We start from the raw sequence: 72,089 nt of genomic DNA, 5'->3' as shown, positions 1-72,089 counted from the left end.
GCGCCGTGCGCCCTGGAGGTGCTGGCCTACCCTGCCGCTAGCATATTATCAGAGAGGGTGTTTAGTGCTGTTGGAGGGATTATCACGGATAAGCGTACCCGCCTGTCGACTGAGAGCGCCAACAGGCTTACACTCATTAAGATGAACAAAGGCTGGATTTCCCCTGACTTCTCTTATCCACCGATGGGGAGCAGCCGAGCATAAAGATTATTTAAGCTGGAACTAAAGAACCATGCATCCTATATCACCCCCAAAAATGGAGGGAAGTAGCTTGGTCTTTCCTTCTCTGATCTACCTCCTCTTCCACCTTCTCCTAAACCAGCATGACATCACACTGAGCAGCCAATTTTTCTGCAGGCCAAACGGCTCTGTAAAAACTATTGTTTTTTTTGTTTTGTTTTTTTTTTCCGAAGGGCTAAACACATTTTTCAGGGGTACACCTGTACTCTTGGTACACTATTTTTTCTGGCCTACACCTTTACTCTTAGCAAACTATTTTCTTTTTTCGGCTTCACCTATACTCTTGCTAAACAAATATTTCCAGGTGGTTGCCTGTACTCTTGGTCCACCAATTTTCCAGTGGTTCGTCTAAACTCTTGTTACACAACGGTTTCCCAGCACGGTGTTCAGCAATCTGACACATACACAGAGCTTCAGAGGGAGGGGGGGGGGGCAAGAACAAGCAGCAGAGCAGGTTGGAAGAGTCAGTGTGGTGGCCAGGGGGAGAACCAGCTCCATAGCAAATAATCCACCAACTGTTCCCTACAGCACCCCCTCGCGGCAAGCCTCCATGCAGAGGGATAGGTGTTCGAAGGTCTGGAGGTGTTTTATTGAGAGCGCAGACGACCGACGAACAGTGGTGCGAACCTGTGTTGCACCAAGATCAGCCGGGGAGCCACCGCTACCATCCTGACCACCACCAGCATGCACAGGCATATGATGGCTAAGCACCCCCACAAGGTGGAACGCAAGCCATTCACCCCCTGCGGGTCACACCACTGCCTCTTCCCCAGTGTTACATCATGGCACTGAGATGCAACCCCCCTCCCAGGACGCAGGCACAAAGTGTTTCCCGGCCTGCACCCACACCCTCACCTCCACGGTCCTCCACCAATGTGTCCCAGCGCACCAGCGCAGCGTTCAGCTGTCGCTAACCCAATCGTTGGAATGAAAGCGGAAATACGTGGCCACCCACCCACATGCACAATCTTTAAATGTGCATATCGCACAGCTACTTAGGTTGGAGATGCTGCCATGCAGGCTAGTAGAAATTGAGGCTTTCCGCAACATGATGGCGGTGGCGGTCCCTCGGTACTCGGTCCCCAGTCGCCACTATTTTTCCCTGTGTGCATGCCAGCCCTACACCAGCACGTCTCACTCAACATAAACCGTGCCCTCACAAATGTGGTTACTGGAAAGGTCAACTTAACCACCGACACATGGACAAGTGCTGGCGGGCAGGGACACTACATCCCCCTCACTGCACATTGGGTGAACTTCGTGGAGGCAGAGACCGAGTCTGACCTTGGGTCTGCTCACATGCTACTCACACCGAGAATTCCGGGTCCTACGTCTGTGAAGGTTTCTCTGGCTTGGGATAGAAGAGGCACACTGCCCAAGAGATGTTGCAGGGTTTGACAGAGCAGACAGATCTGTGGCTTTTGCGCTAAACCTCCAACCAGGCATGGTCGTGTGTGATAATGGGCGTAACCTGGTGGCGGCTCTGTAGCTTGGCAGACTAACACACGAGCCATGCCTGGCCCACGTGCTAAATCTGGTGGTTCAGCGCTTTCTGAAAAACTACCCCCATTTGTCTGACCTGCTCAGCAAGGTGTGTCGCGTGTGCGCCCATTTAAGGAAGTCCACCACAGATGCTGCCACCGTCAATACACTGCAACATCAGTTCCAGCTGCCAGAGCACCGACTGCTGTGCGACATGCCCACACGCTGGAATTCTATGTTGCACATGTTGGCCAGGCTGTACGAGCAGCATAGAACCATTGTAGAATACCAGCTGCAACATGGCCGGCGGAGTGGTAGTCAGCCTTCGCAGTTCTTCACAGAGGAGTGGGCTTGGATGGCAGACATCTGTCAGGTTCTAGAAAACTTTGAGGAGACTACACAAATGGTGAACGGTGATGTGGCCATTATCAGTATAACTATCCCGCTGCATTGCCTGCTGAGAAGTTTGCTGCTAAGCATAAAGGCAGACGCTTGGTGGTTATGACAGGAGAGGGGGGATTGCAGTATGTTGCTTGATTGCCAGACCACCCTCATGCCTGTTTCTCAATGCATATTGGAGGAGGAGGGGAGGGATGACACTGCCGCCCACACTTCATAGGGTACCCATGCTACTTTCCTCACATCTGCTCAGCGTGTATGGGCTGAAGCGAAGGAGGATGACGAGGATCATGAAAGTCATACTCTTAGTGAGGACAGCGATGTGTTGCGTACTGGGACTCTGGCATACATGGCTGACTCCATGTTAAGCTGCCTTTCCCGTGACCCTCACATAAGATGCATTATTGCCAACCAGGATCACTGGCCGTTCACCCTTCTCGACCCACGGTATAATGAGAAGCTGTCCACTCTCATTCCCGAGGAGGAAAGGAGTACCAGAGTGATGCAATACCACAAGGACCTGGTGGAAAAGCTGATGCTAAACTTCCCATCTGACAACGCTTGTGGTAGAGGACGTACTTCAGTGGGCCAAGTAGCAGCTCTACACAACTATTTGGTGTCAAAGCTGGACAAGTGGCACAAACTTGCACTGAACTAGAGAACCATGCACCCTCTATCACCCCCAAAAAGGGGAAAAGTAGCTTGGTCTATGCCTCTCTGATCTTCCTCCCCCTCCTCCTTCCTCCTCATCACGCTGAACAGCCAAGTTTTCAGAGGGCCAGAAGGCTCTGTTAAAACTAAATTTTGTGGAGGGCTGCATCCAGGCTCTGTTACAAATTAAGCAACTACGAGCTCTATCTTAAAGAAAAAAAACAACAAAAAAAAACAAACAGTTTCTGGATTTCACCTGCACTCTGGGTAAACCATTTTTTTTCCAGGGGTACACCTGTACTCTTGGTATACCGATTTTTCAGGTGTTCGCTTGTACTCTTGGTACAGAAATGCTTCAGGGGTTTGTCTATACTCTTGGTACACAACGGTTTCCCAGTGCGGTGTTCAGCTATCTGACACATACACAGAATGAATTGTCCTGCTTTGCCCATTAAAATTTCTTCATGTTTCATGCTGTCTTTGGAGCGATGAAAGGATCTGTAACTGATTTCATGAGACTTTCACAGAAGTACTAGCATCCGAGTTTGCTTTAAATACCCTGAGTGGTTTGGTTTTGGTCTGATAGACACCCGCACATCCAATCTCTTGCCCAAATATTCAACCTACACCTCAGACATATTGCCAAATTATGTCCGTTCCTCACCACGGACACCCTAAAAACACTGGTGGTTGCACTCAACCACTCCTGACTCGACTGCTGCAACTTGCTTCTCATCAGCTTCCCCCGCACCAGACTCGCTCCAATCCATACTAGCCATGGCAGCTAGGCTCATTTTTCTATCCAGCCATTTTTCAGGCACCTCTGCACTATGTCAGTCGCTGCATTGGCTGCCCATCCGCTGCAGAACTAAATTTAAACTCGTCAACCGCACCCACGAAGCTCTGCATTGTGCCGCACCACCATGCATCACCTCCCTCCTTTCCGTACACCACACAGCCCTCTCACTCCCATCTGTTAACACACTCAGACTAAACACCCCTCTAATACGAACCTCACATGCTCGCCTTCAGGACTTCACCAGAGTAGCACCCATCCTCTGTGTTTTCAGACCACACTGGCACCGAGCTGATGACCTCGTTGCCAGGTGCCAAATTGGTAGATATGCAAGCCCGTGATGAGAAGATTTGCTAGTAGAGATGAGCGAGCACCAAAATGCTCGGGTGCTCGTTACTCGAGACGAATTTTCCGCGATGCTCGAGGGTTCGTTTCGAGTAACGAACCCCATTGAAGTCAATGGGCGACCCGAGCATTTTTGTATATCGCCGATGCTCGCTAAGGTTTTCATTTGTGAAAATCGGGGCAATTCAAGAAAGTGATGGGAACGACACAGAAACGGATAGGGCAGGCGAGGGGCTACATGCTGGGCTGCACCTCAAGTTCCCAGGTCCCACTATTAAGCCACAATAGCAGCAAGAGTGCCCCCCCCCCCAACAACATTTACATCTGAAAAGCCCTCATTAGCAATGCATACCTTAGCTGAGCACCACACTACCTCCAACAAAGCACAATCACTGCCTGCATGACACTCTGCTGCCACTTCTCCTGGGTTACATGCTCCCCAACCCCCCCCCCCCCACGACCCAGTGTCCACAGCGCACACCAAACTGTCCCTGCCCAGCCTTCAGCTGCCCTCATGCCACGCCACCCTCATGTCTATTTATAAGTGTGTCTGCCACAGGAAAAGCAGGCACACACTGCAGAGGGTTGGCACGGCTAGGCAGCGACCCTCTTTAAAAGTGGCAGGGCGATAGCCCACGATGCTGTACAGAAGCAATGAGAAATCCAATCCTGTGCCACCTCCATCTGGAGCTGCACACGTGGACATAGCAATGGGGAACCTATGTACCACACACTATTCATTCTGTCAATGTTTTTTATATATAGTCACAGGCAGGTACAACTCCGCAATGGGAATTCCGTGTGCACCCACAGCATGGGTGGCTCCCTGGAACCCACCGGCGGTACATACAAATATCCCATTGCATTGCCCATCACAACTGAGGTAGTATTGTCATGTTTAATGCAGGTGGGCTTCGGCCCACACTGCATGCCCCAGTCAGACTGGGGTTCTTTAGAAGTGGACACATGCAGTTACAACTCCGTGTGGACCGACAGCATGGGTGGCTCCCTGGAACCCACTGGCGGTACATAAATATACCCCATTGCAGTGCCCAGCACAGCTGAGGTAGTAATGTCATGTTTAATGCAGGTGGGCTTCGGCCCACACTGCATGCCCCAGTCAGACTGGGGTTCTTTAGAAGTGGAAACAGATGCATTTACAACTCCCTGTGGACCCACAACATGGGTGGGTGCCAGGAAGCCACCGGCGGTACATAAAAATATCCCATTGCAGTGCCCAGCACAGCTGAGGTAATGTCAGCTTTAATGCAGGTGGGCTAAAAATTAATTGGATTACACTGTAGGCGAGGGCCCACAAAAATTGGTGTATCAACAGTACTAATGTACCTCTGAAAAATTGCCCATGCCCAAGCAAGAGGGCAGGTGAAACCCATTAATCGCTTTGGTTAATGTGGCTTAATTTGTAACTAGGCCTGGAGGCAGCCCAGTTAAAATAAAAATTGGTTCAGGTGAAAGTTTCAACGCTTTAATGAGCATTGAAACGTATAAAAATTGTTTAGACAAATTATATGAGTGAGCCTTGTGGCCCTAAGAAAAATTGCCCGTTCGGCGTGATTACGTGAGGTTTCAGGAGGAGGAGCAGGAGGAGGAGGAGGAATATTATACACAGATTGATGAAGCAAAAAGGTCCCCGTTTTTGATGGTGATACAGAACGATGCTTCCATCCGTGGGTGCAGCCTACGTATTGTTTATCTATCGCTGCTGTCCGCTGGTGGAGAAGAGAAGTCTGGGGAAATCCAGGCTTTGTTCATCTTTATGAGTGTAAGCTTGTCGGCACTGTCGGTTGACAGGTGGGTACACTTATCCGTGATGATTCCCCTAGCCACACTAAACACACTCTCTGACAAGACGCTAGCTACAGGACAAGCAAGCACCTCCAGGGCATACAGCGCGAGTTCAGGCCATGTGTCCAGCTTCAACACCCAGTAGTTGTAGGGGGCAGAGGCGTCACGGAGGACGGTCGTGCGATCGGCTACGTACTCCCTCACCATCCTTTTACAGTGCTCCCGCCAACTCAGCCTTGACTGGGGACCGGTGACACAGTCTTGCTGGGGAGCCATAAAGCTGTCAAAGGCCTTAGAGAGTGTTCCCCTGCATTCGCTGTACATGCTGCCTGATCTCTGCGCCTCCCCTGCTACCTGGGCCGCGGCAATGCGCCTTCGGCCACTAGCGCTGTTGGATGGGAATTTTACCATCAGTATGTCCACCAGCGATCTGTGGTGTAGCATCATTCTCGAACCCCTTTCCTCTTCGGGAATGAGAGTGCAAAGGCTCTCCTTATACCGTGGATCGAGCAGTGTGTACACCCAGTAATCCGTAGTGGCCAGAATGCGTGTAACGCGAGGGTCACGAGAAAGGCATCCTAACATGAAGTCAGCCATGTGTGCCAGGGTACCTGTACGCAACACATGGCTGTCCTCACTCGGAAGATCACTTTCAGGATCCTCCTCCTCCTCCTCTGGCCATACACGCTGAAAGGATGACAGGCAAGCTGCATCTGTACCCTCAGCAGTGGGCCAAGCTGTCTCTTCCCCCTCCTCCTCATGCTCCTCCCCCTCATCCTCAACGCGCTGAGATATAGACATGAGGTTGCTCTGACTATCCAGCGACATACTGTCTTCCCCCGCCTCCGTTTCTGATTCCAAAGCATCTGCCTTTATGCTTTGCAGGGAACTTCTCAAGAGGCATAGCAGAGGAATGGTGACGCTAATGATTGCAGCATCCCCGCTCACCATCTGGGTAGACTCCTCAAAGTTTCCAAGGACCTGGCAGATGGCTGCCAACCAGGCCCACTCTTCTCTAAATAATTGAGGAGGCTGACCCCCACTGCGCCGCGCAAGTTGGAGTTGGTATTCCACTATAGCTCTACGCTGCTCATAGAGTCTGGCCAACATGTGGAGCGTAGAGTTCCACTGTGTGGGCACGTCACACTGCAGTCGGTGCACTGGCAGATTAAACCGATGTTGCAGGGTCCGCAGGGTGGCAGCGTCCGTGTGGGATTTGCGGAAATGTGCGCAGAGCTGGCGCACCTTTCCGACCAGGTATGACAAGTGGGGGTAGCTTTTCAGAAAGCGCTGAACCACCAAATTAAAGACATGGGCCAGGCATGGCACGTGTGTGAGGCTGCCGAGCTGCAGAGCCGCCACCAGGTTACGGCCGTTGTCACACACGACCATGCCCGGTTGGAGGCTCAGCGGCGCAAGCCAGCGGTCGGTCTGCTCTGTCAGACCCTGCAGCAGTTCGTGGGCCGTGTGCCTCTTCTCTCCTAAGCTGAGTAGTTTCAGCACGGCCTGCTGACGCTTGCCCACCACTGTGCTGCCACGCCACGTGACACCGACTGCTGGCAACGTGCTGCTGCTGACACATCTTGATTGCGAGACAGAGGTTGCGTAGGAGGAGGAGGAGGGTGGTTTAGTGGAGGAAGCATACACCCCCGCAGATACCACTGTCGTAGAACCTTCCTGTTTTTGGAACCACGGCTTACTCAATTAGGAATGATCACACCCTTCCAGATTGATTGATAAGGTATCGGACAGTGCACTGTCTCCCAGAAGAAACTCAGTCTGACCCAAGTTCAAGAAAAAGTAACTTCCTGTTTATTCTTGGAGTGTAACAAAGCTTTATAAGGCACATCAAACACAGCCCTTTTGGGGCAGGCAAGAATTACATAGACACAATGTGTTGATTGATTATTGGATAAGCGTCTTCCTTCATCCGGTCATCTGGTATTGCCTGTCACGTGGTGGCACTCTGGAGAGTAGAATGGGCTGTCTCGCCCCACGTGTGTCAAACCGATCTGATTGGAGGCTATTTCATGAATTAGTAATTGCATAGACCGCCCATGTTATTTGCATCTGTTTCCAGTAAAATCGCTGGGGTATTTTTGCGGTAATCAAAAAACGGTAGTCCGTCTCGGATGCGGTTGATTGTCTGATTCCTAGTTCCGTATTAGTGCATGCAGCTGGACAGTCAAATATATTTATACATGTTGGTTACGGCTAAATTGCTAACTTTCATCTTTGTCAGCAGAGTTATGAAAAACAGATATTTCATATAAGCATTGCCTCATACTATTGTGTAACTGTGTATTGTGTACGTACACTTCTATAGCTGAATCAAACCAGAGTTAACGCATTTGAATTAACAATTCCCCGTAAGGCCCCAAATCCCAATACACAAAGATTTATATACTGGGATTGCCATCACAGACCCCCCTTGAAACTATCTGTTTCACCAAACTCGCCCTGCTCCATCCCACCCCCACTGCTGACTCTAGACTTGTAAGGTGTTGTAGACTGGAGCCATTGCTCTCATGGGGGTGTAGGATGGGTCAACATCATCGTATTCTGGATCTGTGATGACGACATTGGCATTGACAGTGGGCCTACTGCCGGACATCATAGAGAAACAGGTGGACCAGGTAGACACCAGGGCCGGGATACATAGTTTAGCCTGCTGCTTCTGGTTCTTCACTGAGGTACCCTTTCCGTCCCACATTACCAGAACCCCACATAGGAGAAGTATTATGATAACTTGACCTAAATATTTCATGATGAGTCGTCCTTCTGAGATGGAGCTTTCTTGCAGTGGCTTGCGTGGATCCAGGTAGGCTTCCCCTCTAGTTTCACCGAGGTGGCAGTGGTCAACAACACCTGGAATGGACCGTCGAATCTTGGCTCAAGAGAGTTTTTCCTCAGAAACTTCTTTACGTACACCCAATCTCCGGGCTGTATGGAATGGGTGCCTGTGTCCTGGTCTGGGTCTGGAATCGAAGAGAAAACTCGTGCATGGACTTTAGTTATTTCTTTGGCGAGTGATATAACATACTTAGTCAGAACATCAGAGTGCAATTGTAACTGCTGGGGGAAATAACACCCTAGTCTGGGGACGGTCCCGAAAAGAATTTCATAAGGTGACAACTTATGTTTTCCCCTTGGTGTGTACCTCACGCTATACAGTGCTATGGGGAGGATTTCTGGCCAGGGCATGCCAGTTTCTCGTGACATTTTAAGTATTTTTGTTTTCAAGGTACCGTTCAGTCTCTCTACCTTACCACTACTCTGGGGGTGGTAGGGTGTGTGAAACAAAAGACTGCTGCCCAACGCCTGCCATATCTCCTTGGTGACGTTGGCGGTAAACGCTGGACCTTGATCACTTTCGATGACTTCAGGTATTCCGAAACGGCAAATTAACTCAGTCATGAGTTTCTTAGCGGTACTTTTGGCAGTCATATTTGTACTTGCGTACCCCTCTGCCCACCCAGAGAAAACATCCACCACTATTAGGGCGTATTCAAAGCGTCCTGATTTCGGCATCTGGATGTGGTCAATCTGGATCCGTTGGAATGGATACAGTGGCTTGGCCAGGTGTTTTCTTGGTGTCTCCTCCATTTTTCCTGGATTACATTGGGCGCAAATGGTGCAAGCTCTGCAGTACTTGTCCACCAACGTTGTGATGCCAGGCGCCAGGTAATATTTCTGGATCAATGCGTTCATGAGCATCTTGGACAAATGGGTTGGGCCATGTGCCCACTGTACCACTGCTGGGTAGAAGCTTCTAGGCAAGCATGGGCGGCCTGCCAGCGCAAACAATCCCTGTTCGTCCTTTTTCGCTCCCTTTTTCGTCCATTCTTCTTTTTCTTCCTTGGTTGCTCTCTTTTGTGCTTCTGTAAGGTAGTCCGGTCGTATCTTCTCATCCACACTGACCATCATGGACGGGTCTGGTCCCTCCATTGATTCCACCCCAACCGGTAGGGCTTCCACCTGAATTCCAATTCTTCCAAACTCCCCCCTTGCAGCTCTTTTTGCTGCTTGATCCGCTGTATGATTACCAACGGCCTCTTCAGTGTTCTTCTTGCTGTGAGCTTTCACTTTCAGTACGGCCACCTTCCGTGGCAGTTGGAGGGCATCCAGCAGGTGCCTGATGGCTTGATGATGCTTGACTGGGGTGCCTGCAGCTGTGAGGAATCCTCTAACTTTCCAGATCATCCCGAAGTCGTGTGCCACTCCATGAGCGTACCGTGAATCTGTGTAGATGTTGGCTGTATGATCCTGGGCTACCTCACACGCCCGTGTGAGGGCCTGTAGTTCGGCTTCCTGTGCTGATACGGTAGGAGGGAGTTGTTGAGCTTGGATTATTTTCGTGGAGGTGGTAACTGCGTAACCGGTATGGTACCGACCCATCTCATCGGCGAATCTGGAGCCGTCCACGAAGAGTGTGTAGTCTACGGGTTCCAGTGGTTTGTCATAGACTGATGGTAGATGAGAGATTTCCTGTTGCATCATCTTGACGCAGTCATGTGAAGGGCGTGGAATGTCGTAGTAGGAGACGGAACCATTCGGTTTTTCCTCTCCATCGTTTCCATTCTCCTCTTCGCCTTCCCCCTGAAGAATTGGAAGGAGGGTGGAAGGGTTGAGGACATTACAACGCTGTAGGGTGACATTCTCCGGAATCAACAGTGAGCATTGCAAGCGTAGATGCCTTGCTGCTGATAGATGCTTCGGCTGTGTCTGGTTGAGTACGGCGGCAATGTCATGCGGAGCCAGGACAGTCAGAGGGTAACCCAGCACGAGATCTGAGGTCTTGTCCAGCAAGACATGGGCTGCAAAGACTGCCCGCAGGCAGGAAGGTCCTGCTCTTGCCACTGGGTCGAGTCTGGCTGAGAAGTAGCCGATGGGCCGCGATTTTCCAGCATGTTTCTGAGTAAGGACACCTGATGCGTGTCCTTGATTCTCGGACACAAACAGAGCAAATGGTTTGTTGTAGTCTGGTAGTCCCAATGCAGGTGCTTTAGAGATCAGGTCCTTAAGCGTGCTGAAATTTCTTGTCGAGTCTTCAGAGAGTGCACACGGGGCCTTGGCCTTTCCTCCTTCTTCACCGATCCTTCTGACATCTTCGTACAGGGGTTGCATCAGCAAAGAGGCCTCTGGAATCCAGGCTCTGCAGTACGAGATCAGTCCCAGGAAAGCTTGAAGGGCCTTTTCAGATCTGGGAAGCGGCACTTGTTGAATGGCGGCGATCCGGTCTTCTGTCAAGTGTCGTACTCCTTGGGAAATGCAGTGGCCAAGGAAGATGACGGTTGTGCAGCACCATTGTAACTTGGATTCTGACACCTTACATCCCTGATATGCCAGATAGCACAGAAGATTTTCAGAGGAGGAGGAGGCCGTGTCCAGATCGTCGGCGCAAAGTAACAGGTCGTCCACATATTGGAGTAAGACCACTGTGGGGTGTCCCTCCATCCATGGGTTTAGAATCAGAGACATTGCTTTGGCAAATTGGCTGGGTGAATTCTGTGCACCCTGAGGTATTACAGTCCATGTAAGTTGGCCTCCGTTGTGCGTGAACGCAAATAAATATTGGCATGATGCGTCTAATGGGACTCCAAAAAAAGCGTTTGCCATATCTATCACTGTGAAGTACTTCGCTGTTGGCGGAATTCCAGACAGTAGCGTGTGTGGATTCGGCACCAGAGGAGTTTCCAATATGGTAGCTTGGTTCACTGCCCGTAGATCTTGAACCATACGGTATTTGGTTGGTTCGCCCTTCGGTGTCTTCTTCTTCACCGGGAACAACGGGGTGTTGCATGGCGACTCACATGGCACGAGGGCTCCGTTCTGGATCAGCAACTTAATCTGTTCGTCGATGGCTAGCGACACTGAGTGCTTCAGTGGATATTGTGGTCTTCTTGGGAATGGCATTCCGGGCTTCATCCTCACCATCACTGGTGGAACTCTTAGACGACCAATGTCCTCAGGTCCTTTCGACCACAGTGTATCAGGGATTCTTGCTTTCACTTCATCTGGTATTGTCTTTCGAACTTCCTGACAGGTCATGAGGAATGGTTCTGAGGCAAGTGTCATATGGTCATCTTCAGATAGCGGGGAGGTAACCGTTATGCCACCGTCTTCGGTGTAGGCAATTGTAGCTTGAAGTCTTGATAGAAGGTCGGCTCCCAGTAGGTTGAGTGGTGAGGTCTTGTGGACCACAAATCTAGCCAGGATGTTCTGTATGCCGACAGGAAGTGGCTTGCTTAGTGGGTTTTCAGACGGCCTTCCCCCTACTCCTACGGTCAATATGGTCTTATCATCCAGCAGGTGCTTGAAGGGGAAATCGTCAGCACGAATGATGCTCCTGGCTGCACCAGTGTCCAGTAGGAAGGTAATTGGATTCCCTGCAATAGAGAGAGTCACTTGGGCTTGGGGTCCGGTATTATCTATTGCAGGGTTCTGTAAAGAGGCCATACTGGAGACTGGCTTGCCTGCGTCCTATTGGGACGGGCCATGGTAGGATACCGGTGGTGGTGGTGGTGGTAAGTCATCAGAAGATGTTGGTCCGTGTTGTCTTCTGGCCTGATTTGTTGGTCCGTGTTGTCCTGGTGGTGCACGACAGTCTCTCTTGTAATGCCCTGTTTTGTTACATCTAAAACATCTTCTTGGCTCATCCTGACTACGATTGTGTGGAGCTCCCATCGCCACCATCACAGGGGTAGGTCCATTTCCTGCTACTCCCTTTGCGACTGGTAGTAGGACATCGATAGCCAGGATCTTGTATTCTGGCTTTGCCGCCATCAGTCCTTTCCTTACTGGGTCCCGTAAACCAGAAACAAAAGCAGCGGAAAGCATCAATTGGTGTGTTCTGATTTGTGATGAGAATCCGAGATCGTCAAAGAGTTGAATGAGGCGACCATAAAACTTGTCCACAGATTCCCCTTTTTCTTGGGTCACGTCCTGCAGTGTGATAGCTTGATCCGCCAACCTGTCTTGCGCCCAGGCCTTCACTTGCTTGCAGAATTCCCTTCCGGAAACATATGTTGTCTCTGGAGTAGCATTCTCACTTGTTGGATCAAGGGATTTCTGGATGACCGGCCAATACGTATCTCCGGCCTTCACCTCCGTCAAGGCCTGTAGATCCTTCCAGGTGGCTGAATAATTACGTTGGTACTGGACCAACTTCCTGAAGAAAGGCATGGGTTGCTTTTCTGGATCTGGTAATCCCGCCTGGAGGGTAGTGGCCTGGCTTGGAGTGAAGCTGACGTATAGGAGCGGGGCGTCTGCCGGTACGAAGGGCATCCTGTGTGGTGCCAGCTGAGGCGTGATCTGTGGTGCCAGTGATTGATGTTCATCTTGTGTGAGGGAGTCTTGCGATCCATAAGGGTCATCTCCTTGTGGAGACATGAAATGGACTTTAGGAGTAGATGTATTGGGCGGTGCAAAGTTAAGTTGTTCTTGTATACTCGTGCGAGCTGCTGGGTTTTTCCGTAAGCTGGGCTTCGTTAGCGAGAATTGTTCTTCTGCTCCCCCTGAAGTCGCCGTCGCTGAGCGATGTTTTGGCCTTGCACCATATTCCTTGTTTGCCAATATGCCGTCCCGGCGGCGCACCATCTTCACAGGGGGGGGTCGGCCTCGGAACTTCTCTCCAGACCTGGTGACTCCTATTACTTCATCCTCCTCACTCTCTGTCCATTGATCTCCATCTTCCTCCCTGGGTTGCAGGGGAAGGAGTGGGGGTGGATCAGAGCCTCCCTGAGCTCCACCTTCCCTTGTAACAGGTCCTGCGTTCAGCTGCTCCTCTGTAATTGGCTGGTCTGGGAACAGAGGGACAGCTTGTCTTTGTGCTTGCAATGCTTGAGGATCTATCACTGGATATAGTGGAGACATGGCAGGTGTTTTGCATCTCTGAAGTGTAGCAATATGGCTGCCTTCATGGGTGGACAGCTGGGTACTAGGCCTCTGGGGTGTACCAAGATGGCCCCCGTATGGAGTGGGTGGCAGTGCCCTAGGCCTCTGAGGTGTCTTAAGATGGCTGCCAGAGGAAGTGGTCATTGAGGAAGTGGCTGTGGAACGCATATTGGAATGCCTAGTGTTTCCTGCGACATCATCACAGGAAACTGCAGTGTTGAAACGCACGGCAGCTCCGGATACAGGAACCGCCTGCTCAGCGTTGAATACAGGAAGTGTGGGCTCATTTACACTTCCGTCTGGGCGCGGGGAGCCACATCCCAGACAGGTCTCTCTCTGCCTGGGGTTTTGCACTCCACAGACTAGGCACATCCAATATGGTAAGTTACCTGAATGCATGGGAGGTGCTGACGGATGTGTAAGAAGTGGGTTCACAGCATTTGCATGATACACATAACGTTTGTATTTCCCTCCCTCTCCCTGCACCGCCTCGCCCCACCCGTCTCTATTTAACGTCTTCGAGACCCGATACCATCCTTCTGCAGCTGTGAGCAAATTTTTATCCTGCAACAAGCCACGCCTATCTTTTAACAAAACTCGCCAGGCCTCCGGCTGAAGTCGCCCATTTGCATCTGCATCCCAGCATGCAATCTTCCGTATCTGCGGCCACTTATTTGAGCATTGCTTGCCTTCTCTTTCGGCTACTAAATCCCGTGCCAGCCTCCCGTTATTATTGCTTGATTCATTCCCCATTCTTAAGTCCGTATTTTTAGGCGTCTGGCTGGGACCTGTAGTACTAATAGATTCTAAACTAGCACTTCCTCTTTTCTCCCCCTCTGCAGGGCTCCCCCCCCCCCTCTCTCTCTCTCTAGCAGGAGGATATTTTCTATTTCAGCGACACTACACCCAACCTGCTTCCCATGTCCATTAACCTCTGTCGCCCCCAATACCCTACAATGAGGAGGTGGAATCCCTACCTATCTCAGGAGGGGGGCATGGGCGTCTCGTGTGTTTTTTTCCGAGAAACCCACAACCCTCACCTGTACGGGGTGGCACTTCGTAAAGCGTCCCCCCGCTCGTTCCTATGGCCGCCTACACTTTCCCTAGGCGAACGGGAGGTTAATTGACTGATATGACTACGGAGCAGGTGTATGCCAGCAGCGTGCGTAGTTAGCGCTAACTGTGCCGGCTGGGAGCGCGTCGTAGTCCAGACAAGAGACAAGCGGTGCGGTACTATAAATATCTCGCCCTTAGGTCACTGATCCGGAACAGTGATGGTCAAGACTATTTCTAGTTTCTAGCTTCTAGGGACCCTTTTTGTTGTTTTTTTTTTATTCCTTTCCCTAAGTGCGATGTGTAATTCCGGAGCTGAGTGTCAGAATGACTTCCTCTTTTTCTCTGCAGCGCTGATCCCCCGTTTCTCCGGGTGCCCCCTCCCTTTCCCTTCTTCTGATAACAGACTACAGTTTAACCCTATATCACAGATCTAACTTTAAATCTATGCAATATACAGACAGACTATTTCTATATGAGATGCAAGCAGGATTAACTCTACACGATATATAAACACTCTTAATTCTATGCAAGGCTTATCTTATGCCATGAAATGTGGATCTATGCAATGGATGAGCAGAACCATTCAGATTGTAATTGCTTATACTCTACTGTTACCTAATTTAGCAATAGTAATTGTTAGTACTGTCCATTACAGTTATTGTACACATCAGAGAGTCAGTGGTAGCAGTGATTATTTGGATTTCCACATCTCAGAGGGGGATGCAAAAACTGTCCTTGATACAACAGGTGTTGCATTCCAATCTCAAATACGGCAGTCAGGTCTAAAATTCTAGGAGTAACGCTAGATACCGGACACAGTATGTCCCGTCCTAGAACCTCACAGAGTTCTACTGCTACACAGTTCAACAATCTACCTTCAGCCAGAGGGATCCACTCATGCACGTTTAAACGATAAACAAATATTTGTGGTCCATCACCCTCGAGCAGTGGCCCGTAACCACAACGGTGGGGGGGGTACGGATCGCTCTGATTACAGATCTCCCATCCAAGTGTACTTATTGTCAATAACAATCCTTTTTTGCAATTCGGGCAAGACATGTGTGGTATTCTCATACCATAGACAAACAGACAAATAGACGGAGCACCAGTACGGCTGGTTTGGTCTAAACTACCCCTCGGGATACTGTCTGGCAGGCCCCCCTCCTAGGTCTATTACCAGACTTTACCGGAACAGCGGTGCCTGTCCAGACGTTTGACCGTTTCCTGACTCTAAGGTTTTAGACACCAAACCTGACCCGAGCAAGGACCTCCTAGTCAAACTACCCCGTCAGGCCCCCCTGTCTCTAAGGTTTTAGACACCAAACCTGACTGAGCAGGGGGCCCCTGCGGGGACTTCCTCTCCCTTAAAGCAATTCACTGACCTTGCCAACCGACCAGTACTCTCAAAACGACAGGCATGTAATCATTCCTCTATATTTTATAACAGGTTCTTTCCACGTGATCGAGACTTAAAGAAGTACCTGTTGTATGGCTCCAAAGTGTCCGGCCTAGGCACAACACAGGCAAACCTGAACCTAGCCACACAGGTATAGATAATTGATTTATCTTACCGTGTTCTTTGGTGGGCCCACTAGATCCAAGGTTGTCTGTCCGGTGCCTTGTGTCCGGGCTTCTTTGGATCCTAATCGATCACGCTGCCCGCATTCTCCACCAGATGTCGTAGAACCTTCCTGTTTTTGGAACCACGGCTTACTCAATTAGGAATGATCACACCCTTCCAGATTGATTGATAAGGTATCGGACAGTGCACTGTCTCCCAGAAGAAACTCAGTCTGACCCAAGTTCAAGAAAAAGTAACTTCCTGTTTATTCTTGGAGTGTAACAAAGCTTTATAAGGCACATCAAACACAGCCCTTTTGGGGCAGGCAAGAATTACATAGACACAATGTGTTGATTGATTATTGGATAAGCGTCTTCCTTCATCCGGTCATCTGGTATTGCCTGTCACGTGGTGGCACTCTGGAGAGTAGAATGGGCTGTCTCGCCCCACGTGTGTCAAACCGATCTGATTGGAGGCTATTTCATGAATTAGTAATTGCATAGACCGCCCATGTTATTTGCATCTGTTTCCAGTAAAATCGCTGGGGTATTTTTGCGGTAATCAAAAAACGGTAGTCCGTCTCGGATGCGGTTGATTGTCTGATTCCTAGTTCCGTATTAGTGCATGCAGCTGGACAGTCAAATATATTTATACATGTTGGTTACGGCTAAATTGCTAACTTTCATCTTTGTCAGCAGAGTTATGAAAAACAGATATTTCATATAAGCATTGCCTCATACTATTGTGTAACTGTGTATTGTGTACGTACACTTCTATAGCTGAATCAAACCAGAGTTAACGCATTTGAATTAACAATTCCCCGTAAGGCCCCAAATCCCAATACACAAAGATTTATATACTGGGATTGCCATCACACCACCACCGAGCTGGGGCACGCAATTCGGGGGGTGGGTAGGATGTGAGCGGTCCCAGGCTCTGACTCTGTCCCAGCCTCCACTAAATTCACCCAATGTGCCGTCAGGGAGATATAGTGGCCCTGCCCGCCTGTGCTTGTCCACGTGTCTGTTGTTAAGTGGACCTTGGCAGTAACCGCGTTGGTGAGGGCGCGTACAATGTTGCGGGAGACGTGGTCGTGCAGGGCTGGGACGGCACATCGGGAAAAGTAGTGGCGACTGGGAACCGAGTAGCGCGGGGCCGCCGCCGCCATCATGCTTTTGAAAGCCTCCGTTTCCACAAGCCTATACGGCAGCATCTCTAGGCTGATCAATTTTGCAATGTGCACGTTTAACGCTTGAGCGTGCGGGTGCGTGGCGTCGTACTTGCGCTTGCGCTCAAACTGCGGCGCTAGCGACGTCTGGACGCTACGCTGAGAGACATTGCTGGATGGGGTCGAGGACAGCGGAGGTGAGGGTGTGGGTGCAGGCCAGGAGACGGTACTGCCTGTGTCCTCAGAGGGGGGTTGGATCTCAGTGGCAGGTTGGGGCACAGGGGGAGAGGCAGTGGTGCAAACCGGAGGCGGTGAACGGGCATCGTCCCACCTTGTGGGGTGCTTGGCCATCATATGCCTGTGGTGGTGCCTTCCCAGCTGATTTTGGCGCGACAAAGGTTGCACACCACTGTCCGTCGGTCGTCAGGCGTCTCTGTGAAAAACTGCCACACCGTAGAGCACCTTGACCTCTGCAGGGTGGCATGGCGCGAGGGGGCGCTTTGGGAACCAGTTGGTGGATTATTCGGTCTGGCCCTGCCTCTACCCCTGGCCACCGCAGTGGCTCAGCCTGTGCCCACACCCTGACTTGGGCCTCCGCGTCCTCGCCCGCGGCCACGCCCTATAGGCCTACCCCTACCCCTCAGCATGGTGTATTACCAGTAGTGCAGAAACAGAACACTGTAATTAAATGTGCCGCTTATTGGCCTGTGGTTGGAGGCTGACTTCGTTTATGGAACCCCAGGAAATAATTTGGCGCAAGCCTGCTGTAACACTTAGCTGACTGCGTATTTATTGGGAGAACTACTACCCCCAGCAGACACAGACCCAGAACACTGAGGACAGTCACAGGCAGGCCAAATAGATTTTTTTTTCAAGATTTTTTTCCAAAGGACCACTGCATATATTCAATCAATAATATATGTCTTCTGGCCCTGCCTACACAATTCTGTCCCTGGACTGTGTGACGGAACTGCAGTGTTGCACTGTTATTAACTGCAACAGACCGGTGATTTCAGAGCCAGGAAATAATTTGGTGCAAGCCTGCTGTAACACTTAGCTGGCTGCATATTTATTTGGAGAACTACTACCCCCAGCAGACACAGACCCAGAACACTGAGCACAGTGACAGGCAGGCCAAATAGATTTTTTTTTCAAGATTTTTTTCCAAAGGACCACTGCGTATATTCAATCTATAATATATGTCTTCTGGCCCTGCCTACACAGTTCTATCCCTGGAGTATTACTGCAGGGCGCAATGCTCTGCACGGCCGATATACCAAAAAAAAAAGTGCAATACTGCTAAAAGCAGCCTCCACACTACTGCACACAGTTAGATGTGGCCCTAAGAAGGACCGTTGGGGTTCTTGAAGCCTACACTAACCCCTAACACTCTCCCTGCCTCCACACTTCTGTCCCTGGACTATTACTGCAGGGTGCAATGCTCTGCACGGCCGATATACCAAAAAAAAAAAAAAAAAGTGCAACACTGCTAAAAGCAGCCTCCACGCTACTGCACACTGTTAGATGTGGCCCTAAGAAGGACTGTTGGGGTTCTTGAAGCCTACACTAACTCCTAACACTCTCCCTATAGCAGCTCCGGCACCAGCAGCACTTTCCCTGATCTCTGTCAGAACGCATCTGAGGCGAGCCGCGGGAGGGGCCGATTTTTATACTCGGGTGACACCTGATCTCCCCAGCCACTCACTGCAGGGGGTGGTATAGGGCTTGAACGTCGCAGAGGGAAGTTGTAATGCCTTCCCTGTCTTTTAATTGGCCAGAAAAGCGCGCTAACGTCTCAGAGAGGAAAGTGAAAGTAACCTGAACATCGCGTGGTACTCGTTACGAGTAACGAGCATCTCGAACACGCTAATACTCGAACGAGCATCAAGCTCGGACGAGTACGTTCGCTCATCTCTATTTGCTAGCAATTATCTATCAATAGTGTCATGGAATATAAAGTGTTAAGTTTCAGAATGCAATAAGTTTATGTTTCTTACCTTCTATTGGACTATTGACCCTTAAATAGAAGACTGAAACCTATGCTTTGTAGTGCTGGGAACTAGGACTTTAAGATAAGAAGTCAACAGACAAATTAAATAAGGCTGAGCTATGTTAACGGAGAAGACACACAACTATTGCAGAAATGTTGTCTAATGCAACAGCAATATCCTGACTTAGGTAATTCTGTGTCTGAGACGGGCCTTAAGAGCTTTGAGAATATTTGGTAGATGTCAATAAGTCTTATGATCAATAAGTATTTTCACCTTTGTAACAGTAAGCTACGTAACACTAATCTTTGTACCAAGCAACATTTGGATACACCCTCTTCTTCCTGTATAAGAGTTGGCAATGTTCATAAGAAAGTAGAATTTCATTGGGATTCTCACTGGAGAAGTGTCTTGACATAACATGGAGTGATTTCATGCTATTGATAGATAATTGCTCATCACGGGCTTCCATATCTACCAATTTGGCACCTGGCAACGAGGTCATCAGATCGGTACTGGTGTGGTCCGATAACAATAGCATGAAATCACTTCATGTTATGTCAAGACGAGAGAGAGATGAGTGAGCACCAACATGCTCGGGTGCTCGTTGCTCGAGTCGAACTTTCCGCAATGCTCGAGAGTTTGTTTCGAGTAACCAACCCCATTGAAGTCAATGGGCGACTTGAGCATTTTTGTATATAACCCATGCTCCGCTAAGGTTTTCTAAGTGAAAATCTAGAAAACCCAAGAAAGTGATGGAAACGACACAGAAACGGATAGGGCAGGCAAGGGGAAACATGCAGGGCTGTATCTCAGGTTCCCAGGTCCCACTATTAAGCCACAATAGCGGCAAGAGTCCCCCCCCCCCCTTACAATTTTTACTTCAGACAAACCCTCATCAGCAAGGCACACCTTAGCTAAGCACCACACTACCTCCAACCAAGCACAAGCACCGCCTGCGAGACACACCGCTGCCTCTTCTCCTGGGTTGCATGCTGCCCAATGCCCCCCCCCCCCCCCGGTACGACCCTGCGTCCGCAGCGCACACAAAAGTGTCCCTGTGCAGCCTTCAGCTGCCCTCATGCCACACGCTGGCCTCATAGCCACACCACCCTCATGTCTATTTATAAGTGTGTCTGCCATGATGAGGAACCAGAGGCACACACTGCAGAGGGTTGGCGGGGCCAGGCAGCGACCCTCTTTAAAAGGGGCGGGGCGATAGCCCACAATGCTGTAGAGAATCGATGAGAAATTGACGTTCCAATCCTGTGCTACCTCCGTCAGGAGCTTCAAACGTGGGCATGAGTTACATAGCTATGGGGAATCCATGTGCCCACACAGTATTCATTTTGTCTAGGTGTCGCATAGCTCAATCGACACCGCAAGGGGAAAGCCATCTGCACTCTGCCCCCTACCCAAGTCAGTCAGTGTCTTTGTGCCAGACAGGTCAAATACTGTGATGGGAACTAAGTTTGCACCAACAGCTTGGGTGGTTCCTAGGCAACCCAAGACATAAACAATAAATAAATCACAGTGGCCAAACGTGGCAGACTTGGACCGCGCCAACGACATAGGCCTCGGCCCAAAGCCTCAGCCATCGTAGGCAGGAAGCGGACTTTCACTGCACCTAGGACATAGGCCTCTGCAATAACCCTCAGCAATCGCGGGCCTACTGCGAACTCCAATGCTAGTGTAGCTGTGTACGTCTCATTAGCGATGTATCGCTCCTCTAGTTTGTCCCAATGCAGCGCCCCAGATAGCTGAGGTAACGTGAGATAAAACACAGGTTGGCTTCGGTCCACACTGCATGCCCCAGTCAGTATGTGTAATTTACATTGTCACTGGTACGTAGAACTCCGCTATGGGAAGTCTGTGTGCAACCACAGTGTGGGTGGCTCCCTGGAACCCACCGACGGGGTGGGTTGAGTGAGTGACAGCATATTAGCCTGCCATGGACAAGTTTGTCCTCCACAGCATTGTCTGGCTGCCGGCATATTTGTAGTGCTTATGGTGGTTGCACCTGTCCTACTGCGATTTTGCCGATGGCGATTGTGCCTGCCTTGTGGCGATACTGCCTCTGGCGACCGTGTCTGCTTGGAAGACTAATGGGTGTTGGATTTTTTACTTTTTCTGTGAATTATTCATAACATAGCAGTGCCCCGAATAGCTAAGGTAACGTGAGATAAAATGCAGGTAGGCTTCGGCCCACACTGCATGCCCTAGTCAGTCTGGGTAATTTTTTGGGTGGCCATGTACGTTGAACACCACGATGGAAACACTTAGTGCACCCATAGTATGCACAGACCCCTGTAATACTCCTGAAGCAAAGGTATAAGCTGACCCCACTAACAGTTATGTTGCAGAAGTCCAGGGAGACCCTATTAACACTTATGTAGTAACAGTATAAATGTACCCCAGTAACATTTCAGTAGCTGCAGTATAGGCAGAGCCCAGTATCAGTTACATTTCAGTAGTAACAGTATAGACAGGTTGACAACACCTATGTGGAAAAGTTTGTATTTTCTGAGACAAGAGAGGGGCATTTGATTGCAATGAAAAGGATATTCAAGGTACTGAAAGTCTTCACTCCTCCTCATCTCAAGCTGAAATATGGAAAGGCGTCATTCATATGTTTTCTGTTGTCTATTTCAAAGTGTTAGCAAAAAGCAATCCAAGTTTCCGGCGACTACCACGCATCTTTCTTAGGAATTACCAAAGATGATCACAAGTAAAGGCCTCATCATCGGTCAGTCCAAAATCATTCAGGGAATATGTGGTTCTCAGCTGGCCTGCTTCCACCAACGATCGGTGCCTGCTGCTACTCTGTCCCTTGCCCTGCAGGGATGCTGTGTTCTATAGTCACCTATATTCCGATCTCAGCTGTACGCTTATCTTTGGACTTAGCAGTGCCAACAAGTTGGAAGCCACCATTGTTCTACCAGTCGGCTGAAAGCTTCAGCTAGGGATAACGGACTACTACCGCTGTTTTGTTTAGTTGGTTTTCGGAATGTGGCCAGGATGAAGTTGTGGAGTGTCGACCTAGTAGCGCGGTTGTATTTAGTTGGTTTTCAAAAAGTGGCCAGGATGAAGTGGGCCGTGGCGGGGGGTGGGCGGGGGGGGGGGGTGTTGGGGGCTTTCTAATTGTGTCGTTTTAGGTGAAATTCTTGGACTGCTGCCAGATGGACCACTGTGAAAGCATTTGCCAAGAATGTTTTCATTGTTGGAGGATGAGGAGGGGAATGTTTTTGAGGCAGTACGTGTCCTGCACACGTGTCCGTGGTTATATGCACCTTCCCAGTAACCGCGTTGGTATAAAAAATGCTGTGACTGTGGACCTACTAGCTCGGCTTCGCCACTGATCATGTCTTAGGAAAGCCTCAGTTTTCACAAGCCTGTAACATCGCCGTAGCAGCAGTATAGGCAGAGCCCAGAATTAGTAACATTTCAGTGGTAAGAGTATAGACAGACCCCAGTAACATTTCAGTAACAGCAGTATAGGCAGAGCCCATAACATTTGAGTAGTAACAGCATAGGCAGACCCCAGTAATATTTCATTTGCAGCAATATAGACAGACCCCAGTAACATTTAATTTGCAGCAGTATAAACAGACCCCAGTAACATTTCATTTGCAGCAGTATAGGCAAACCCCAGTAACATTTCATTTGCAGCAGTATAGACAGACCCCAGTAACATTTCATTGGCAGCAGTATAGACAGACCAAGTAACATTTCACTAGTAACAGTATAGACAGACCCCTGTAACATTTTAGTAGCAGCAGCGTAGGCAGAGCCCAGTAACATTTCGGTAGTAACAGCATAGACAGACCCCAGTAACATTTCATTTGCAGCAGTAACGCCAAACCCAGTAACATTTGAGTAGTATTAGTAACAGTATAGGCAGACGACTGTAACATTTCCGTAGCAGCAGTATTGGCATAGCCCAGCATTAGTAACAACGCGGCGCACCTTGCCGAGCAGGTCAGGCAAGTGAGGGTAGTTTTTAAGAAACCGCTGAACCACCAGATTGAAGACGTTGGCCAGGCATGGCACGTGTGTGAGGCTGCTGAGCTGCAGAGCCGCCACCAAGTTACGGCTGTTGTCATACACGACCATGCCCACTTGGAGGCTCAGCGGCGAAAGCCAGAAATCGGACTGCTCTGTCAGACCCTGCAACAGCTCGGGGCCGTCTGCCTCTTGTCACCTAGGCTTAGTAGTTTCAGCACGGCCTGCTGATGCTTGCCCACCGCTGTGCTGTCATGCCACACCGACTGCTGGCGACGTGCTGCTCACACTTCTTAATTCATAGGTACAGGTTGCGTATGAGGAGAGGGGGGGGGGGGGGTGGCATAGACCGCCGCAGATACCAGCACCGAGGTAGGACCCGCTATTCTGGGTGTGGGTAGGACGTGGGCAGTCCCAGGCTCTGACTCGGTCCCAGCCTCCACCAAATTCACCCAATGGGCCGTCAGGGAGATATAGTGGCCCTGCCCGCCAGTACTTGTCCACGTGTCCGTGGTTAAGTGTACCTTCCCAGTAACCACGTTGGTGAGGGCACGATTGATGTTGCGGGAGACGTGCTGATGTAGGGCTGGGACGGCACACCGGGAAAAATAGTGGCGACTGGGACCGAGTAGCGCGGGACCGCTGCTGCCATCATGTTTTTGAAAGCTCCCGTTTCCACAAGCCTGTACGGCAGCATCTCCAGGCTGATTAATTTTGCAATGTGCACATTTACAGCTTGTGCGTACGGGTGCATGGAGGCATATTTGCGCTTTTGCTCCAACGCTTGTGCTAGCGACAGCTGAACGCTGCGTTGGGAGACATTGCTGGGTGGAGTGGAGGACAGTGGAGGTGAGTGTGTGGTTGCAGGCTGGGAGGCGCACGTGCCTGTGTCGTGTGCGGGTGTGAGGGGGGGGGGGATCTGAGTGGCAGGTTGGGGCACAGGGGGAGGTGGTGTGCTGGAGGCGGTGAACGGCCTTTGTCCCACCTTGTGGGGTGCTTGGCCATCTTATGCCTGTGCATGCTGGTGGTGGGGAGGCTGGTAGTGGTGGCTCCCCGGCTGATCTTGGCGCGACACAGGTTGCACATCACTGTCCGTCGGTCGTCTGTGCTCTCACTGAAAAACGTCCACACCTTTGACGACCTAGGCCTCTGCAGGGTGGCTTGACGTGAGGGGGTGCTTTGGGAAACAGTTGGGGGGGGGGGGGTCTTCGCTCTGGCACCTGCCTCTACCCCTGGCCACTCCACTGCCTCTTCCAACCTGTCCTGCTGCTGCACTTGCCTCCCCCTCTGAAGAACTCTTCTCAGTTAACTTAGCGAACCTGGTGGGATCAGTCACCTCATCGTCCTGCTGCTCTTCCTCTGAATCCTCTGTGCGCTCCTCCCTCGGACTTACTGCTCTTACTACTACCTCACTGATAGACAACTGTGTCTCATCATCATCGACCTCCTCACCCACTGAAAGCTCTTGAGATAGTTGCCGGAAGTCCCCGGCCTCATCACCCGGACCCCGGGAACTTTTCAAAGATTGGGCATGGGTCACGACAAACTCCTGAGGTGAGAGAGGAACTATTATTTCCCAATCAAGGCAGGGGCCCCAGAACAGTTCCTGGGAGTCTGCCTGCTCCTCAGAATGTGTCATTTCCATGGAGTGAGGAGGCTGGGAGGAAGGAGGAGCAGCAGCGAGAGGAGTCAGAGTTGCAGTAATGGACTGCGTAGAAGACTGGGTGGTCGATAGATTGCTGGATGCATATTCTGCCATCCACGACAGGACCTGCTCACACTGCTCTGTTTGTAATAAAGGTCTATTAAGTAGACCCAAAAATTGTGATATGAAGCTGGGGACCCCAGAAACTTTCCTCTCTCCTAATCCCGCAGCAGCCGGCTGCAATTCACCTGGACCAGGAACTCGGCATGTGCCCACACCCTCACTTGAACCTCCGCGTCCTCGACCCTTACGCCTACTCCTCATCATGGCGGATTAAGAATAGAGCAGGGCCCAAATAAATTATCCCACTGTACCGCACTGACAACTGGGCCTTAATTCACCGCACACAGAGACTTGTAGATAGCGGAGGCTCTATGCTGTGACTTGAAAACATTTACCCGCTGTCTTGCGCTGATACCGAGGGGTAATTTACTGCTCGCAGAGACTTGTAGATTATAGAGGCTGTGTGGAGGGGGAGAAGAGTCTAACGCCAGTGGAGAGTGCTGGTAACTGCGGCTATCTCAACCCCACAAAGGAAAGGGTATTGTGAGATGCTCTGCACAGCGGCAGAGCTGAAATACCATGCAGTGGCCCCGGTAATATTACAGTACTGTTTAGCGGTGAGACCTCTGTCTAATACACTGCAGACACAAAACGGTATAACTGAAGTCGTTTGCAGTAGGCTAGGAAATATTTGAGTGCAGTTTCATGGTGAGAGCCGGTTGTACGGCACTGCAGCCTGAGAACGTCTATTGCTGAAAGGCTGGGAACAGGCCTAGATGCGTAATACAAAAATGGATGCACTACAACTCCCAGCAGGCCACAAGTATAATGTACACGGTCAGATGCAGCCCAATGGAGGAGCTTTGGGGTTTTTGTAGACAGGATCCTACTCTAACACTTTCCCTATACTCTGTATAATACACTGCAGACTTAGAACGCTATAGCTGTAATGGCGTGCACAGCCCGAGGTGGGGGGGGGGGGGGGCACTACTGCTCCCAGCCAGCCACAACAGTAATGCACACGGTCAGATGTGGCCCTAAGAAGGACAGTTGGGGTTCTTGTAGACAGGAACCTACGCTAACCCTATATCAGCAGCAGCACTGTCCCTATACTCTCCCAGCGTGTGTCTGAGGCGAGGCACGGGCGGGACCGCTTTAGGTACTCGGCGGTCACCTGATCTTGCCAGCCACTCACTGCAGGGGGGTGGGATAGGGCTGGCATGTCACAGCAGGAGGTGGTAATGCCTTCCCTGCATGTCTATTGGGTAGAAAATGGCGCTAAACATGCAGGGAAGGACATGGAATTGACTGGAGTACATGCTAATGAGCCCGCCTGTCTGGCAGTTGACTGTGCATTGTGATGTCATCAATCTGGTGTGACACGTGCCGTATAGAATGATGAATACTGGAGCTTGGTGGCCATCTGAAGTCAGTCTCCACTTCGGACAGTTTAAACAGTATTGTATTGTCGTAAATGTGCCCGGTCATATCTCCACTTGCTGCATGCTGTGTGCTATATTGTTGCAGCGTGTGCATCTTCCATGCTGGCACTTATAGGATCCTGCCGGTAGGGTAGATAAATTGCCCCTATGTTTTTGATGCGTCCTTACAGAATACTATATTGGGCCTGGGGGTTATGGTATCTATTAGGAAAATATCACTTTTAAGTATCTCCCAGTGTTTACTGAAGATCATTCTAAAGGCCCATTTAGACACAACGATTATCACCCAAAATCCACGCACACGGCAGTTCATGGGACAGTTTTGAGCGTCCGCTTTGCATAAGCGTGTAAATGAAGGCTCACGCTGTATGCAGAATACAAGCGGGACCGCTATCTCCTCCATTCAGCTGTTGTCTTCTCGGAGCGCTTAGCTGATATCCCGCTAAGCACTCCTAGCGGGGTATGCAGAACACAGCTGGAGCGATTGTCTTCTTCATATTCCAGCTGTGTTCCCCAAGCAGGATACCAGCTAAAACAATAGTATCAGCGGTATCCCGCTAAGAATGCAGCATGCAGCATGGATAAGGCTCATCGTTGTCTTTCAGCTAGCTAAATGGGCCTTTATTGAAACATTGAAACATGTCTGCTTGCGGGGGGGGGGGGGGGGGGGCAGTGCCCGTGTAAGGGTCTAGTACTCTGTTGTATGCATTGCACAGCTGCAGCATGTAAGGGGCTAATGTCTGAAAGTGGCTGGGATATGTCTGCAAAAGTACCAATACATGCACCGTCACAAGATGTCTGCCTTCTATAAATGCGGGTGATTGAGGTGTAGTTGGAGTCCATCCTCTTCAACGGTTAGGAGTGAAGGGTCCTGTTGTACCTTGACGCTGTTGGGGCATGGTGGTCTGGACGCAGGTCAAGACCTGTTGCCTTGTTATGGAGGACAGGGGTTAATGCACCATGTGCAGAGACTGCTGTTGCTGCCTGTCTTTGATGCATGCTAGATTAGTCATGCCTGGGAGTAGGGTGATGTTGTGTGGCTTCCCATTCACTCTGCCAGTTCCCATGTGCATAGTGGCTATATATTCTCACGCCTACCTTTGCTCAGTGCTGCTTATTCTGGTCCATAGTGGAGTCCCTGGAGTTTGGAGCTCTTCTGTGCTACTTGCAGATAAGTCGCTGTGGGTTCCGTTTCAGTTGCATTTCTGTTTTTCATTTCTGTGTTGCTTTGCTGTTCGGTTCATCTCTCCAGGGGTCCTTTCAGGGACAGACAGGGCCCAGGAGGAAGACCGTGGGGCCGTCTCTATCAAGGCTACTACTCTTCTTTAAGGCAGGGCCCCTTCACCCCACTTACTAGGTTAGGGCCAGGCTTCATCCTCCCTGGAGCGGTGCTACCATTCAGCATAGCATGGTGTGCGGCTCGTTCATACAGCGCATGCGTTCCCTGTCGCCGTGCTGAGTGTGGTACCCTGGTGTTGCACAGGCTTTTCATCAGGGTTATGCATTTCAGTTGTGGTGCACACTGCTCTTCGGTGCATATCTATCTACCAGAGTAGTTGTGAACATCACCCTGTGCCGGTGCTGAGCGTAGTGCTTGTGAACCATTGGGGCGTCACACCCGCAGCAGTCAGGAACACGGCGATCCATGGGCAACCATATATATCCTGGCAATGGTAATGATCTCACCTATGCAGCAGGTTATGTTAGCTCCCGTCTTATACGTCTTGCTGTGTCCTCTTTTCTGCATGAAGAAAGCAGTCTCTCATCCATACCGCTCGATCCTAGGCGGTACGTCCTGAGACGTTTGCATTGTTCTTGTTATAATGGGCACATACTGAATACATAGAGGAAAGCTTTTATCTCTATGCCTCCAGGCTCCTATCATTTACATGCACATATATATCCTGGGCCTGCTAACCTGAAGTTGAATGCAAATTATATATTCTAATCATAGAGCCTCTGAGGCGAAGCAGGGTAATTTGGAAGCGGGCCCACTCAGCAGATAATAGGCTCTCTGCCTGAAAGAAGAAGATAGTTATAGATTCATAGAATGGTAGAGTTAGAAGGACCCCCAGGGTCATCGGGTCCAACCCCCCGCTCAGTGCAGGATCACTAAAACATCACAGATAGATGGTTGTCCGGCCTCTGAAGACTCCCATTGAAGGAGAACTCCCCACCTCCCGTGGCAACCTGTTCCACTCATTGATCCCCTCACTGTCTAATATCTAATCTGTGTCTCCTTCCTTTCAGTTTCATCCCGTTGCTTCTTGTCTTTCCTTGTACAGATGACAATAGGGCTGATCCCTCTGCACTGTGACAGCCCTTCAGATATTTGTAGACTGCTATTACGTCTCCTCTCAGCCTTCTCTTCTGCTAAACATTCCCAGATCCTTTAACCGTTCCTCATAGGACATGATTTGCAGACCGCTCACCATCTTGGTAACTCTTCTCTGAACTTGCTCCAGTTTGTCGATGTCTTTTTTAAAGTGTGGTGCCCAGAACTGGACCCAGTATTCCAGATGAGGTCTGACTAAGGAAGAGTAGAGGGGATAATGACCTCACGTGATCTAGACTCTGTGCTTCTCTTAATACATCCCACAATTGCATTTGACTTTTTGGCTGCTCCATCACATGGTTGACGCATGTTCAGTCTATGATCTATTAGTATAGCTGATTCTTTTTCTTGGATAAGTATACATTTCAGTCACTCTGGTTGATGCCTGTTAGACAGCCATTCCTCAGCCTCAGACGGAGAGGAGAAGAAACGTGTGCGGTCACCATCCATATGCTATGGAGTATGGCAGCTGGAGATCTCAGAGTTGCCTTTTGATCCGAAAGAAGGGCGCTCTCTGCTTTTGTAGATCTGCCGAGAAGTCCGGGGAGATGGATTTTGCAGGATTGTTGCATCTAAGAGGGCCTCCTGTTCTGGCAGCTTGTAGGATCACCTCTCTATCCCAGAAGTTGAGCAGCTTTGCCAACAGGGGTCCGGGAGGAGCGCCCGCCTGGTATAGGTGGTTTCATGGGTACTCGGTGTGCGCGCTCCACCACAAAGACCTGTGTGACAGAAATCTGGAAACAAAAGGCGGACGGCTTGGGGAATGGTTCACGGCGGAATAATCTCTGTATTGTGGGCCTGCCAGAACGCACTGAGGGGCAGAGACCGCAGGGGATCATGGAACGGTGACTACGTGGATGCTTCCATGATCCCCTGCGGTCTCTGCCTCTCAGTGCGTTCTGGCAGGCCCACAACACAGAGATTATTCCGCTGTGAGCCATTTCCCAAGCCGCCCGCCTTTTGTTTCCAGATTTCTGCTTTTGGCGTAAGCTCTTGCACAGTCGCTGCCGTCAGGGATACGGTATCATCCAGCACAGAGATCCTGTCCTCTGTACTAGTGACCCGGCCGGTCTCTTAGATTCTGGGTGGCTTGTCTCAACAGGCTCACATCCATTCAGATCTCAAGGATTTTACCCGTAAGGGCAGCAGTAGCTGTCTGCATCGCTGATAAGAGCCGATCGGACAGTCATTGCAAAGTCTGAACCAACCCAGCAAGCGAACTCAAACAGGCGGTTGGTGCAGAGGCCACGTCTCCTGATGCAGATGATGTCGTAGGCTCCGTGTCGGGGGGTTCCCCCCTAGCAAACATCTTTAGTGTATCACTGGGAGAGTTCTGTCTAGTGGGTCCCATAGCAGAAACACTTCTGCGTTTCCTGCCTTTGTAGGGGATTTTGCCAGTTGCTTAAAGCTCCTTAAGTAGACCTGTAAAGGCCCCTAAGACATAAGGAGTATACAGCAGTCTCTGGCAGCAGTCACACAGGGAAGTCGTTCGGTTTGCACTTCATTGATGACTGTAAAGGGGGACTCCGGGTCTTGAGAATCTGCAGAGTGTTGCACAGCATGGTGGCCACAGCAGAGGAGGAGTAATGCTGGTGCTTCTTGGGGTGGCAGTAGAAGTGCCACTGTATGCCCTGTGCCGGGGACTGTCACAGGTTATGGGGCCTCCTTGTGCCCTGATGTTCCTGCCGCCCACAGCTGTCTGTTGTGGCTCCTGAGTGTCTCTCTGCTCCGGCAGGGGAGCGCTGATGCAGCAGAGCTCTAGTACTCCCCTTCACCGAAGCCTCCCTGCGCGCTCTCCCCTCGCCCCCACGTGTTTGTGGCAGCAGCTGCACTCCTCGCTTTACAGGAGGGATTCACGCTCCAGCGGCTCTCTGCTGCATGGCCCTTGTCTCCTTCACCCCTCCTCCGTCTTCTCTCCCACTGCTTCAGGAGCTGACAGGCCAATCGGCTGCACAAGATGGCAAGGGCTCTTGTATTCAGCCAATCAGCAGGGAGAGGGGATGGGCCTTCACGCTAGACAACTAAAAGAAACGCCCCGCAATGACGGCCCTGATTAGTAGTTTCCTCTCTGGTCCGCTCACTGTCTATATAGAGTAGGGCTCTGCGCTGAGTAGCCATCGCTTTCTGCTTGTAACGTAGAAGATGTCTGGTCGCGGTAAAGGAGGGAAAGGTCTTGGGAAGGGTGGCGCCAAGCGGCACAGGAAGGTGCTCCGTGATAACATCCAGGGCATCACCAAGCCTGCCATCCGCCGTCTAGCTCGCAGGGGAGGCGTCAAGCGTATCTCCGGCCTCATCTATGAAGAGACTCGCGGCGTCCTGAAAGTCTTCCTGGAGAACGTGATCCGCGACGCCGTCACCTACACCGAGCACGCCAAGCGCAAGACCGTCACCGCTATGGACGTGGTGTACGCGCTCAAGCGCCAGGGCCGCACTCTCTACGGCTTCGGAGGTTAATAATTCTGCTCTTTCTCCAGAACACAAAGGCTCTTCTCAGAGCCGCCCACCTCTTCCAAGGAAAGGCTGTAATCCAACTCCTTGTGGGGTCGTCAGCAGCGGTGATGGTCTATGCGCTCTGACATGATACAGCGGGGGTGTAGCAGCCTCCCCGTCAGGGTGCGCTTCAGGCTGCGGTCACGGCACGCTTTTAAACCCCTTAACCTATTTAGGGCAGGCAGGTTATGTTTATAATACGCGAGGAGCTGGGCCTGAATTAATGAGTGCGGTGAAGGGTTAACAGACCTGCCGTTGGAGGTCGGGTGGTTTTAGTGCCGCCTATGGGCGGGGCTATAGTCAGATTCTTCCCGCTCATTGGCTGATCACCGGAGATTTTGAACTTCCCGCTCAATTGATCGCGTCTCCCGCTCTTCCTGTCCTCCATCCATCCATGTAACACGTGTAATCAGTGACCAGGCCGTCTGATATAGAGGCGCTCGGGGCTGGAGGTAAAGAACCCTCAGATGCACCCCGTAATCCCGGCCCTACGACGGGCGGTGGAATCCTCTACCTGCTCCACCCGTAACGCAAGAGGACGTCTAATCCCTGTAGGTTTACTATAATCCAAAACTAGCCTGTGCCGTGCAGGGCTCTGGGAAAGCTGTGTGATATAGCTACACCTCCATAAAAAGGGCATGGCCGTGAAGAACTGGGTGACGTGATGAGCGCACTTCTAAGGGGGCGACCGTGCAGAGCTCTGAGAGAGCTGGATGATGCGGCTGCAAGGCTTTGTAAGCATACGGCCCACGCAGGATCCTGAGAAAGCTGGGTGTTCTATCCGAAACACAACTGAAGCGTTCTGATTCTTGTATATACGTGACCTAACAGAGGACTCTGTTAACCCGTTATCGCAAGGACTGGTGAGCGAGTCCTACAGCCGCCCGTCCTCTGGACATGAGGTCACCTACAGCAGGACGATTGTGCGCTTCTGCCGGTGACAGGGATGGCCAAATTGGCATCCGCCCCAATCTCTGCCTCCTTGTGGAAAGTCCTGTACAGTTTTAGTTTCCCGGCGTACCGGCGACCGAGTATCACAGCATAGAAGCGGCGCAGCTCTGTTGTAAGGAGCATGTGGGTGGCTCTTAGAAGAGCCTTTGGTTCTATGTAGGGATCAGCGCGATCACTTGCTCTTGCTCGTCTTGCTGCTCTCGGTCTTCTTGGGCAGCAGCACGGCCTGGATGTTGGGCAGGACGCCTCCCTGGGCGATGGTCACCCCACCGAGCAGCTTGTTCAGCTCCTCGTCGTTGCGCACAGCCAGCTGGAGGTGACGGGGGATGATGCGGGTCTTCTTGTTGTCCCGGGCGGCATTGCCAGCCAATTCCAGGATCTCAGCGGTCAGATACTCTAGCACTGCTGCCATGTAGACCGGAGCGCCGGCGCCCACCCTCTCAGCGTAGTTGCCCTTGCGGAGAAGCCTGTGTACACGGCCGACAGGGAACTGCAGCCCTGCCCGGGATGAGCGAGTCTTGGCCTTAGCACGGACTTTGCCTCCTTGTTTGCCGCGTCCAGACATCTTCTAGCACAGGAAAGCAGAACAAGGGAAAAAAAACACTTCGGAAGTAGTGATAAGGAGAAGAGCCCTTCTGTTGATTTTTATAACCTGCTGCTCCGCCCTCCTCTCTTCTAATTGGGTAGATTTCAATCCACGCAATAGAGGCCAGACTTGAGGAAGAACCAATGAGCGGCACTGGGCGTGGCTAATGACGCTCACAGGGGTCACATGCTTTGCTGCTCCAGTAGAACAGCAAGCAGACGGCGGTACTCATTTGCATGGCCCGCTATAAATACCGCAGCGCTGGGAGGTGCAGGAACACTGTTCTCTCTAGTGAGGAAAGTATTTTTACCTTATCATGCCTGATCCCGCCAAGTCTGCTCCAGCGCCCAAGAAGGGCTCCAAGAAAGCCGTGACCAAGACTCAGAAGAAGGACGGCAAGAAGCGTAAGAAGACCAGGAAGGAGAGCTATGCCATCTACGTGTACAAGGTGCTGAAGCAGGTCCACCCCGACACCGGCATCTCCTCCAAGGCCATGGGCATCATGAACTCCTTCGTCAACGACATCTTCGAGCGCATCGCAGGGGAAGCCTCCCGCCTGGCTCACTACAACAAGCGCTCCACCATCACCTCCCGGGAGATCCAGACCGCCGTGCGCCTGCTGCTGCCCGGAGAGCTGGCCAAGCACGCCGTGTCCGAGGGCACCAAGGCCGTCACCAAGTACACCAGCGCCAAGTAATCTGTTCTGTGGCCCGCCGTGCACGATCACCCCAAAGGCTCTTCTAAGAGCCACCCACCCCGTCTACAGCAGAGCTGTCACCTCCCGGTTGTGTAGGGAGCATCATCGTTTGCTCCTCTGTAACAAAGGTTGTGTACACATCGGCTCGGTTACTTAGTCCCCTGCGTTGAACAACTCGTCTTTGTCTCTGTGTACCGGAGTTGTTCTCTGTCTATGTACTGGATTTGAGGAGATCTTCCCTGCAGCGCTACACAACTGTATCTCTGTCGGGGGTCGCGATGCTGATTGCGCTGCAGATTAGGGATACGTGCGGTGACCGAAGCCGCGCTATGCGGACGCCTCCATAGAGGTGGGCGCTACGTGGATTCGGTGATGCGGCTGCGGACAATTAGCCATTAGAGAAGCGGCAGCGTTTTTGCCACCGAGGTACCCGGAGCACAGTGCGGCCATGACTGGATTAGGCTGTGGGGTGAGGTCGGCGTGGTGGCTACACGAGGCGGTCGACGTCGGAGGGGGATGCCGACAGCAAGTAGCAGCTGTACTGGAGTGCTCGGAAGGCAGAAGACTACAGGGGATATGCGGGTCTACCCCCTAAAGCAGCGGGGTGCACAAAGGGAAAGGGGTAGTAGGCAGACGACATGCTGGGGGCTGTAGTACATTGTAGTGGGTAGCGGAGGCAATCGGGGATGCCTGAAAATAAGAGGCTTGAAGCACTGGGGGTGCTAGGAAAGGGGAGGGGGGCCAAGAGGAGAATAGCCTCACCTTCACCAGCTGCTTATGTAGAGACGCCCATGCCCCTTTTGAACCCTTTTATCGAAGTTGCCATCAGCCACGTCCTCGGGCTGACAGTTCCACACACTCACTGCTCTTACAATGAAGAACCCCCTTCTATGTTGGTGTAGAAACCTGAGGGGACCACAGTGACAGCGGAACCGGAGAGGGGATGGCAGTCCGGCAGTCACCAAAGTGGCAGCCTTCCCGGGTGCAGGGACCGTGGGGAGCGAGAACCAGAGTGGCAGTGCCCGGATAAAGCCGCCGCAGGGGGACTGGGAGCATTGACCAGAGTGACAGAGGCCGCATGTGGAACAGAAGAGTACCGGGAACCAGAGGGGCAGTGCACCGGCTACAACAGCCGCATGGGGAACGGGAGCGGAGAGCAGAGTGGCCGCGGAAGCAGAGACCATCGTGGCAGCGGCCGCAGATGAGCGGAGATGGCAGTCTGGCGTGGAGAACAGCGGGCATCCCCTCACAAAGAGGCGCAGACTGTATTTCTCAGAGACGTGCAGGGCCACCCTCTTCCCTAGATTAATTTAGTGCTCCGGCTATATCACCCAGGTCCCCCAGAGTCCCGCAATGGGAAATCAGTGCAGCACTCTGGGAGAGCTGGCTGCTATGACGGCAATTCTATGTAAACAAAAAAAAATGTCTCCGCTGGTCCCTAGGAGAGCTTGGTGCAATTGCAGCACTTCTATATGAGAGAGGACGGCCGTGCCGGACGCCTCCAATATGGTAGCACTACACGGATTAGCTGGCAGGCCGTATGCTTTAGTCCAAGGAGAACGCCGCAGCCTGCTTCCTGGTAGAAGAAGAGACGATTCGCTGACATTAGGGGAGTCATCTTTAATAGAACGCTTACATCTCTGTTATTCGCAATAACTGAAGTATGTATGTGCGCATCTAGGCATTTATTCACTTTGTCCCCGCCCCCTCTCTCTAGTATTAGTAAAGACAACTCATTTTAATGATACAAAGACCTTGCGGGAAGGCGTCATGAGTAGAACACGGCTGACAATAGCATACGCAAAGAACAAAAATGGGCATAAAGGTGGGCACCCAAAAGTGTGATTCAAAGGGTTAAATGCTTTGAGCCACTAACAATGCCAACGCATAAGGGGTGATGGCAGGCATCAGATATAGGGCGGATTACACGTATCAGAACAGATGGGCAATCAGGCAGCAGCGGCGACCCCCACAAAAAGTATGTTTTACAGCCTTTCCTTGGAAGAGGTGGGCGGCTCTGAGAAGAGCCTTTGTGTTATGGTAAAAGAGCAGAATTATTAACCTCCGAAGCCGTAGAGAGTGCGGCCCTGGCGCTTGAGCGCGTACACCACGTCCATAGCGGTGACGGTCTTCCTCTTGGCGTGCTCGGTGTAGGTGACGGCGTCGCGGATCACGTTCTCCAGGAAGACTTTCAGGACGCCGCGAGTCTCTTCATAGATGAGGCCGGAGATACGCTTGACGCCTCCCCTGCGAGCTAGACGGCGGATGGCAGGCTTGGTGATGCCCTGGATGTTATCACGGAGCACCTTCCTGTGCCGCTTGGCACCGCCCTTCCCAAGACCTTTCCCTCCCTTACCGCGACCAGACATCTTCTACGTTGTAAGCAGAAAACAATTGCCAACTAGTTCAAGCGTCCTCCCTTATCTACGCGACGAGCGGACCAGATTGAAAACATTAACACATGACGCAAGTTTAGGCGTTCCTATTGGGGCAATTACATGTTGGCCGCTCCCCTCTCCTTGCTGATTGGTTTAACACGGAACCGTTTGGAATTTTGAATTTGCCGCGTATTCTTACAATTCTTAACAGTTTCCCGGCCGGTTCCCAATCCCATTATGCGGTATTAATTAGTATAGTTTTGTGTATTTCTTCTTCGTACAATGAGATAATATCCACATAAATACATCCTCAACACTAATCCCTTCCCGGCCCACAGGCACAGATAGATGCCTCATACGGACTCGTTTGATCAACCACGTTCATAACAGTCTGCCGGGGATTCAAATCTCTTTCTACATTTGAAAGATGGGAGAATGGCATTAATTAATTGAGGAACTGACTAGGTCACTGAAGGGGTTAACAGACCACCTCCTGCTGACGACAGAAGATTATTGGGGAGAGGCGGCACCAGGGTACACGGCGGCGCACAGGCTGGCTGTGTACCCGAGTGGGGGAATCGGAAGAATGACAGCGGAGGACAGGATGCAGCTCGTTTGAGGAGGATTTGGTGGCTCTGAAAAGAGCCTTTGTGTCCCACGCGGTGCCCAGAGCAGATCTAAGCCCTCTCTCCGCGAATCCTGCGGGCCAGCTGGATGTCTTTGGGCATGATGGTGACCCGCTTGGCGTGGATGGCGCACAGATTGGTGTCCTCGAACAGTCCTACCAGGTAAGCCTCGCTGGCCTCCTGCAGGGCCATGACCGCTGAGCTCTGGAAGCGCAGGTCAGTCTTGAAGTCCTGGGCGATCTCTCTCACCAGGCGCTGAAAGGGAAGCTTACGGATCAGCAGCTCGGTGGACTTCTGGTAGCGACGGATTTCACGGAGAGCCACTGTACCTGGACGGTAGCGGTGAGGCTTCTTCACTCCGCCGGTGGCAGGAGCGCTCTTCCTGGCGGCCTTCGTAGCCAGCTGCTTGCGGGGAGCTTTCCCTCCGGTGGACTTACGAGCGGTCTGCTTGGTTCTGGCCATAGCTCTACTGTAGAGATGCACACAGATGTGATATGATGGGAGCCGTAGACAGAGCAGAGCCTTTATACCCTACTTGCTCTTCCCTATTGGCTCTTAGAAACATCGCCCCCTACATCTCATTGGCTTTTTCAAACAAACCACTAGCCCGCCAAAACGCTTGATGCCCGCGACCAATCAGCGTTCGGCAGAGGCTGGCCCCACCTCACCCTATCAGGCCACTGCATGATACGTACGGGTGTCTGTGAAATCATGTTCTCAGCTGCTTCCCTGCATTGATATGTCCGCAGAAACACACACTCCACGCTGCACGGCAGTCTCCCCCATTAGAAGCTGCGCTGCTTTTATGGGAAATGCATTAGGTCGGCGAGTCCCCTCCCTCTTCACACTCAGCCCGGCATCCATACACGCATTGTATAGGTCACAGTGCCCCACAGGAACGGGGATGATGCAGCGACAATGTCTCGTATTACTCCCCCTCGCTCCCTAGACTCCCAACTGATATGAAGTCCCCTGTAGCCGCTATGGGGGCGCTGCTATCTAGAACAGAATTCGAGGCAGTGATAATACAGCTCTGCGGTGAGAAGGTGGCGGCTCTGAAAAGAGCCTTTGTGGGGTAAATGCATGGGCGGCTTCAGCTTATTTCTTAGCCGCACTCTTCTTGGCTTTAACAGCCTTCTTAGCCGGACTCTTGGCAGCTTTGGGTTTGGCCGCCTTCTTAGCCGGACTCTTCGTCACCTTCTTGGGCTTTGGGGCGGCCTTCGGCTTTGAGGCTTTCTTCGGGCTCTTGGCCACTTTCTTGGCGGCGGCCGCTGCAGGTTTCTTTGCTTTTTTCGGGCTTTTGGCCGGAGCCTTCTTGGGCTTCTTAAGAGATTTCGCCGCTTTCTTGGCTCCAGCGGGCTTCTTGGGCTTGGCCGCAGACGCTGGCTTCTTTTTGGCCGGCTTGTCCTTAGTCTCCTGCTTCTTGTTCAGCTTGAAGGAGCCGGAGGCGCCGCTGCCTTTCACCTGGAGCAGGCTGCCCTTGGTGACCAGAGACTTGACGGCCAGCTTCAGGCGGCTGTTATTCTTCTCTACATCGTACCCTCCGGCAGCCAGAGCCTTCTTCAGGGCGGCTAGAGACACCCCGCTGCGCTCTTTAGAGGCGGACACGGCTCTGACGATCAGCTCCGACACGCCGGGACCGGAGGACTTCTTGCTTTTCTTGGCGCCCCTTGCGGCGGATTTCTTCGGCTGTTTCTTGGATTTGGCAGCCGGCTCGGCGGCAGGAGGAGCGGCGGCTGGCGCGGTTTCTGCCATTGTGTGCTGCGGTAATCAAATAGTAAAACTCTCCTGGAAGAGAAACTCTGAGAGCGGCGCTGGTGGCGCCTCTTATATGTACAGCGGCCGCGCTCTGATTGGCTCGTGAGCAGGCCCGTCCTGAGCTGCTATTGGCTGACACTGAGCACAGCTAGTGCCTTATCCCATCCGTGCCTCCTCTCCGCTCCGTTCTCATCTTGTGCTTCCCTGCCCGGGATAAGAGTCCGTTACCGGTCAGAACCGGACAGGAGAGCTCGCTTTCAACGTGACTCCTCACTCTCTGACATCTCATGCAACTGTTTATAGCCGCCGCTGGCGGAGGTTCCGGGGAGGAGCGGAGAGGAGGCCACGAGATCTTCGCCATAGTTCTCCCGATCTGCACATCACCGCGTATCTGCGGAGATAAAACCGCTGCGGGAGCGCCTTCCCTCTATTCCCGGCCCTTGTCACCATCCCCGGGATCTACTCCACAATCTCCATCGTGCAGAAGCTGATTGCACAATGCGAGGACGACCTGGAGCTGCCGAGAGCCCAGAGGTGTAGCACAGGCTGCGCCTCCGCTCACTGCCAGCTCCCGGGTGCTGAATGTATACTGTATATACTGCAGACTTCTCTATACTGCGGCGCAATGTAAGATGAGGAAATCCAGTACCCCCCTGTACACTCAGACGATCGGGAATGCCACACGTTATCGTCCCTTTAATACCCCGGACATGATGGGTGTGGTTGTCCACAAGAAGAAGCGATTCTTCTTCTCTGCAGGTTCATCTCCTCCCGCGGGCTGCTGCCCGTTCTATATCATCCCAGGGATACCATGTGCTGGACGTGACGGCCATTGCATCGGCTCTGTAGTTCCCATCAATCGTTGACGGTGAAGATGGAACTTGGGATTCTGCTGCAGAGCGGTGGCATCTAACAACGCTCTAATCGGGATGTAGATCGCCAAGAAATGACGCCTGAACAAAGCCTTCTACCCGCGGGCCTCCTGCAGCCGGCGATGGCCTGTCAGTCACTGATGTCCGAGCGGAGCAGTGATACAGCGGGACTCTCAGCGCCAGATCCAGTGCCGCAGTCGGTGACATCGTACAGAACCCGCAGGGAGGGTTGCACTGTAGATCCCCGGGGCAGCAGATGTTGTACAGTGTCCGCTGGGATTCCTATGGCAGAGCGTGTTGGTCCAGAAAGCTTTCACAGACCCTGAAGGACCATCGGTACTGTGAGACCCCCCGCTTCCCCCACAACCCGGTCCCATATACCCCTCCAGATCGCTAATCAGCTCTTCTATTTAGCGCCCAAGGAGGCGACGCAGAAAGAGAGCAGTGCAGGGGCAGCTAGTGGAGCTCTTGTAGGCAAGCCGCTGCTCCGGCCGAACAGCAGCTCACAGTCATCGGCAGAGCTGGCCACCAGCGGCGCCATGGGCAGCGAGAGCGGGGTTCGCCGTGGCAGCGGCGCCAATGCCATCGGTGTACGGGAGCGGAGGCCAGCGCGTAGGGTGACAGCGGCGCCGGCTGCTGCGGCCGACGGGGACAGGAGCTGGGAGCAGACAAAGCTGTCCAGCGGGCGCCCGGGGGGGAGCGTAGATGTCAATCCGGCGGGGAGATGTGTGAGACAGGACCAGAGATGGGAATCCGCCTGGGAGATATGTGAGCTTGCCAGGGGAATGGGCGGTACATGTAGGGAGGTGTGTGTGCGGCAGCCGGTCCACCGCTGTGCCCCTCGCCTAGACGTACCATCTAACTCAGGGCTCCCAACCCATGTTTCCACCCTTACATCCGCTGGAGACATAATGCACCAGGGCCGCTCAGCTGTAAGTGAATAGGAGCAACGCAGATGGTACGGCATCAGTACAACTGTAGCTGAGCTCCGTCTCCCGGCCGGCCTCCAGCTTCCTTCTCAGTACAGTAGGGTCACTCCGGCTTTGCTGCACCTCATGCCCTCCCATGAACCCTCCTCCGGACAGGTGTGAGGGGAGGGGGCAGCGCTCTCTAGGACGGGCTCTCCTAGCTGCCTCGGACGCTGCTCTTGTTCTATGTCTATGTGATGCCTCCGTGGGGAGGAGAGGATAATAAATACCATCGGGTGGCATCAAGAAGCTTCACGGAAGACAGCTCCCTGTCCGGGCTGCCCCATGCGTGACTTCCCACGGGACACCGACCTAGCTATGTACATTTAACCCTTAACCCACTAGTCTCCGGTCACTGTACCTACCTGCAGTCATACATGTAAAGGCAGTAGCCGCGGTACACAGTGCGGCCGGCGGGTCAATAATCTGCTCACAATGAACAACATGGACATACAATGGAGAACAATACAATAAATGAGTTCTGAATGTAATGTTTATGTAAAGGTCACCGTGTCCGTACAAAGGGTCTAGTGTTCTTGTGTCACATTGTGAGCAAGTAGTAGCGGCAAAGGGCAACCTTTAGGCTGATATCTTGTCACGGAGTGTTGTTCAATCTTTGGCAATCCGGACTGATGCCCCAATAATAGTCGGCCCTGATATATGCACCCCGTCTACCCTGATACCCTGCCTCCATGACCTTCACATCTTGGTGGGATCGTCCACCTTGCTCATGGCTGAGGGCACCAAGGTTTTCCGTGAAGTTACCACGATGGCTGAGCAGAAAATGCCCCTCGCTGCTGATGTTGCAGCATTGTGTAGATCCGGACAAACTGCGGACAAACCCTCATTAGCAAGGCACACTTTAGCTAAGCACCACACTACCTCCAACCAAGCACAAGCACTGCCTGCGGGAAGCACCGCTGCCTCTTCTCCTGGGTCACATGGAGCCCAGTAACATTTCCGTAACAGCAGTATAGGCAGAGCCCAGTATTAGTAACATTTCAGTAGCAGCATTATAGACAGACCCTAGTAACATTTCCGTAGCGGCAGTATAGGCAGAGCCCAATATTAGTAACATTTCAGTAGTAACAGTATAGACAGACCCCAGTGACATTTCCGTAGCAGCAGTATAGGCAGAGCCTAATATTAGTAACATTTCAGTAGTAACAGTATAGACAGACCCCTGTAACATTTCCGTAGCAGCAGTATAGGTAGAGCCGAGTATTATGTACATTTCAGTAGTAACAGTATAGACAGACCACAGTAACATTTTAGTTGCAGAAGTATACACAGACCCCAGAAACATTTATGTAGCAGCAGTATTGGCAGATCCCTGTAACATTTCTGCAGCTGAAGTATAGGCAGGCCCCTGTAACGTTAATGCAGTTATGCTCCTCTCCTTTGGCCCAAACAAGTTTCTCTGATAACTGTGGTAACACTAGAGAAAGCACATGATGTGCATTGCTGATCGCCTGACCCCAAGCGGGAGGAGGTGGCATTACAAGGCCAAGACACCAGGAACCGCTATAGTCTGTGTGGGAAGCACGTTAGCGGGGCCAGGGTCAGGCTCGGTTCCAAGCCTCCACCTTTGTGACCCAAGGTGCCCTGAGTTACATAGCAACAAGAAATCCATGTGTCGCAACATATATAGCTCAACACTGGAAGAGGCAGTCTTTGCGTTCCTTGGCCTAGCCTATGCTGTAAGTGGACAAAGATGGTATTACACAGGAAGAAATTGGAGTGCCCAACCATGGGATAGTTTTGCCCCGCCAAGCAACTTGGCCTCGGGCAGCAATTCAGGCCTAGTCAGCCACTGTACTATTTGTGCCACACAGGTAAAACACCGCGGTGGGAAGACTTAGTGCACCCATAGTATAGACAGACCGCTGTAACATTCCTGTAGCAGAGGTATATACACACCCTAGGAACATTTCTGTAGCAGCAGTATAGGCAAACCCCTGTAACATTTGTGTAGCAGAAGTATAGACCGACCCCAGTACCATTTTTGTAGCAGCAGTATAGGCAGACCCCAGTACCATTTATGTAGTGGAAGTATAGGCAGACCCCAGTAACATTTCTCTAGCAGCAATATACGCAGACCCCAGTACGATTTATGTAGTGGAAGTATAGGCAGACCCCTGTAACATTTCTCTAGCAGCAATATACGCAGACCCCAGTACCATTTTTGTAGCAGCAGTATAGGCTGTGAGGAAGGAGGAGCAGCAGCCAGAGGATTCAGAGTTTCTGCAGTGGATGGCGTAGAAGACTGGGTGCCTGATACATTGCTGGATGCATTTTCTGCCATCCACGACAGGACCTGCTCACACTGCTCTGTTTGCAATAAAGGTCTACCACGTGGACCCACAAATTGTGATATGAAGCTGGGGACCCCAGAAACTTGCCTCTCTCCTAATACCGCAGCAGCCGGCTGGGATACACCTGGACCAGGAACTTGGCCTGTGCCCACACCCTCACTTGGAACTCTGCATCCTCGCCCACGTCCACATCCTCGACCCCTACCTCTCAGCATGGTGGATTATGAATAGAGCAGACACCGACCGCTGTAAATAATTATGGAATCATATGCGTACACTTTCAGGCAGAGAGCGGAATCGTAACGCTAACTCCAGGCAGAAAAAAAATGGAAGCAATGCAATAGTGATGCACCAGAACTCCCGCCAGGCAGCCAGTAAAATGCAGACGCTCAGCGGTAGCCCTAAGTAGGAGCTTGGTGTTTGTTTTTTTTTTGGTCAAAGAATACAGGCTATATAGTGTGTATATCACTTTCCCTCTATCAGTCGCTGTGGCCGTATGTTGTGCGTCTCTAATTCACTGCAGACACAGCCAGGTGTAAATGATCTTGGGATTATGTGTGTAGACTTTGTCGCTGAGAGCGGTATAGTAAGGCAAACTCCAGGCAGAAAAAAATAGTCAGGAAGGCCGCAAACAGGCCTAAGTGCAATAGTGATGGACTACAACTCCCATCAGACAACCTGTAAAATGCACACGGTCACAGGTAGCCGTAAGAAGGAGCTTTTATTTATTTATTTAAAAAAAAAAAAAAAACAGTTATATAGCGTGTATATGACTTCCCCTGTATCAGGGGGGGCTGTCACCGTACGTTGTGCGTGAAGTTGACCGCAGACACAGAGTGGTGTAAAAAAATTGGAATTATTGGCGTACAGTTGGAGGCTGACAGCGGTATTCTAACGCCAACTGCAGCCAGGAAAAAAAAAAAAAAAAAAAAAAAAAAAAATATATATATATATATATATATATATATATATATATATATATATATATATATATATACGGAAGGCTGCAAACAGGCCTAGCTGTGCAATAGTGATGGACTACAACTCCCATCCGACAACCTGTAAAATGCACACGGTCACAGGTAGCCCTAAGAAGGACTGTTGGGGTTCTTGTACACAGGATGCTACACTACCACTCTCCCTATCTCAGCAACGCTGTCCCTATACTATGCAGTACAGACTGCAGCCTGAGAACCCTATAGCTGTAATGGGGCTGCACGCCCGATATCCAAAAAAAAACTAAATGCAAAACTGCTACCAGCAGCCACAACAGTAATGCAGACGGTCCTATGCGGCCTAAGAAGGACCGTTGGGGTTCTTGTACACAGGTTCCTACACTAACACTTTCCCTATAGCAGCAGCACTGCCTCTGATCTCTCTCAGTGTGTGACTGTGGCGAGCCGCAAGCGGACCCACTTTAAATACTCGGGGGTCACTTGATCTTGCCAGCCACTCACTGCAGGGGGGTGGGATAGGGCTGGAACGTCACAGGAGGAAGTTGTAATGCCTTCCCTGCATGTCTATTGGCCAGAAAATTGTGCTAACTTTTCAGGGAAGGAAATTGAATTGGCTCGAGTACCGCATGGTGTTCGTCTCGAGTAACGAGCATCCCAAGTACCCTAATGCTCGAACGAGTATCAAGCTCAGACGAGTACGCTCGCTCGTCTCTATTAGTTAGAATATTTAAAGCGGGCCCGCTCGCGGCTCGCCTCAGACACACACTGGGAGTGTATAGGGAAAGTGCTGCTGCTGCTACTATAGGGAGAGTGTTAGTGTAGGATCCTGTCCTCAATAACCCCAACGGTCCTTCTTAGGGCTACATCTGACCGTGTGGATTTTACCGGGTGGCTACTGGGAGTTGTAGTGCTTCCATTTTAGTATTATGCAGCTAGGCCTGTTTGCAGCCCTCCGTAATGTTTTTGTTGTTTTTTTTTTCTGGCTGGAGTGTGCGTAAAAACACCGCTCTCAGCGTGAAAGTGTACGCAAATAATTCCTTGCTTATTTATACCGGTCTGTGTCTGCAGTAAATTAGACGCACAGCGTAGGGCCATAGCCACTTCTAGAGGGAAAGTGATATACAATATACGGCCTGTATCTTCTGCGCAAAAAAACCCCAAAAGCTCCTTGTTGGGCTACATCTGACCGTGTGCATTTTACTGGGTGGCTGATGGGAGTTGTAGTGCTTCAATTTTAGTATTACGCAGCTAGGCCTGTTTGCAGCCTGCCGTGTTATTTTTTTCTGGCTGGAGTGTGCAGTAAAATACCACTCTCACGATAAACAGTACTGTAATATCACCGGGCTATTGCGAAGTACTTCAGCTCAGCCGCTGTGCAGAGCGTCTCACAATACCCTTTCCTTGGTGGGGTTGAGATCGCCACAGTTACCGGCACCTATCCACTGGCTTTACAGTCTTCTCCCACTCCACACAGCCTCTCTTATCTACAAGTCTCTGCCAAGACAGCAGGTTACTTTTTTCAAGCCACAGCATAGAGTCTCCGCTACCTACAAGTCTCTGTGTGCCGTGAATTAAGGCCAAGTCGTCAGTGCTGTACAGTGGGGTAATTTATTTAGACCCTGCTTTATTTGTAATCTGCCATGATGAGGAGTAGGTGTAAGGGTCGAGGAGGTGGACGCGGACGTCCAAGTGAGGGTGTGGGCACAGGCCGAGTTCCTGGTCCAGGTGAATCACAGCCGGCTGCTGCGGGATTAGGAGAGAGGCAAGTTTCTGGGGTCCCCAGCTTCATATCACAATTTATGGGCCCACGTGGTAGACCTTTATTACAAACAGAGCAGTGTGAGCAGGTCCTGTTGTAAATGGCAGAAAGTGCATCCAGCAATCTATCGACCACCCAGAGTTCTGCGCCGTCCACTGCTGCAACTCTGAATCCTCTGGCTGCAACTCCTCCTTCCTCCCAGCCTCCTCACTCCATGAAAATGACATATTCTGAGCAGACAGACTCCCAGGAACTGTTCTCAGGCCTCTGCCATGAGTGGGAAAAAAATGGTTCCTCCCTCACCTGAGGAGTTTGTCGTGACCGATGCCCAACCTTTGGAAAGTCCCCGGGGTCTGGATGATGAAGCTGGGGACTTCCGGCAACTGTCTCAAGAGTTTTCAGTGAGTGAGGAGGATGATGATGATGAGACAGAGTTGTCTATCAGTGAGGTAGTAGTAAGGGCAGTAAGTCTGAGGGAGGAGCGCACAGAGGATTCAGAGGAAGAGCAGCTGGACGATGAGGTGACTGACACTACCTGGTTTGCTAAGCCTACTGAGTACAGGGATTCAGAGGGGGAGGCAGTGTACCAGCAGGACAGCTTGGAAGAGGCAGTGGAGTGGCCAGGGGTAGAGGCAGGGCCAGAGCCAAGAATCCCCCAACCGTTTACCAAAGCACCCCTCGTGCCAAGCCTCCAAGCAGAGGGCTAGGTGTTCAAAGGTGTGGATGTTTTTCAGTGAGAGCGTGGACGACCGGTGAACAGTGGTGTGCTACAGCGGGTCCTACCTCGGTGCTGGTATCTGCATCGCACTATGCCACCTATTCTAAACCCTCCCCCTCCTCCTCCTACGCAACATCTACCTCTCATTTAAGAAGTGTGAGCAGCACGTCACCAGCAGTCGGTGTGGCGCAGCGCGGCAGTACAGTGGTGGGCAAGCGTCAGCAGGTCGTGCTGAAACTACTCAGCCTAGGTGACAAGAGGCACACGGCCCACGAACTGCTGCAGGGTCTGAAAGAACAGACCGACCTCTGGCTTTTGCCGCTGAGCCTCCAACCGGGCATGGTCGTGTATGACAACGGCCGTAACCTGGTGGAGGCTCTGCAGCTCGGCAGCCTCACACACGTGCCATGCCTGGCCCACGTCTTCAATCTGGTGGTTCAGCGGTTTCTTAAAAACTACCCTCACTTGCCTGACCTGCTCGGCAAGGTGTGCCGGCTCAGCGCACATTTCCGCAAGTCCAAGACGGACGCTGCCACCCTGCGCACCCTGCAACATTGGTTTAATCTGCCAGTGCACCGACTGCTGTGTGACGTGCCCACACAGTGGAACTCTACGCTCCACATGTTGGCCAGGCTCTATGGGCAGCGTAGAGCTATAGTGGAATACCAACTCCAACATGGTGGGAGTCAGCCTCCTCAATTCTTTAGAGAAGAGTGGGCCTGGTTGGCAGACATCTGCCTGGTCCTTGGAAACTTTGAGGAGTCTACCCAGATGGTGAGCGGCGATGTTGTAATCATTAGTGTCACCATTCCTCTGCTATGCCTCTTGAGAAGTTCCCTGCAAGGCATAAAGGCAGACGCTTTGCGCTCGGAAACGGGGCCGGGGGAAGACAGTATGTCGCTGGATAGTCAGAGTACCCTCATGTCTATATCTCAGCGCGTTGAGGAGGAGGAGGGGGGCATGAGGAGGAGGGGGAAGAGACAGCTTGGCCCACTGCTGAGGGTACCCATGCTGCTTGCCTGTCATCCTTTCAGCGTGTATGGCCTGAGGAGGAGGAGGATCCTGAAAGTGATCTTCCTAGTGAGGACAGCCGAGTGTTGCGTACAGGTACCCTGGCACACATGGCTGACTTCATGCTAGGATGCCTTTCTCATGACCCTCGCGTTACACGCATTCTGGCCACTACGGATTACTGGGTGTACACACTGCTCGACCCACGGTATAAGGAGAACCTTTCCACTCTCATACCTGAAAAGGAAAGGGGTTCGAGAGTGATGCTATACCACAGGACCCTGGCGGACAAACTGATGGTAAAATTCCCATCCGACAGCGCTAGTGGAAGAAGGTGCAGTTCCGAGGGCCAGGTAGCAGGGGAGGCGCGGAGATCAGGCAGCATGTACAGCGCAGGCAGGGGAACACTCTCCAAGGCCATTGCCAGCTTTATGGCTCCCCAGCAAGACTGTGTCACCGCTCCACAGTCAAGGCTGAGTTGGCGGGAGCACTGTAAAAGGATGGTGAGGGAGTACTTAGCCGTTCGCACGACCGTCCTTCGTGAAGCCTCTGCCCCTTACAACTACTGGGTGTTGAAGCTGGACACGTGGCCTGAACTCGTGCTGTATGCCCTGGAGGTGCTTGCTTGTCCTGCGGCTAGCGTCTTGTCAGAGAGGGTGTTTAGTGAGGCTGGGGGAATCATAACGGATAAGCGTACCCACCTGTCAACCGACAGTGCCGACAGGCTTACACTCATCAAGATGAACAAAGCCTGGATTTCCCCAGACTTCTCTTCTCCACCAGCGGAAAGCAGCGGTACCTAAACAATACGTATGCTGCACCCGCGGATGGAAGCATCGTTCTCTATCACCATCAAAAACGGGGACCTTTTAGCTTCATCAATCTGTCTATTATATTCATCCTCCTCCTCCTGCTCCTCTTCCTGAAACCTCACGTAATCACGCCGAACGGGCAATTTTTCTTAGGCCCACAAGGCTCAGTCATATAACTTTTGTAAATGTTTATACGTTTAAATGCTCATTAAAGCGTTGAAACTTTCACCCGAACCAATTTTTATTTTAACTGGGCTGCCTCCAGGCCTAGTTACAAATTTAGCCACAGTAACCAAAGCGATTAATGGGTTTCACCTGCCCTTTTGGTTGGGCATGGGCAATTTTTCTGAGGTACATTAGTACTGTTGGTACACCAATTTTTGGGGGCCCTCGCCTACAGTGAAATCCTAGTAATTTTTATGGGCTTCGCCTGCACTCATGCTACAGCAAGGTGTGTGGGGTCGGCCTACACTTTTGCTACATAAATGTAACTGGAGCCTTGTCTATACTGCAACTACTGAAATGTGAAAGATACTGTTATCTCCCTAAACAGCTGCAACGGGAATGTTACTGTGGCCTGACTTGACTGCTACTACTACTACTACTACTGAAATGGAACTAATACTGTGCTCCCCCTATACTGCTGCTAGTAATATGTTACTGGGGCCTGTCTAGACTGCTACTACTACTGAAATGGAACTAAGACTGTGCTCCCCCTATACTGCTGCTAGTAATATGTTACTGGGGCCTGTCTAGACTGCTACTACTACTGAAATGGAACTAAGACTGTGCCCCTCCTATAATGCTGCTAGTGATATGTTACTGGGGCCTGTCTAGACTGCTACTACTACTGAAATGGAACTAAGACTGTGCTCCCCTATAATGCTGCTAGTGATATGTTACTGGGGCCTGTCCCTAATGCTACTGCTGAAATGTTACTAATTCTGGGCTCTGCCTATACCGCTGCTAATGCTAATCAATAGAAGATAAAAAAATAAACCAGCGCTCCGGTGTATCGGAAGATGACAATCAGAAGATGCAGAGGTTTGTGTTAGAGATTATGGTTTGTATAGTAATACGTATTACTTACTTTACAGGGGTGCTTATAGTGAAATGCTATGCCACTGGGGTGTGGAAACAGAGGCTTCCCCCCGCCACGGCCCACATAATCCTAGCCACATTCCAAAAACCAACTAAATAAAACTGCGCTACTAGGTCCGCAGTCGCCACCACATTCCCACCAACGCGGTTACTGTTAAGGTACATATTACCACTCTGACTGGGGCATGCACTGTGGACCGAAGCACACCTGTATTGTATGTGACGTTGTGAGGGTATATATATATATATATATGTGAACAGTCAACAGCACTTGCCTACCACGGTCCCTGTGCCCCATGATGGCCCAGCTGACGCACGGAAAGACGCACCTCTCAAAGCAGTAATGATGTTAATGCTTGAACGAGGACGGGTGGCTCCTTGGTTTTCTGTAGCTGCTGCATCATTTGTCCAATTTTGCATGATCTTTGCCGTAAAGCAACAGGGCAGAAGTAAATTTGCCACATCACACTTGCCTAGACCACTCTACCCATTTCAGGGATTGAAAATTGGCTACACTCAGCTCCCACTTGTTGGGAAGCATGAATATGTGCTTGTTGTTGATTTCTTTTCAGGTTGGAGACCTACCCTGTTACCAAAGTAAATAAGCAGGTAACCGCATAGAAGCTCATGAATGAGGTAATCTGCAGATATGAGGTACCAGAAGTGATTGAGTCAAACAAAGGTACACACTTCACAGGTGAAATAATGCAACACATCATGTCTGTTTTTGGGTATATTCCAAGCTTTTCACACACCCTACCATCCACGGAGTAGGGGGAAAGTAGATACAAAAGGCAATGAAGAAAATGGGTAAATTTTGAATTGAGTGTCTTCCATTAGTTTTTCTTTTTCTTAGGAGGATACATGCCACAGTAGCAGCGTTTGGGGAATGATTTTCTTGTTAATTTTGTCATAGGCCTCTCTAAGGAATTGTCAATAATGTATTCTGCAGTCTCTGCTTTTCTCCCAGGTCCTACAGATGAGTGTCACAATCTGAAACCAGGTGACAGGGTCTATGTAAAAAAGTTTGAGAGAAACCCGGTTTGAATGTCCCTACCAGATGTTGTTCACCACCCCAACTGCAGTCAAGCTCGAATGAAAGCCCACTTGGATCCACACTTCGCACTGAAAGAATTCATGATCCTGCATATCCTTTACATGCTATAATGTGGTACAATTCCTCTAACACACACCTTTGACTACTGTACACTAGCCCCCTGTTTCAGAACAAATTAATACAATCAAATGTGCAATCAATAAGAGTACACTGAGGGTGAGAATCCAACACCGCATCATGCTAAGAGAGACGTTGACGCTCCAGGTGGTAACTTTGATCCACACGTATATATAGATGCAATAGGAGTGCCAAGGGGGGTGCGAGATTAATTTAATTCTAGAGATCAGGTTAAAGCAGGTTTTGTGTCCTTATTTGCTATTGTCACTGTTAATAATAATGTAGATTGGATGAATTATATCTATTACAATCAGCAGAGGTTTGTAAACTACACCAGAGATGCTTTACAAGGGTAAGCTGACCAGTTAGGGCCCACTGCATCCATGGTGTTCCAAAATAGAGTGGCCGTGGATATGATTTTAGCAGAAAGAGGTGGGGTATGTAACTTCCTGTACGTGTATTATGTGTATTATCCCTTTGATCAAAAAGAGTATGAGTAAGGGACTGGATAATGTGACCAACATTTCCCTTGTTTGAAAAAAAAGATGAAGAGCCAGTTCCGATAATGCCAACCAGATACGTTACCAGAAGAATGGAGAAATGTACTAGTACTGCGCCTTTCCCGGTCTCCTAAGATGGACTGTCAGTGGACTTCCCATTTGCCTAGGGACAGTGCAAAAGACCTTAGGTTCCGGCGAGGGCACACCCTGCGGGGTGTTAACTCATACAGATAGAGGGTATGGATGCCCGGAAATAAGCCCAGGGAATCCATGGCCTCCTTCTGAGGTGAGGTAGGGATCCCTCCCTTTTAGGAGTAGGGACTTACGGGCAGTGGAGAAACCCTGACGCAAGGGAGAGACGACCGAGGAAGAGTGCGAGGCCTGGTACTTGATCTCCATATAAGTTTTTTAGGGGGGTTTGTGAGGGTATATATATATATATATATATATATATATATATATATATATATATATATATATATATATATTGCCATATGTTTTTTATGCTTTTATACCTGTATGCAAGTTCTGTTCAATTCCAAATGAGAGAAAAAACTTATATGTCGCCTTACTTCAGATATTCCAAGGCTTTGCAAGAGATGTTTCTAGAAATTCAGAGATGATACCGAACCAGACACAAGAAGAATCGGACAAGGACATGTACTTGGCTGTTTTCCCAGAAGCCCATATCAAGATTTTCTGAACTTTCACGGTCTTAGGCCGGAAATCCGGACTTCCCATATATGGAGAATGCATGCTTGGCCGTTTTCTTAGAATTGAGTGGGTGATTCTTTGCACTGGAGTTAATTAAATACGTGATTTTCTGTACATAAGCCAGAGGCGCCTCACTGTCTCAGGCCGGAAATCCGGACTGCCCATATATGGTTATGAGCCCATCACCCCCTGATGGTGATGGGACAAAGGGTATAAGATCTCATGTAATCTGTAATAAAGCACAGCCGAAAGCCATGTCCCGTGTGAGAAACTATACCAGACCTCCGTGTGGTGTCTATTCTTACGGCCGGCAGCGGGGCAAGTGGGGTGGGCCTGATTGGTGCTGTACTTAGAATTTTACCCTGACAAATGGCGCAACCAACTGGGGCGGTAAAATCAGAGCTTACAGCGCAATCCACCCGGCTCCACGCCACTGAGAAGCCGTCCTGCTGCAAACCGAGCCTGATCAACTCACAGAACTCCAGGTAAGGCCAGCATATATTTATGTTGTGTTTTACTGCGAGTCTTGCAGCAGGACTGACTATCTGTGGTTTGTGACCGGACGGGTTGGGTTAAGAGTTCTACACGGTAACTCGTGTGGGCTTCGGGTTTGCCGTCATGGACCACTGACCGTGGTATGCGCACCAATCAGTCACCCGGAAACTAGTCTGTAGTTTATTTGTACTTTGAAGTTTTAACGTTTTAATAATAGTGGAGATTGTTGTATCTGCAGAATTTTTTTCTCTTTCTTTTCATTTAGTCTCACAAGAGAAGGGACCCTCGGTTTAGTTTAGTTAGTTGTTAATGGTTTAGCAGAGAGGGATGCATTTTGTGAGACAGGCTTCATAAGAGAAGGGACTCTCGGTCGTTTTGCCGTATATATGGGGCTAACGATTTGATTTCAGAGAGATGCATTTTATGGGGCTGGTTCCATAAGGAGAAGGGACCCTCGGTTGTTCTGCCGGTATATAAGGGGCTGACAATTTGAAAATTAAGAGGGATGCATTCTATGGAGCGTGTTATTATTATTGTTGTTGTTGTAATATGCGTAAGATCTTATTAAAGAAGACATAGCCCCTTATGGGCTGCCGCCGTGCGGATCAATTGGTGGAGGAGAGACGAGTTACAATCTGTAAACTGTAAGACAACTCTAATGAAAATGTGTGACACCGACCCGCACGGCTGATTACAAAATGGTGTCTGGGAGGAGGTCTTTAGGACCGAGAGGTGCCTTGGAAGATCAAGGTTTTCTAGAAAGTGCTAGAGGAGGAGGAGAGAGAGAAACAGTCAGAGTAAGTTACGTATGTACACATTATTTGTTTAAGAAAGTATCCGTAAGTGAAATGTTGAAAAGTACAGTAAGTGATCAAGAGGGCGTCAGGAGAGTGTCTATTGAAGGTTATATTGGCAGCTAGGTAAGGGAGAGAAGTATGAGAAACAAGCAAAAGTCGATAAGAAAGTTACAATGCATGTGATTTGTTGGCAAAGAGAGATGAAAATGTGTATAATACAAGATAGATAATAGATAATATGTATAATCCATACCAGGTGGATATATATGTGTCTATATGTATATACTGTATGTGAAATAGTTAACTGAGCTTGCTTTTAGATGAGAAGGCTTGTTGACATGTAGCTGTGAGTCTGTGTAAGCTTTCCAAGGTCGGAAGATAACGAAGCGAGAGAAAATGCAATAATAACCCTGGATAATATCTTTGCTTGCTGTAAAGGAATGAAGGCTTGAAATGAATTTAATTAATTATACTGTCTTAGTAGGCAGGAAATATAGCAATTTATATTCTTACTTATACAGGGGTTGAAAATGCAGAACATGTTACATGTTGCAAGGTCCCAGCATATGTGTTAATTATGAGTTCAAATGCAAGCTAAAACAATTCAGTCTGTGTTTCATATTCGTAGAGAGATAAGAGATGTTTTAAAAAGGTGGGGGCTTTCAGATTCACTCTGAGCTCAAGGTCACAAGGGGGGCTGAAAAAAACCCCACAGATTCTAAAACACTTCAGCGTTTAATACAGCATATAATAGCTTCAGTAAATAAGAGAGATAGAATATCTCAGTCACTCAGCAAACTTTTTTTTCACATAATTTGTCATAAATAGCGCTCATTCACAATCTCATCTCAATAGAATCATGTACTTTATAATAGCACTCACCTCGGTGTTTTTCAGATGATGTATGTATGTTTGTCAAACTTTTTTTGTCTGTGCATCTGTATGTACTGGGACACCTTCAATAGGGGGTGACGGAGCAGACTTGAGAGCATGGATGGATGAGAGTTAGTGACCCGTGTTCAAGCTGCGGTGAGTGTGGAATGTGTGATGCAGGTAATGACTGGGGATAAAAGTCCTCCCCATGCATGGGACTTTGCTTGGTTGTGATGTGGATGCTTGGACTGTTAGGCTGAAATTAAGCTGAGAAGACGGACGCACGGAGCCAATATCGAAGGGGTGGAGCTAGATGATGTAATAGTACGTAATGTGTTTCATCCCTCTTCTCGACAAGGGAGGGGGTGAGGAGCTTGAGCAGCTAGTAAAAGGTTTTTTTTTTTTTTTCTCTCAGATTTTATAAGATATTGCAGGCAGGATCAGACTAATAATGAATTCACTTAAAGGGATCTCACATTTCCAATATTAGTAGATGTTTTGTAGATTATTCTGCCCCGATGTAACTCATGTTTCTGTTATTGGTGCTAACATCTTACAGGCCTTATCTGCATCCATCAAATCTTTTTACAATGTTGTACTACCTTAAACCGGGTACTATTGTTCCAATTGAGTACCCTGGTTTAAAGGGGGGAAGGAGAAGGCATAGGTGATCTAGGTATTGCAAATCAGCCATTTTTAACCATTTTTTAAATTTTTTGCAAGTAAGCCATTTTTAAATTTTTAAATTTTTTGCAACAAGGTTCTGATCTTTTTGAAATAGAATACCAGCCTGATTGTCTAGCAGTGATGCAACAAGAAAATTTAAGTTTTAAAAAAGTTACTGAAAGCCCTTGTTAATAATTAGAGATGAGCGAGCACCAAAATGCTCGGGTGCTCGTTACTCGAGTCGAACTTTCAGTGATGCTCGAGAGTTCGTTTCGAGTAACGAACCCCATTGAAGTCAATGGGTGACTCGAGCATTTTTGTATATCGCCAATGCTCGCTAAGGTTTTCATTTGTGAAAATCTGCAAAACACAAGAAAGTGATGGAAACGACACAGAAACGAATAGGGCAGGCGAGGAGCTACATTTTGGGCTGCATCTCAAGTTCCCAGGTCCCATTATTAAGCCACAATAGCGTCAAGAGTGCGACCCCCCCCCCCCCCCCACTGTCAGCGTAAAGATCGTTCTCCTCTGCCACAGCTGTAACAGCTGTGGCAGAGAAGAACGATGTTAGCCCATTGAATTCAATGGAGCCAGCAATACAGCCGACTCCATCGAAAGCAATGGGCTGCCGGCGATCTCGGGGTGAATTGTCAGGAAGGGGTTAAATATATAAGCCCTTCCCTACAATTCATCCAGAAATGTGTAAAAATAAAAAAAATATATATATATATATATACTTACCTGGTCCCGGCAGAACGATGTTAGCCCATTGAATTCAGTGGAGCCGGCAATACAGCCGACTCCATCGAAAGCAATGGGCTGCCGGCGATCGCGGGATGAATTGTCGGGAAGGGGTTAAATATATAAGCCCTTCCCTACAATTCATCCAGAAATGTGTAAAAATAAAAAAATATATATATACTTACCTGGTCCCGGCAGAACGATGTTAGCCCATTGAATTCAGTGGAGCCGGCAATACAGCCGACTCCATCGAAAGCAATGGGCTGCCGGCGATCGCGGGATGAATTGTCGGGAAGGGGTTAAATATATAAGCCCTTCCCTGCAATACATCCAGAAATGTGTAAAAATAAAATATATATATATACTCACCTGGTCCCGGCAGACGGAGTTCAGTGCGGCAGGCTGCAGTTCTCCTGAACTGCTCTGAACAGCTGTGAGTAGTATTCAGCAGCCGGGGATTTAAAATCCCTGCCTGCTGAATAAGATGCCTCTGATTGGTCACAGCCTGACCAATCAGAGGCATCCCTCACTCACACCCATTCATGAATTTATGAATGGGTGAGTGAGGGCTGCCTCTGATTGGCTCAGCACAGGGACAGCTGAGAGCTGCCCCTGAGCCAATCAGAGGCAGCCCTCACTCACCCATTCATGAATTCATGAATGGGTGTGAGTGAGGGATGCCTCTGATTGGTCAGGCTGTGACCAATCAGAGGCATCTTATTCAGCAGGCGGGGATTTTAAATCACCGGCTGCTGAATACTACTCACAGCTGTTTAGAGTAGTTCAGGAGAACTGCAGCCTGCCGCGCTGAACTCCGTCTGCCGGGACCAGGTAAGTATATATATATATATTTTTTTATTTTTACACATTTCTGGATGAATTGCAGGGAAGGGCTTATATATTTAACCCCTTCCCGACAATTCATCCCGCGATCGCCGGCAGCCCATTGCTTTCAATGGAGTCGGCTGTATTGCCGGCTCCATTGAATTCAATGGTCAGTGCTCGTTTAATCGAGACGAGTACCGCGTGGTGCTCGTCTCGAGTAACGAGCATCTCGAGCACCCTAATACTTGAGCGAGCATCAAGCTCGGACGAGTATGCTCGCTCATCTCTATTAATAATGCATATTTTGAGTTGTTTTTTATAGATGGTACCAGGGTGATTGACGACTCCACACTGGATATGCAGTGGTTACACAACAAGATGTCCTAAAAGCAGAATGCCTCCGCATGTCGCAGTACAAGAAGCGGAATTAAAAGCCCTCGCTGTGTCGTAGAATTCCTTTGCGGAATCAAGGCTTACTCAATTTGGAATGTTTACACCCTTCCATATTAATTCTGAATTGATAATGCGCATAAGAAGTTTTTCACACTGACAGGAGGTTCAGCATGCATAGCTTCCTCAATTCTAACTTTAATGATCGGCGTGTAGCCTATTTTAAGAGTTTAACATTTCCGCCCATCTGGGCAGGTCAAAGATTACATAGATACAACATGTTGTTTAATTATTGGATAAGCATCTTCCAATTCTTCCATCCTCCGGTCATCTGTGATTGGCCATCAGGTGGTGGATGAAATGAGTGGGTTGTCTTGGAGCCACGTGTGGTTCCTTCGATATGATTGGATGTTACATCATGAACTATAAATTGCACAAACCTCCCATGTTATTTGCATACGTTTCCAGTAAAGTCGCTGGGGAAATTTTCGCGGTAACTTGAAAGCGGAAGCTTGTCTCAGATTCGGTTCATTGTCTACTCCCTAGTTCCTTTAATCACCCATGCAACCGGACAAACAGATATATTTATATCTTGGTTGCGTGCTAAATTTCATCCAGCAGAGTTTATAAAACAGATATTTCATATAAGCATTGTATTTCATATAAGCATTGCCTAATACATATTTTGCATAAGTAAGTAAGTACCTTTCTATAGCTGAATCAATACAGGATTAAAGCATTTGAATTAACAAGTTTCCCCAAGGCCCACCAAATCCCAATACACAAAGATTTATATATTGGGATTGCCACCACAGACCCCCCTTGAAACTATCTGTTTCACCAAACTCGCCCTGCTCCATCCCACCCCCACCGCTGACCCAAGACTCGCATTGTGTTGTATACTGGAGCTATTGCTGTCATGGGGGTATAGGATGGTTCGACATCATCGTATTCTGGATCCATGATGACGACGTTTGCGCTGACAGTGGGCTTTTTGTTGGACATCGTAGTGAGACGGGTGGACCAGGTAGTCATCAGGGTCGGAATACACTGTATGCAACAACAAACAGAAATTAGGATGACTATAAAGGTGACAAATATAATCAGGTTAGGAGAGGTGCGATTTTCACTATTTCAGGTAAACACTGCATAACTTGTATAGAACCCCGCCTTCTTGACGTTACCTCGATTCATCAACAAGAGTGCAGAATCAGGACTATCTAATAACTGATCAACATGACTGAACCCCTGTCTTATTAGTAAGTGCATTATCATATATATTAGTCTGGAAGGAAAGAGCTACAAGGTGATTATTCCCACTTCCCTTTTCCAGAGGCGGCAAGGTAACAGGACCAGGGGCGTTGTAACACTGGCATGTTGCGTGGACATAAGCAGAGTGCACTGCAGATAAAATAAAGCAAAATCTTAGCGAAAACCTATCACAGTGTTCTAAACACACAATGTTTTAAAACTTATTTTCCTATATTTTTCCCTTCTCCTGTTAGGTACCTAACTGAGGAAAACAGACTAAGGTTAGCTCTTTTTAGTTAGTGCGGTCAGCTTCTTAATGGCAACTGCGTTTTTACCTGTGGGTCACGTTTTGTCTGGAATGTAGGTACAAGTCTCCCCTATCATCTTACAGACACTCCCTTTTTTTGGCTAAAATCGTACCTAGTGCCATTCTATTTTGAAAAGTCGTAGTCGAGGTAGGTTCTACTGGTCGACTAGTCCCTATAAGGCGTCTCTAGTATAATTTATAAACCGCTGTTAATTATAATAAACATAATTAATCCAGTCAACATTTATTTACCCTAATGATCGGGAAAATGGACTTGAATCTAGTTTTAACTTGGTCTCTAATTTTTAAAACTTGTCAGCTACCCCCCTTGGCTATCCTATGATGTCAATGTATACGTGTAGATCAAAACTATCACCAGGAGCCTCTCTTCTCACTCTAATGTGCTGTACTAGAAGTACATACTAGTAGTGTGCACAGGTACGCACGGCGTGGGACTCCCTAATCTTCACCCACACCATTGTCCCTCCTGGAGATAGTCCTAATGGTGAACACGTCCAGGTCGCCTCACCCTTGCGTCAGGGTTTTCCCACTGCCCGTAAGTCCCTACTCCTAAAAGGGGAGGGATCCCTACCTCACCTCAGAAGGAGGCCATGGATTCCCTGGGCTCATTTCCGGGCATCCATACCCTCTATCTGTACAAGTTAACACCCCACAGGGTGTGCCCTCGCCGGAACCTAAGGTCTTCTGCACTATCCCTTGGCAAATGGGAATTCCACTGACAATCCATCTTAGGAGATCGGGGCAGGCACAGTACTAGTACGGCCTAATTGCCTGGCAGGTGTAGTTTCCAGGGTAGTCAGTAATACTCTCTCCGGTGCAAAACTCTTAAGTAGTTATAGAGTATTCCTTCTTCCATTTCTCACGAACAGTGTAATTAGCGGAAATGTTCGTGAAGAGACTAATAAACCACTCTTCAGCATCTACAGGGAGATTTAGGGGGACCATCCCCGAGTGTAGTCGGGCACTACCGCACACGCAACAGTTAGACTTGTTGCTCCCTCCTCTCTCACTAGCCCTATCCAGAGTAATGTCCTTGGCACAACTAAGACTGGTCTCCCGGATCTGAGGCTTTCTTACAGTATGAAGCATGGATGGATCCATGTAAGTCTTTCGGCTAGTTTCACAGCTGTGGCAGTACTCAGAAGCACCTGGTGGGGGCCATCAAATCGGGGCTCAGGAGGGTGCTTCCTGGGGAACTTCTTGATGCGCACCCAATCCCCAGGCTGCAAGATATGTGTCCCAGTGTCTGCCTCTGAGTCTGGAAGAGAACACCTGTATACCTTTGTTTACCTCATTCCCTTCCGGTACCCTGTATCTGCAGATTACCTCATTCATGAGCTTCTGTGTGGTTATCTGCTCATTTACCTTAGTATCCGGGTGGGCCTCCAACCTGAAAAAGACTCGAGCAACAACAAGCACATATTCATACTCCCCAACAGGTGTGAGCTGAATGTGGTCAAATTGGCAATCTCTGAAATGCATAGAGTGGTCAAGGCAAGTGTTATATGGCCACCTTACTTCTGTCCGGACTCGCACATGGCAAAGATCATGCTAACTGGACAAATGATGCAGCAGCTACAGAGAACCCAGGTGTCACCCATTCTTGTTCAGTGTCGCCGTCATCGCTGCTTTCGATTCTGTATACCAGCTGGGCCATCATGGGGAACAGGGACCTCTGTAGGCAAGTTCTGTTGATTGTTCGCCATACGCCGTCCTGTGCTGTCGCTCCCGTATTTTAGCCCATCTGCTTTCCTTCCTCGTTGAAATGTAACTGTAAAGTCCTTGACATATCAAAGTCCAAAGTCTTATCAAAGTCCAAAGGTTTTATCAAAGTCCAAAGGTTTTATCAAAGTCCAAAGTCTTATCACTGACTCATGCTGTCAGTATCTATTCTTCTTTCTTCCACGGCTTGAGGGCCGCTGCCTTTGCTGTGTTGTCGGCGAGGGTGTCATCTCTCGCTTCTCCGTTGTAGAAATCGGTGTGGATTCTCCATTGCCAGGTAGTAGTAGGGTTTCCATGAGACTCTGCACCGCTGCACCATTCTTAATTGGCTGTCCTTCTGAGATAACAAGCTGTCTGGCCTTCCATATTGGGCCATAATCATGAGCTATGCCAAATGCATTCCAGGAGTCAGTGTAAAAAGTTGCCGACTTACCTTCTACCACTCCACACGCCTCAGTGAGGGCCTCCGGTTCCGCTTCTTGCCCTGAGACATGCGGAGGCAGAGCTTCTGCGTTTAGGACATCTTGTTGTGTAACCTCTGCATATCTGGTTCGGAATCATCAATCCTCACCCTGATACCATCTACAAAAGAAAACTCAAAATATGCATCATTACCAGTGTGTACATCACTACAATAGTGTCAGAATCTTGCTGCACAGAATTTTTAAATAATTTTAAAAAAATAGCTGATCTGCCATACTCAGATCACCTATGCCTCCCCTCCCCCCAGGAATACCTGATTAAAAGAAGAGTAGCCGGATTCAAGGTATTACAACATTGGGAAGAAATATTGGGGGAGGCATGGAAAGAGCACATTGTAGTCGGATCTAATAGGCCAGAGATAAGTGCTTGGGTTGCACTTGCATGAGTATGTTCTGGGTGTCATTTGGGGTGTGGACCACTAGGGGGTAGTCCAATACCAACTTAGAAGATTTGTCAACCATTGCCTGTACTGCTGCCACCGCACAAGCAGATGAGGGAGCTCCTCAAGTCACTGGATCCACCCTCATGGCTGTGGTTGTCCTTCGTGCTTTTGTGTCAATACTGTCATATGGCCGGCAGTATGAAACAAGGCCCAGAAAGGTGCGGAATTTGGCAACGGGTGTATGTACAGGTATGGCCTGCAGAACTTGGTTAGTCTTTGGAGGCCTCCAGGCCTTACAGCCTTCTGCAAGAGAAATTAACAGTGAAATTGTGGCCGGTTGGCAGTTTTTTCCAAAGCATCAGCACACAGCGCCTAACATGTGTGGCTGACCCTTCACCCCCTTTTTTTTTTTTTTTTTTTTTTTATAAACTAGGGGGATACTGTTTGACCCAGGGGTGTGTATCTGGGTCTCGTATATATTATCATGGTTGATACATCCAATTTCCCTATGCCTGTCTTGTGGGTGTCCCATAATTTGTCAGGAACCGTGGAAAGCTGAGTTTGGGACAGGAGAAAAAAACAAAACTTTTTCTTCTGGCTATCTATGATTCTTACCCCCTCCTTGGATAAGAGACGTGTTCTTGCATCATCAAGCTCCACCCCTCTGAGTGTGGCTAATCACTTACTTCCTTATTCTCTCATTCAATGTTTGGCAGTCCTTGGGTACACATCACAACTCAATAAAGATAAATTCTTATGCACCACACAATTTACATTTTACAAATTACGGGTCAATCTGCTCCGTTCCTCCTGTGGATACCTGGCCTTATCGTTACCTGCTTGTTTCCTCTTCCTTGGCTTCTCTACCGTCTCTTACTCCCTGTAGTTTATTTATTTATTTTATATTGTCTGTGAATATACGTTACTTGTGCTGGGACTACAGGGCAAGTAACTTCCTCTTTTTAAGTTTCCCGCTCATGTGACAGCCCAGCGACAGGGAGAACGGCTAATTTTTTCTTACACAACAGTTGTTGTCCCAGACTTCCGGCGACTGGGCAGATGCAGTCTTAGATGCCGGGCATCTCCATCTGATTGGTAATGTACTGCAATTCTCTCTATTCACTAAACTGGTGTCTTTGTGTATTAATACAGACGCCATTGCAGCCCACCTTCACTTCCTCTTTTTAAGTCTCTTAGGGAAATTCTAATGTCTAATGCATAAATCACATATATTATGTTGTAACTACTGTCATAGCGGTGACCACCTAACATTGTATGTGGTTACAATTGAATTGGGGGCTGCTAACATGTACGCTGTTGGGGACTTAGCAAACATAGATGTATTTTCTTGTGGGCACGGTGTATTGGGATTTGGTGGGCTACGCAGTCTGTATTCTTAAGAGCCCCCTCAGGATGTGAGTGGCATATAACTTTTTACATTTATGACGGGCGTATGACAAAGATTAGATTACATAACAAGACATACTAGTAGTTTTAACATCCAATATTAGTTAAATAACTAACAAATGTTACAGCACAAGAATTGCTCCGCTTCTATTAAGAGTTCCACTTCCTCTTTTTAAATGAAGTTAGCAGCTTTTTTTTTTTTTTTTTTCTCTCTAAACAATTACGGGCACAGTTGAGCAGGACTGATACTACTTCAATATGACAGACAAACAAACTATTCCTATATAACAACATGATTATAAAAGTCTCCTCAGACGCCGGACATAATATGCCCCGCCCTAGAGTCTCTAGCATTTCTGTCGCTACACAGTTTATCAAACTACCCTCAGACGGAGGGATCTACTCGTGGACATTTAAACAATAAACAAATATTTGTGGACGCACACAAATAGACAGACAATTAGACGGAGCACCAGTACGGCTGGTTTGGTCTAAACTGCCCCTCGGGATACTGTCTGGCAGCCCCTCTGTCGTCCTAGATCTTTTACCAGACTTTACCGGAGCAGTGGTGCCTGTCCAGACGTTTGACCGTTTCCTGACTCTAAGGTTTTAGACACCAAACCTGACCCGAGCAAGGACCTCCTAGTCAAACTACCCCGTCAGGTCCCCCTGACTCTAAGGTTTTAGACACCAAACCTGACCCGAGCAGGGGGCCCCTGCGGGGACTTCCTCTCCCTCAAAGCAATTCACTGACCTTGCCAACCGACCAGTACTCTCAAAACGACAGGCATGTAAACATTCCTTTATATCTTATGACAGGTTCTTATCGAGTGATCGAGACTTAAAGAAGTACCTGTCGATCGGGTCCAAATCATTCGGCCTGGCACGGCACGAAGGCGAGCCTGAACTTAGCCACACAGGTATAGATAATTAATTTATCTCACCGTGTTCTGATGATATTTTGGGCCCACCAAGTCCAAGGTCGCGTATGTCCGTGTCTTCTGTCCGAATTCTATGGAACCTGTCGATCACTCCCCGTACGGGCCACCACTGTCGTAGAATTCCTTTGCGGAATCACGGCTTATTCAATTTGGAATGTTTACACCCTTCCATATTAATTCTGAATTGATAATGTGCATAAGAAGTTTTTCACACTGACACGAGGTTCAGCATGCATAGCTTCCTCAATTCTAACTTTAATGATCGGCGTGTAGCCTATTTTAAGAGTTTAACATTTCCGCCCATCTGGGCAGGTCAAAGATTACATAGATACAACGTGTTGTTTAATTATTGGATAAGCATCTTGCAATTCTTCCATCCTCCGGTCATCTGTGATTGGCCATCAGGTGGTGGATGAAATGAGTGGGTTGTCTTGGAGCCACGTGTGGTTCCTTCGATATGATTGGATGTTACATCATGAACTATAAATTGCACAAACCTCCCATGTTATTTGCATACGTTTCCAGTAAAGTCGCTGGGGAAATTTTCGCGGTAACTTGAAAGCGGAAGCTTGTCTCAGATTCGGTTCATTGTCTACTCCCTAGTTCCTTTAATCACCCATGCAACCGGACAAACAGATATATTTATATCTTGGTTGCGTGCTAAATTTCATCCAGCAGAGTTTATAAAACAGATATTTCATATAAGCATTGTATTTCATATAAGCATTGCCTAATACATATTTTGCATAAGTAAGTAAGTACCTTTCTATAGCTGAATCAATACAGGATTAAAGCATTTGAATTAACAAGTTTCCCCAAGGCCCACCAAATCCCAATACACAAAAATTTATATATTGGGATTGCCACCACAGCTGAGGCGTGTAGAGTGGAGGAAGGTAAGACGGCAAACATTTACACTGACTCCCGGTATGCATTTGGCATAGCTCATGATTACGGCCCAACATGGAAGGCCAGACAGTTTTTTACCTCAGCAGGACAGCCAATTGAGAATGATGCAGCGGTGCAGTCTCATGGAGGCCCTACTTCTACCTGATAAGGTGGAGAGCTCACACCAATTCCTACACCGGAGAAGCAAGAGGCAACGCCATCACAGACCACACAGCAAAAGCAGCAGCCCTCAAGCCGTGGGAGAAAGAAGAAAAGAAGAATTTAACAATAACTTTGGACTTTTGATAAAAACTTGGACTTTGATTTGAATTTGGACTTTGACTACACTTGGACTTTGATATGAACTTGGACTTTGATATGCTAAAGACTTTACAGTGAAGAAAAGGAAAAATTGACTAAAAAAGGGACGGCGTATGGTGAACAGTCAACAGCACTTGCCTACCACGGTCCCTGTGCCCCATGATGGCCCAGCTGACGCACGGAAAGACGCACCTCTCAAAGCAGTAATGATGTCAATGCTTGAACGAGGACGGGTGGCTCCTTGGTTTTCTGTAGCTGCTGCATCATTTGTTCAATTTTGCATGATCTTTGCCGTAAAGCAACAGGGCAGAAGTAAATTTGCCACATCACACTTGCCTAGACCACTCTACCCATTTCAGGGATTGAAAATTGGCTACACTCAGCTCCCACTTGTTGGGAAGCATGAATATGTGCTTGTTGTTGATTTCTTTTCAGGTTGGAGACCTACCCTGTTACCAAAGTAAATAAGCAGGTAACCGCATAGAAGCTCATGAATGAGGTAATCTGCAGATATGAGGTACCAGAAGTGATTGAGTCAAACAAAGGTACACACTTCACAGGTGAAATAATGCAACACATCATGTCTGTTTTTGGGTATATTCCAAGCTTTTCACACACCCTACCATCCACGGAGTAGGGGGAAAGTAGATACAAAAGGCAATGAAGAAAATGGGTAAATTTTGAATTGAGTGTCTTCCATTAGTTTTTCTTTTTCTTAGGAGGATACATGCCACAGTAGCAGCGTTTGGGGAATGATTTTCTTGTTAATTTTGTCATAGGCCTCTCTAAGGAATTGTCAATAATGTATTCTGCAGTCTCTGCTTTTCTCCCAGGTCCTACAGATGAGTGTCACAATCTGAAACCAGGTGACAGGGTCTATGTAAAAAAGTTTGAGAGAAACCCGGTTTGAATGTCCCTACCAGATGTTGTTCACCACCCCAACTGCAGTCAAGCTCGAATGAAAGCCCACTTGGATCCACACTTCGCACTGAAAGAATTCATGATCCTGCATATCCTTTACATGCTATAATGTGGTACAATTCCTCTAACACACACCTTTGACTACTGTACACTAGCCCCCTGTTTCAGAACAAATTAATACAATCAAATGTGCAATCAATAAGAGTACACTGAGGGTGAGAATCCAACACCGCATCATGCTAAGAGAGACGTTGACGCTCCAGGTGGTAACTTTGATCCACACGTATATAGATGCAATAGGAGTGCCAAGGGGGGTGCGAGATTAATTTAATTCTAGAGATCAGGTTAAAGCAGGTTTTGTGTCCTTATTTGCTATTGTCACTGTTAATAATAATGTAGATTGGATGAATTATATCTATTACAATCAGCAGAGGTTTGTAAACTACACCAGAGATGCTTTACAAGGGTTAGCGGACCAGTTAGGGCCCACTGCATCCATGATGTTCCAAAATAGAGTGGCCGTGGATATGATTTTAGCAGAAAGAGGTGGGGTATGTAACTTCCTGTACGTGTATTATGTGTATTATCCCTTTGATCAAAAAGAGTATGAGTAAGGGACTGGATAATGTGACCAACATTTCCCTTGTTTGAAAAAAAAGATGAAGAGCCAGTTCCGATAATGCCAACCAGATACGTTACCAGAAGAATGGAGAAATGTACTAGTACTGCGCCTTTCCCGGTCTCCTAAGATGGACTGTCAGTGGACTTCCCATTTGCCTAGGGACAGTGCAGAAGACCTTAGGTTCCGGCGAGGGCACACCCTGCGGGGTGTTAACTCGTACAGATAGAGGGTATGGATGCCCAGAAATAAGCCCAGGGAATCCATGGCCTCCTTCTGAGGTGAGGTAGGGATCCCTCCCTTTTAGGAGTAGGGACTTACGGGCAGTGGAGAAACCCTGACGCAAGGGAGAGACGACCGAGGAAGAGTGCGAGGCCTGGTACTTGATCTCCATATAAGTTTTTTAGGGGGGTTTGTGAGGGTATATATATATATATATATATATATATATATATATATATATATATATATATATATATATATATATATTGCCATATGTTTTTTATGCTTTTATACCTGTATGCAAGTTCTGTTCAATTCCAAATGAGAGAAAAAACTTATATGTCGCCTTACTTCAGATATTCCAAGGCTTTGCAAGAGATGTTTCTAGAAATTCAGAGATGATACCGAACCAGACACAAGAAGAATCGGACAAGGACATGTACTTGGCTGTTTTCCCAGAAGCCCATATCAAGATTTTCTGAACTTTCACGGTCTTAGGCCGGAAATCCGGACTTCCCATATATGGAGAATGCATGCTTGGCCGTTTTCTTAGAATTGAGTGGGTGATTCTTTGCACTGGAGTTAATTAAATACGTGATTTTCTGTACATAAGCCAGAGGCGCCTCACTGTCTCAGGCCGGAAATCCGAACTGCCCATATATGGTTATGAGCCCATCACCCCCTGATGGTGATGGGACAAAGGGTATAAGATCTCATGTAATCTGTAATAAAGCACAGCCGAAAGCCATGTCCCGTGTGAGAAACTATACCAGACCTCCGTGTGGTGTCTATTCTTACGGCCGGCAGCGGGGCAAGTGGGGTGGGCCTGATTGGTGCTGTACTTAGAATTTTACCCTGACAACGTTAGCTCTGCTGAGCAGGGCACTGCAATGGGATACATTAATGTACCGCCGATGGGTTCCAGGGAGCCACTCATGCTGTGGGTCCACAGGGACTTCACATTAGGGATTTGTACCTGCCAGTGTCTATGTATTAAAAACCCCGGTCAGACTGGGGCATGCAGTGTGGGCCGAAGACCACCTGCATTTAATGGGACGTTACCTTAGCTGTGCTGGGCAATGCAATGGGATATATTTATGTACCGCCGGTGGCTTCCTGGGACCCACCTATGCTGTCGGTCCACACAGAGTTGTAACTGCATGTGTCCGCTTCTAAAGAACCCCAGTCTGACTGGGGCATGCAGTGTGGGCCGAAGCCCACCTGCATTTAATCTGACGTTACCTCAGCTGTCCAGGGCACTGCAATGGGATACATTTATGTAACGCCGATGGGCTCCAGGGAGCCACCTATGCTGTGGGTCCACAGGGACGTCACATTAGTGATTTGTACCTGCCAGTGTCTATGTATTAAAAACCCCGGTCAGACTGGGGCATGCAGTGTGGGCCGAAGCCCACCTGCATTTAATCTGACGTTAGCTCTGCTGTCCAGGGCACTGCAATGGGATACATTTATGTACAGCGGGTGAGTTCCAGGGAGCCACCCATGCTGTGGGTGCACACGGAATTCCCATTGCGGAGTTGTACCTGCCTGTGACTATTTATAAAAAAAACCCCGGTCTGACTGGGGCATGCAGACACCTTGACAGAATGAATAGTGTGTGGCACATAGGTTCCCCATTGCTATGCCCACGTGTGCAGCTCCTGATGGAGGTGGCACAGGATTGGATTTCTCATTGCTTCTGTACAGCATTGTGGGCTATCGCCCCGCCCCTTGTAAAGAGGGTCGCTGCCTGGCCGTGCCAACCCTCTGCAGCGTGTGCCTGCGGTTCCTCCTCATGGCAGACGCACTTATAAATAGACATGAGGGTGGTGTGGCTATGAGGCCAGCGTGTGGCATGAGGGGAGCTGAAGGCTGCACATGGACACTTTGGTGTGCGCTGTGGACACTGGGTCGTGCGGGGGGGGGGGGGGGTAACCCAGGAGAAGTGGCAGCGGAGTGTCATGCAGGCAGTGATTTTGCTTTGTTGGAGGTAGTGTGGTGCTCAGATAAGGTATGACTTGCTAATGAGGGTTTTTCAGAAGTAAAAATTGTTGGGAGGGGGGGGAGCACTCTTGCCGCTATTGTGGCTTAATAGTGGGATCTAGGAACTTGAGATGCAGCCCAGCATGTAGTCCATCGCCTGCCCTATCCGTCCCTGTGTCGTTCCCATCACTTTCTTGAATTTCCCAGATTTTCACAAATGAAAAGCGTAGCGAGCATCGGCGATATACAAAAATGCTCGGGTCGCCTATTGACTTCAATGGGGTTCGTTACTCGAAACGAGCCCTCGAGCATCGCGGAAATTTCGACTCGAGTAACGAGCACCCGAGCATTTTGGTGCTCGCTCATCTCTATTATCTAACTATTTTTTCCGGACTTTGCCTACACTAATGGTACACCAATGTTTCAGGGGTTCGCCTATACTTCTACTACAGAAACGTTACAGGGGTCTGCCTATACTGCTGCTATAGAAATGTGACAGGGGTCTGCCTGTACTTTTACAACAGAAATGTTACAGGGGTCTGCCTATACTGCTGCTACAGAAATGTTACAGGGGTCTGCCTATACTGCTGCTACAGAAATGTGACAGGGGTCTGCCCTTACTTTTGCTACTGGAATGTTACAGGGGTCTGTCTATACTATTGGTGCACAAAGTCTTCCCATCACAGTGTTTTACCTATCTGGCCCAAAAACACTGACTGACTAGGGCATGAATTGTGGGCTGAGGCCAACATGTATTTTCTCTTGCGTTACCACAGTTATAAGCGGGACTGGTTTGGGCCAAACAAGAGGAGCGATACTGCACAAATAAGATGTTCACAGCTGCACTAGCATTGAAGTCTGCTCTATGCCCGCCATTGCTGAGGGTTCGTGCAGAGGCCTAGTTCATGATGGAAATGCAACTGCACCAGGTTGGGCCCGTGGAACTTGGCCCTGGTTAATCCAGTCTTTGGAACGGTGAAAGCAACCGCAACAAATTAAATGAGACGTTCACTTCTGTACTAGCATCAGAGTCTGCTCTATGCCCACGATTGCTGAGGGTTTGTGCAGAGGCCTTTGTCCTCGGTGCAGAGAAAGTCTGCCATGTTTGGGCACTCTGATTTCTTCATGGTTCATGTCTTGGGATTCCTTGGACTCACCTATGCTTTGGGTGCACACAGACTTCCCATAGCGGTGATTTACCTGTCTGGCACAAAGGCACTGACTGACTTGGGTAGGCTGCAGAGTGCAGATGGCTTTCCCCTTGCGTTGTCGATGAGGTACCCGACACCCAAACACAATGAGTAGTGTGTGGACGCATGGAGTCCCCACTGCTATGTCATTGGCGGTACCTTGGGTCACACAAAATGGAGTCTGGGACCAAGCCTGACCCAGGGCCCGCTCACATACTTCCCACGCAGAGTATTGCTGCATTGTGGAAATGAGTAGAAGTGCTGGGCTGGCACCTGAGTCCCCTTTATGCCCACGTTTGCGACTCCTGACAATTTTGCGACAGAGGTGGCACGGGATTGGAATTCAAAAAGGGTTTCTGCTTGACCCTTCCAACCCTCTGCAGTGTGTGCCCCCGGTTCCTCCTCATCTCAGACGCACTTATAAATAGGCATGAGGGTGATGTAGCTATGAAGCGAGCGTGTGGCATGAGGGCAGCTAAAGGCTGCGCAGGGAAACTTTTGTGTGTGCTGTGGATGCAGGAGTGCAGTGTGCGTTGGATTGGGCAGCATGTAACCCAGGAGAAGAGGCAGCAGTGTCACCTGCAGGCAGTGATTGTCCTTGGTTGCAGCAGGTAGTGTTGTGCTTAGCTAAGGTGTGCCTTGCTAATGAGGGTTTGACCAAAGTAAAAATTGCTGTGTGTGTGGTGGTGGAGGGGTGGGGGGGGGGTGGGGGGGTTCAGGCTCTTGTCCCCATTGTGGCTTAATTGTGGGACCTGGCCCACTTTCCACCACACAAAGATTTCCCTTCCCTTCCTTTCCTCGAAAAACTTTAATGTCCCCTCCTACATGTTTAGTGCCATTTTTATTTTAGCCACTAAACACGCAGGGGAGGCATTACCACTTCCTGCTGAGACGTTCCAACCCCGTGCACATCTACAGCAGATAGGGAAAGTGTTACTGTAGGGATTAGGTAGCAATTAAGCAGGGATCCTGACTACATGAACCCAACAGTCCTTTCTAGGACTACTCTTATTGTGTGCTTTAGCATTTTGGCTGGCTGGGACCAGTAGTGCACCATTTTTTCCCCCAAGCATCCCAGCTGTATTCTGACCACTGTTAGAGGTTTTATGCTGTGTACTACTAGGGTTTTATATTTAGTTTTTGGGAGGCTCCAAGTGCTGTTGCTGTATTGGAGCATACTGTATCTACCAGTCTATGCGTGCTTTGAATTAGCCCTAGTTCTCAGCGCTATACAGTGGGTTATTTTTTTTCTGGCCCAGCTCAAGGCCTCTCAAATTTACGAGTCTCTGTGGGCGGTGTATTAGGAATAGATTTCAGTGCTTTACACTGCTTTAATTTTTTTTCTAGCACTGCATTGAGCCTCTCATATCTACCACTCTCTGTGGGCGGTGAATTAGGCCTAGATGGCAGTGCTTTACACTGGTTCAATAGACACGTGGCACAAACTGGCGCTGTACGCCCTGGAGGTGCTGGCCTACCCTGCCGCTAGCATATTATCAGAGAGGGTGTTTAGTGCTGTTGGAGGGATTATCACGGATAAGCGTACCCGCCTGTCGACTGAGAGCGCCAACAGGCTTACACTCATTAAGATGAACAAAGGCTGGATTTCCCCTGACTTCTCTTATCCACCGATGGGGAGCAGCCGAGCATAAAGATTATTTAAGCTGGAACTAAAGAACCATGCATCCTATATCACCCCCAAAAATGGAGGGAAGTAGCTTGGTCTTTCCTTCTCTGATCTACCTCCTCTTCCACCTTCTCCTAAACCAGCATGACATCACACTGAGCAGCCAATTTTTCTGCAGGCCAAACGGCTCTGTAAAAACTATTGTTTTTTTTGTTTTGTTTTTTTTTTCCGAAGGGCTAAACACATTTTTCAGGGGTACACCTGTACTCTTGGTACACTATTTTTTCAGGCCTACACCTTTACTCTTAGCAAACTATTTTCTTTTTTCGGCTTCACCTATACTCTTGCTAAACAAATATTTCCAGGTGGTTGCCTGTACTCTTGGTCCACCAATTTTCCAGTGGTTCGTCTAAACTCTTGTTACACAACGGTTTCCCAGCACGGTGTTCAGCAATCTGACACATACACAGAGCTTCAGAGGGAGGGGGGGGCAAGAACAAGCAGCAGAGCAGGTTGGAAGAGGCAGTGTGGTGGCCAGGGGGAGAACCAGCTCCATAGCAAATAATCCACCAACTGTTCCCTACAGCACCCCCTCGCGGCAAGCCTCCATGCAGAGGGATAGGTGTTCGAAGGTCTGGAGGTGTTTTATTGAGAGCGCAGACGACCGACGGACAGTGGTGCGAACCTGTGTTGCACCAAGATCAGCCGGGGAGCCACCGCTACCATCCTGACCACCACCAGCATGCACAGGCATATGATGGCTAAGCACCCCCACAAGGTGGAACGCAAGCCATTCACCCCCTGCGGGTCACACCACTGCCTCTTCCCCAGTGTTACATCCTGGCACTGAGATGCAACCCCCCTCCCAGGACGCAGGCACAAAGTGTTTCCCGGCCTGCACCCACACCCTCACCTCCACGGTCCTCCACCAATGTGTCCCAGCGCACCAGCGCAGCGTTCAGCTGTCGCTAACCCAATCGTTGGAATGAAAGCGGAAATACGTGGCCACCCACCCACATGCACAATCTTTAAATGTGCATATCGCACAGCTACTTAGGTTGGAGATGCTGCCATGCAGGCTAGTAGAAATTGAGGCTTTCCGCAACATGATGGCGGTGGCGGTCCCTCGGTACTCGGTCCCCAGTCGCCACTATTTTTCCCTGTGTGCATGCCAGCCCTACACCAGCACGTCTCACTCAACATAAACCGTGCCCTCACAAATGTGGTTACTGGAAAGGTCAACGTAACCACCGACACATGGACAAGTGCTGGCGGGCAGGGACACTACATCCCCCTCACTGCACATTGGGTGAACTTCGTGGAGGCAGAGACCGAGTCTGACCTTGGGTCTGCTCACATGCTACTCACACCAAGAATTCCGGGTCCTACGTCTGTGAAGGTTTCTCTGGCTTGGGATAGAAGAGGCACACTGCCCAAGAGATGTTGCAGGGTTTGACAGAGCAGACAGATCTGTGGCTTTTGCGCTAAACCTCCAACCAGGCATGGTCGTGTGTGATAATGGGCGTAACCTGGTGGCGGCTCTGTAGCTTGGCAGACTAACACACGAGTCATGCCTGGCCCACGTGCTAAATCTGGTGGTTCAGCGCTTTCTGAAAAACTACCCCCATTTGTCTGACCTGCTCAGCAAGGTGTGTCGCGTGTGCGCCCATTTAAGGAAGTCCACCACAGATGCTGCCACCGTCAATACACTGCAACATCAGTTCCAGCTGCCAGAGCACCGACTGCTGTGCGACAT

At 49.5% G+C, this 72,089-nt stretch overlaps 3 protein-coding genes across 3 annotated transcripts; 1 reads left to right on the top strand and 2 right to left on the bottom strand.

Annotated features, from left to right (window-relative positions):
- Window positions 1-32,488: 32,488 nt before the first annotated feature.
- LOC136577761 (histone H2A type 1-like) lies at window positions 32,489-32,913 on the bottom strand. The gene has a single exon (XM_066577684.1). It carries the CDS (start codon window positions 32,879-32,881, stop codon window positions 32,489-32,491), a length of 393 nt encoding a protein of 130 aa, XP_066433781.1. The 5' UTR covers window positions 32,882-32,913.
- Window positions 32,914-33,218: 305 nt separating this feature from the next.
- Window positions 33,219-33,608, top strand: LOC136577760 (histone H2B 1.1-like). Its single transcript, XM_066577683.1, has one exon. The coding sequence runs from the start codon at window positions 33,219-33,221 to the stop codon at window positions 33,597-33,599; it is 381 nt and encodes a 126-aa protein (XP_066433780.1). The 3' UTR covers window positions 33,600-33,608.
- A 4,075-nt stretch (window positions 33,609-37,683) lies between these two features.
- LOC136577759 (histone H1-like) lies at window positions 37,684-38,358 on the bottom strand. The gene has a single exon (XM_066577682.1). It carries the CDS (start codon window positions 38,356-38,358, stop codon window positions 37,702-37,704), a length of 657 nt encoding a protein of 218 aa, XP_066433779.1. The 3' UTR covers window positions 37,684-37,701.
- Window positions 38,359-72,089: the final 33,731 nt, after the last annotated feature.

Source organism: Eleutherodactylus coqui, chromosome 8 (genome assembly GCF_035609145.1).
Source record: "Eleutherodactylus coqui strain aEleCoq1 chromosome 8, aEleCoq1.hap1, whole genome shotgun sequence".
Classification (NCBI taxonomy): Eukaryota; Metazoa; Chordata; class Amphibia; order Anura; family Eleutherodactylidae; genus Eleutherodactylus; species Eleutherodactylus coqui.
This window is presented reverse-complemented; position numbering and strand designations above follow the sequence as displayed.

Bases quoted from the DNA above. Each gene is read 5' to 3' on its own strand.
- LOC136577761 (XM_066577684.1), bottom strand. From the start codon at position 32,881: ATGTCTGGACGCGGCAAACAAGGAGGCAAAGTCCGTGCTAAGGCCAAG.
- LOC136577760 (XM_066577683.1), top strand. From the start codon at position 33,219: ATGCCTGATCCCGCCAAGTCTGCTCCAGCGCCCAAGAAGGGCTCCAAG.
- LOC136577759 (XM_066577682.1), bottom strand. From the start codon at position 38,358: ATGGCAGAAACCGCGCCAGCCGCCGCTCCTCCTGCCGCCGAGCCGGCT.